The sequence below is a fragment of the Ranitomeya variabilis genome, chromosome 2 (assembly GCF_051348905.1).
Source record: "Ranitomeya variabilis isolate aRanVar5 chromosome 2, aRanVar5.hap1, whole genome shotgun sequence".
NCBI lineage: Eukaryota > Metazoa > Chordata > Amphibia > Anura > Dendrobatidae > Ranitomeya > Ranitomeya variabilis.
The window spans coordinates 133,365,818-133,437,906 of NC_135233.1; positions in this window are offsets into that span (position 1 = coordinate 133,365,818).

Consider the following 72,089-nt stretch of genomic DNA (forward strand, 5'->3'; position numbering starts at 1 on the left):
GTCAGCAGGCTGTATTGGCTATGAAGTGTTTGGGCGACAACAGACACACCGCGGAAGTTCTGTCCGAGTTCTTGCAACAAGAAACGCAGTCGTGGCTGGGCACAGTAGATCTTGAGGCAGGCAAGGTAGTGAGTGATAACGGAAGGAATTTCATGGCTGCCATCTCCCTTTCCCAACTGAAACACATTCCTTGCCTGGCTCACACCTTAAACCTGGTGGTGCAGTGCTTATTGAAAACTTATCCTGGGTTCTCCGACCTGCTCCTCAAAGTGCGTGCACTTTGCTCACATATCCGACGTTCGCCTGTACACGCCAGCCGTATGCAGACCTATCAGCGGTCTTTGAACCTTCCCCAGCATCGCCTAATCATAGACGTTGCAACAAGGTGGAACTCAACACTGCACATGCTTCAGAGACTGTGCGAACAGAGGCGTGCTGTTATTTATTTGTGGGAGGATACACGGGCAGGCAGTAGGATGGCAGACATGGAGTTGTCAGGTGTGCAGTGGTCTAAGATACAAGACATGTGTCAAGTCCTTCAGTGTTTTGAGGAATGCACACGGCTGGTTAGTGCAGACAACGCCGTAATAAGCATGAGCATCCCCCTAATGCGTCTGCTGATGCAAAGTTTGACGCACATAAAGGAGCAGGCGTCTGCACCAGAGGAAGAGGAAAGCCTTGATGACAGTCAGCCATTGTCTGGTCAGGGCAGTGTACAGGACGAGGTAGCGGGCGAAGAGGAGGTGGAGGACGAGGAGGATGATGGGGATGAGTATATTTTTAATGCCGAACCTTTCCCGGGGGCACAGGAAATTGGTTGCGTGTCACGGCCGGGTTCTGGTTTTTTGAGGGACACAAGTGACGTAGATTTGCCTGCAACTGCCCCTCAACCAATCACAACCGGAGATTTGACAACTAGAACTTTGGCCCACATGGCGGATTATGCCTTACGTATCCTAAAAAGGGACACACGCATTACGAAAATGATGAACGATGACGATTACTGGTTGGCCTGCCTCCTTGATCCACGCTATAAAGGCAAATTGCAAAATATTATGCCACATGAGAACTTGGAACTAATATTAGCAACCAAACAATCAACTCTTGTTGACCGTTTGCTTCAGGCATTCCCAGCACACAGCGCACGTGATCGTTCTCACACGAGCTCCAGGGGGCAGCAGACTAGGAGTGTTAGGGGTGCACACATCAGAAGTGGCGTTGGACAGAGGGGTTTTCTGACCAGGTTGTGGAGTGATTTTGCTATGACCGCAGACAGGACAGGTACTGCTGCATCAATTGAAAGTGACAGGAGACAACATTTGTCCAGTATGGTTACTAACTATTTTTCATCCCTTATCGATGTTCTCCCTCAACCGTCATTCCCATTTGATTACTGGGCCTCCAAATTAGACACCTGGCCAGAATTGGCAGAATATGCATTGCAGGAGCTTGCTTGCCCGGCAGCAAGTGTCCTATCAGAAAGAGTATTCAGTGCTGCAGGTTCAATATTAACCGAAAAAAGGACTCGTCTGGCTACCCAAAATGTTGACGATCTAACATTCATTAAAATGAACCACAACTGGATTTCGAAATCTTTTGCCCCACCTTGCCCGGCCGACACCTAGCTTTCCTATGAAAAGCTCTTGCCTGTGAATTACTTTTCTAATGTCTAATTTGCTGCAGCTGATTGTACAGCATACGACATGTTTACACCTCCCTAAATGGCCAAACTCCCCACACGGGGCCATGGTATCGCGACTTGGCGCAAGCACCCGTGAGACTGCTGTTTGTCTGAAGAGGTGGGTGTGCTCGCTTTTGGTTGACGGCATTGCTACTGGGTCCCTCATAGTACAATGTAGTGTCTCTGGCGGTGGTGGTGCGCACCCAATGTCAGACACACCATTGTAACATGAGGGGCCCTGGGGCGGTCCCGCCGGCCTCAAGAGAGTTCCCCCCTACCCCAGCTCAAAATGTGCTCTACCACGTGCAAAATTATGTCGCACAGCTCCACCAATCTTTAGTCTATTCGCTGACATCATTCAATGTCTGGCACTGACAATACAAATTTGTAGACATCTATGATGCAACTTAAAGTAGTCTGTGTCTGTGTCCTATATTGGCACCATTAAATAGTTACTGCCAAATTACTATGTCAGAAACTCAGTAGATGAGCCCACCCCTGTACCTAAGTATGCCACCTTTTTTTTTGTTTTGGTTGTTTTGCGAGACATTAACATCTATTTATATTTTGGGAGTACTGGGACAGACACTCCTTGCACTACTCCTCCACTCACCACCAAGCTGCCTGTGTATCCATGTAACCGCTGTAAAACTGCCATGAGCCTATTGTTTGTTATTTTAGGCCTTTGATAGCCTGTCTGCGGTCCCTACTTTAAATACTCCTCCACTCACCACCAAGCTGCCTGCCCGTGTATCCATGTAACCGCTGTAAAACTGCCATGAGCCTATTGTTTGTTATTTTAGGCCTTTGATAGCCTGTCTGCGGTCCCTACTTTAAATACTCCTCCACTCACCACCAAGCTGCCTGCCCGTGTATCCATGTAACCGCTGTAAAACTGCCATGAGCCTATTGTTTGTTATTTTAGGCCTTTGATAGCCTGCCTGCGGTCCCTACTTTAAATACTCCTCCACTCACCACCAAGCTGCCTGCCCGTGTATCCATGTAACCGCTGTAAAACTGCCATGAGCCTATTGTTTGTTATTTTAGGCCTTTGATAGCCTGCCTGCGGTCCCTACTTTAAATACTCCTCCACTCACCACCAAGCTGCCTGCCCGTGTATCCATGTAACCGCTGTAAAACTGCCATGAGCCTATTGTTTGTTATTTTAGGCCTTTGATAGCCTGCCTGCGGTCCCTACTTTAAATACTCCTCCACTCACCACCAAGCTGCCTGCCCGTGTATCCATGTAACCGCTGTAAAACTGCCATGAGCCTATTGTTTGTTATTTTAGGCCTTTGATAGCCTGTCTGCGGTCCCTACTTTAAATACTCCTCCACTCACCACCAAGCTGCCTGCCCGTGTATCCATGTAACCGCTGTAAAACTGCCATGAGCCTATTGTTTGTTATTTTAGGCCTTTGATAGCCTGTCTGCGGTCCCTACTTTAAATACTCCTCCACTCACCACCAAGCTGCCTGCCCGTGTATCCATGTAACCGCTGTAAAACTGCCATGAGCCTATTGTTTGTTATTTTAGGCCTTTGATAGCCTGTCTGCGGTCCCTACTTTAAATACTCCTCCACTCACCACCAAGCTGCCTGTGTATCCATGTAACCGCTGTAAAACTGCCATGAGCCTATTGTTTGTTATTTTAGGCCTTTGATAGCCTGTCTGCGGTCCCTACTTTAAATACTCCTCCACTCACCACCAAGCTGCCTGCCCGTGTATCCATGTAACCGCTGTAAAACTGCCATGAGCCTATTGTTTGTTATTTTAGGCCTTTGATAGCCTGTCTGCGGTCCCTACTTTAAATACTCCTCCACTCACCACCAAGCTGCCTGCCCGTGTATCCATGTAACCGCTGTAAAACTGCCATGAGCCTATTGTTTGTTATTTTAGGCCTTTGATAGCCTGTCTGCGGTCCCTACTTTAAATACTCCTCCACTCACCACCAAGCTGCCTGCCCGTGTATCCATGTAACCGCTGTAAAACTGCCATGAGCCTATTGTTTGTTATTTTAGGCCTTTGATAGCCTGTCTGCGGTCCCTACTTTAAATACTCCTCCACTCACCACCAAGCTGCCTGTGTATCCATGTAACCGCTGTAAAACTGCCATGAGCCTATTGTTTGTTATTTTAGGCCTTTGATAGCCTGTATGCGGTCCCTACTTTAAATACTCCTCCACTCACCACCAAGCTGCCTGCCCGTGTATCCATGTAACCGCTGTAAAACTGCCATGAGCCTATTGTTTGTTATTTTAGGCCTTCGAAGCCTGTCTGCGGTCCCTCCTTCCACTAGGCCTCCACTGACCAGACCACTGCTGCCCGTGTACCCCTGGAACCAATTTTAAAGTGCCTACAGCCAGCCCATTTTATTGTGTTAGGCCTTCGAAGCCTGTCTGCGGTCCCTCCTTCCACTAGGCCTCCACTGACCAGACCACTGCTGCCCGTGTACCCCTGGAACCAATTTTAAAGTGCCTACAGCCAGCCCATTTTATTGTGTTAGGCCTTCGAAGCCTGTCTGCGGTCCCTCCTTCCACTAGGCCTCCACTGACCAGACCACTGCTGCCCGTGTACCCCTGGAACCAATTTTAAAGTGCCTACAGCCAGCCCATTTTATTGTGTTAGGCCTTCGAAGCCTGTCTGCGGTCCCTCCTTCCACTAGGCCTCCACTGACCAGACCACTGCTGCCCGTGTACCCCTGGAACCAATTTTAAAGTGCCTACAGCCAGCCCATTTTATTGTGTTAGGCCTTCGAAGCCTGTCTGCGGTCCCTCCTTCCACTAGGCCTCCACTGACCAGACCACTGCTGCCCGTGTACCCCTGGAACCAATTTTAAAGTGCCTACAGCCAGCCCATTTTATTGTGTTAGGCCTTCGAAACCTGTCTGCGGTCCCTCTTTCCACTAGGCCTCCACTGACAAGACCACTGCTGCCCGTGTACCCCTGGAACCAATTTTAAAGTGCCTACAGCCAGCCCATTTTATTGTGTTAGGCCTTCGAAGCCTGTCTGCGGTCCCTCCTTCCACTAGGCCTCCACTGACCAGACCACTGCTGCCCGTGTACCCCTGGAACCAATTTTAAAGTGCCTACAGCCAGCCCATTTTATTGTGTTAGGCCTTCGAAGCCTGTCTGCGGTCCCTCCTTCCAATAGGCCTCCACTGACCAGACCACTGCTGCCCGTGTACCCCTGGAACCAATTTTAAAGTGCCTACAGCCAGCCCATTTTATTGTGTTAGGCCTTCAAAGCCTGTCTGCGGTCTCTCCTTCCAATAGGCCTCCACTGACCAGACCACTGCTGCCCGTGTACCCCTGGAACCAATTTTAAAGTGCCTACAGCCAGCCCATTTTATTGTGTTAGGCCTTCGAAGCCTGTCTGCGGTCCCTCCTTCCACTAGGCCACAACTGACCAGACCACTGCTGCCCGTGTACCCCTGAAACCAATTTTAAAGTGCCTACAGCCAGCCCATTTTATTGTGTTAGGCCTTTGAAGCCTGTCTGCGGTCCCTCCTTCCACTAGGCCTCCACTGACCAGACCACTGCTGCCCGTGTACCCCTGGAACCAATTTTAAAGTGCCTACAGCCAGCCCATTTTATTGTGTTAGGCCTTCGAAGCCTGTCTGCGGTCCCTCCTTCCACTAGGCCTCCACTGACCAGACCACTGCTGCCCGTGTACCCCTGGAACCAATTTTAAAGTGCCTACAGCCAGCCCATTTTATTGTGTTAGGCCTTCGAAGCCTGTCTGCGGTCCCTCCTTCCACTAGGCCACAACTGACCAGACCACTGCTGCCCGTGTACCCCTGGAACCAATTTTAAAGTGCCTACAGCCAGCCCATTTTATTGTGTTAGGCCTTCGAAGCCTGTCTGCGGTCCCTCCTTCCACTAGGCCTCCACTGACCAGACCACTGCTGCCCGTGTACCCCTGGAACCAATTTTAAAGTGCCTACAGCCAGCCCATTTTATTGTGTTAGGCCTTCGAAGCCTGTCCGCGGTCCCTCCTTCCAATAGGCCTCCACTGACCAGACCACTGCTGCCCGTGTACCCCTGGAACCAATTTTAAAGTGCCTACAGCCAGCCCATTTTATTGTGTTAGGCCTTCGAAGCCTGTCTGCGGTCCCTCCTTCCACTAGGCCTCCACTGACCAGACCACTGCTGCCCGTGTACCCCTGGAACCAATTTTAAAGTGCCTACAGCTAGCCCATTTTATTGTGTTAGGCCTTCGAAGCCTGTCTGCGGTCCCTCCTTCCACTAGGCCACAACTGACCAGACCACTGCTGCCCGTGTACCCCTGGAACCAATTTTAAAGTGCCTACAGCCAGCCCATTTTATTGTGTTAGGCCTTCGAAGCCTGTCTGCGGTCCCTCCTTCCACTAGGCCTCCACTGACCAGACCACTGCTGCCCGTGTACCCCTGGAACCAATTTTAAAGTGCCTACAGCCAGCCCATTTTATTGTGTTAGGCCTTCGAAGCCTGTCTGCGGTCCCTCCTTCCACTAGGCCTCCACTGACCAGACCACTGCTGCCCGTGTACCCCTGGAACCAATTTTAAAGTGCCTACAGCCAGCCCATTTTATTGTGTTAGGCCTTCGAAGCCTGTCTGCGGTCCCTCCTTCCACTAGGCTTCCACTGACCAGACCACTGCTGCCCGTGTACCCCTGGAACCAATTTTAAAGTGCCTACAGCCAGCCCATTTTATTGTGTTAGGCCTTCGAAGCCTGTCTGCGGTCCCTCCTTCCACTAGGCCTCCACTGACCAGACCACTGCTGCCCGTGTACCCCTGGAACCAATTTTAAAGTGCCTACAGCCAGCCCATTTTATTGTGTTAGGCCTTCGAAGCCTGTCTGCGGTCCCTCCTTCCACTAGGCCTCCACTGACCAGACCACTGCTGCCCGTGTACCCCTGGAACCAATTTTAAAGTGCCTACAGCCAGCCCATTTTATTGTGTTAGGCCCTCGAAGCCTGTCTGCGGTCCCTCCTTCCACTAGGCCTCCACTGACAAGACCACTGCTGCCCGTGTACCCCTGGAACCAATTTTAAAGTGCCTACAGCCAGCCCATTTTATTGTGTTAGGCCTTCGAAGCCTGTCTGCGGTCCCTCCTTCCACTAGGCCTCCACTGACAAGACCACTGCTGCCCGTGTACCCCTGGAACCAATTTTAAAGTGCCTACAGCCAGCCCATTTTATTGTGTTAGGCCTTCGAAGCCTGTCTGCGGTCCCTCCTTCCAATAGGCCTCCACTGACCAGACCACTGCTGCCCGTGTACCCCTGGAACCAATTTTAAAGTGCCTACAGCCAGCCCATTTTATTGTGTTAGGCCTTCGAAGCCTGTCTGCGGTCCCTCCTTCCAATAGGCCTCCACTGACCAGACCACTGCTGCCCGTGTACCCCTGGAACCAATTTTAAAGTGCCTACAGCCAGCCCATTTTATTGTGTTAGGCCTTCGAAGCCTGTCTGCGGTCCCTCCTTCCACTAGGCCACAACTGACCAGACCACTGCTGCCCGTGCACCCCTGGAACCAATTTTAAAGTGCCTACAGCCAGCCCATTTTATTGTGTTAGGCCTTCGAAGCCTGTCTGCGGTCCCTCCTTCCACTAGGCCTCCACTGACCAGACCACTGCTGCCCGTGTACACCTGGAACCAATTTTAAAGTGCCTACAGCCAGCCCATTTTATTGTGTTAGGCCTTCGAAGCCTGTCTGCGGTCCCTCCTTCCAATAGGCCTCCACTGACCAGACCACTGCTGCCCGTGTACCCCTGGAACCAATTTTAAAGTGCCTACAGCCAGCCCATTTTATTGTGTTAGGCCTTCGAAGCCTGTCTGCGGTCCCTCCTTCCACTAGGCCACAACTGACCAGACCACTGCTGCCCGTGTACCCCTGGAACCAATTTTAAAGTGCCTACAGCCAGCCCATTTTATTGTGTTAGGCCTTCGAAGCCTGTCTGCGGTCCCTCCTTCCACTAGGCCTCCACTGACCAGACCACTGCTGCCCGTGTACCCCTGGAACCAATTTTAAAGTGCCTACAGCCAGCCCATTTTATTGTGTTAGGCCTTCGAAGCCTGTCTGCGGTCCCTCCTTCCAATAGGCCTCCACTGACCAGACCACTGCTGCCCGTGTACCCCTGGAACCAATTTTAAAGTGCCTACAGCCAGCCCATTTTATTGTGTTAGGCCTTCGAAGCCTGTCTGCGGTCCCTCCTTCCACTAGGCCTCCACTGACCAGACCACTGCTGCCCGTGTACCCCTGGAACCAATTTTAAAGTGCCTACAGCTAGCCCATTTTATTGTGTTAGGCCTTCGAAGCCTGTCTGCGGTCCCTCCTTCCACTAGGCCACAACTGACCAGACCACTGCTGCCCGTGTACCCCTGGAACCAATTTTAAAGTGCCTACAGCCAGCCCATTTTATTGTGTTAGGCCTTCGAAGCCTGTCTGCGGTCCCTCCTTCCACTAGGCCACAACTGACCAGACCACTGCTGCCCGTGTACCCCTGGAACCAATTTTAAAGTGCCTACAGCCAGCCCATTTTATTGTGTTAGGCCTTCGAAGCCTGTCTGCGGTCCCTCCTTCCACTAGGCCTCCACTGACCAGACCACTGCTGCCCGTGTACCCCTGGAACCAATTTTAAAGTGCCTACAGCCAGCCCATTTTATTGTGTTAGGCCTTCGAAGCCTGTCTGCGGTCCCTCCTTCCAATAGGCCTCCACTGACCAGACCACTGCTGCCCGTGTACCCCTGGAACCAATTTTAAAGTGCCTACAGCCAGCCCATTTTATTGTGTTAGGCCTTCGAAGCCTGTCTGCGGTCCCTCCTTCCAATAGGCCTCCACTGACCAGACCACTGCTGCCCGTGTACCCCTGGAACCAATTTTAAAGTGCCTACAGCCAGCCCATTTTATTGTGTTAGGCCTTCGAAGCCTGTCTGCGGTCCCTCCTTCCACTAGGCCACAACTGACCAGACCACTGCTGCCCGTGTACCCCTGGAACCAATTTTAAAGTGCCTACAGCCAGCCCATTTTATTGTGTTAGGCCTTCGAAGCCTGTCTGCGGTCCCTCCTTCCACTAGGCCTCCACTGACCAGACCACTGCTGCCCGTGTACCCCTGGAACCAATTTTAAAGTGCCTACAGCCAGCCCATTTTATTGTGTTAGGCCTTCGAAGCCTGTCTGCGGTCCCTCCTTCCAATAGGCCTCCACTGACCAGACCACTGCTGCCCGTGTACCCCTGGAACCAATTTTAAAGTGCCTACAGCCAGCCCATTTTATTGTGTTAGGCCTTCGAAGCCTGTCTGCGGTCCCTCCTTCCACTAGGCCTCCACTGACCAGACCACTGCTGCCCGTGTACCCCTGGAACCAATTTTAAAGTGCCTACAGCTAGCCCATTTTATTGTGTTAGGCCTTCGAAGCCTGTCTGCGGTCCCTCCTTCCACTAGGCCACAACTGACCAGACCACTGCTGCCCGTGTACCCCTGGAACCAATTTTAAAGTGCCTACAGCCAGCCCATTTTATTGTGTTAGGCCTTCGAAGCCTGTCTGCGGTCCCTCCTTCCACTAGGCCACAACTGACCAGACCACTGCTGCCCGTGTACCCCTGGAACCAATTTTAAAGTGCCTACAGCCAGCCCATTTTATTGTGTTAGGCCTTCGAAGCCTGTCTGCGGTCCCTCCTTCCACTAGGCCTCCACTGACCAGACCACTGCTGCCCGTGTACCCCTGGAACCAATTTTAAAGTGCCTACAGCTAGCCCATTTTATTGTGTTAGGCCTTCGAAGCCTGTCTGCGGTCCCTCCTTCCACTAGGCCACAACTGACCAGACCACTGCTGCCCGTGTACCCCTGGAACCAATTTTAAAGTGCCTACAGCCAGCCCATTTTATTGTGTTAGGCCTTCGAAGCCTGTCTGCGGTCCCTCCTTCCACTAGGCCACAACTGACCAGACCACTGCTGCCCGTGTACCCCTGGAACCAATTTTAAAGTGCCTACAGCCAGCCCATTTTATTGTGTTAGGCCTTCGAAGCCTGTCTGCGGTCCCTCCTTCCACTAGGCCTCCACTGACCAGACCACTGCTGCCCGTGTACCCCTGGAACCAATTTTAAAGTGCCTACAGCCAGCCCATTTTATTGTGTTAGGCCTTCGAAGCCTGTCCGCGGTCCCTCCTTCCAATAGGCCTCCACTGACCAGACCACTGCTGCCCGTGTACCCCTGGAACCAATTTTAAAGTGCCTACAGCCAGCCCATTTTATTGTGTTAGGCCTTCGAAGCCTGTCTGCGGTCCCTCCTTCCACTAGGCCTCCACTGACCAGACCACTGCTGCCCGTGTACCCCTGGAACCAATTTTAAAGTGCCTACAGCTAGCCCATTTTATTGTGTTAGGCCTTCGAAGCCTGTCTGCGGTCCCTCCTTCCACTAGGCCACAACTGACCAGACCACTGCTGCCCGTGTACCCCTGGAACCAATTTTAAAGTGCCTACAGCCAGCCCATTTTATTGTGTTAGGCCTTCGAAGCCTGTCTGCGGTCCCTCCTTCCACTAGGCCTCCACTGACCAGACCACTGCTGCCCGTGTACCCCTGGAACCAATTTTAAAGTGCCTACAGCCAGCCCATTTTATTGTGTTAGGCCTTCGAAGCCTGTCTGCGGTCCCTCCTTCCACTAGGCCTCCACTGACCAGACCACTGCTGCCCGTGTACCCCTGGAACCAATTTTAAAGTGCCTACAGCCAGCCCATTTTATTGTGTTAGGCCTTCGAAGCCTGTCTGCGGTCCCTCCTTCCACTAGGCCACAACTGACCAGACCACTGCTGCCCGTGCACCCCTGGAACCAATTTTAAAGTGCCTACAGCCAGCCCATTTTATTGTGTTAGGCCTTCGAAGCCTGTCTGCGGTCCCTCCTTCCACTAGGCCTCCACTGACCAGACCACTGCTGCCCGTGTACACCTGGAACCAATTTTAAAGTGCCTACAGCCAGCCCATTTTATTGTGTTAGGCCTTCGAAGCCTGTCTGCGGTCCCTCCTTCCAATAGGCCTCCACTGACCAGACCACTGCTGCCCGTGTACCCCTGGAACCAATTTTAAAGTGCCTACAGCCAGCCCATTTTATTGTGTTAGGCCTTCGAAGCCTGTCTGCGGTCCCTCCTTCCACTAGGCCACAACTGACCAGACCACTGCTGCCCGTGTACCCCTGGAACCAATTTTAAAGTGCCTACAGCCAGCCCATTTTATTGTGTTAGGCCTTCGAAGCCTGTCTGCGGTCCCTCCTTCCACTAGGCCTCCACTGACCAGACCACTGCTGCCCGTGTACCCCTGGAACCAATTTTAAAGTGCCTACAGCCAGCCCATTTTATTGTGTTAGGCCTTCGAAGCCTGTCTGCGGTCCCTCCTTCCACTAGGCCTCCACTGACCAGACCACTGCTGCCCGTGTACCCCTGGAACCAATTTTAAAGTGCCTACAGCTAGCCCATTTTATTGTGTTAGGCCTTCGAAGCCTGTCTGCGGTCCCTCCTTCCACTAGGCCACAACTGACCAGACCACTGCTGCCCGTGTACCCCTGGAACCAATTTTAAAGTGCCTACAGCCAGCCCATTTTATTGTGTTAGGCCTTCGAAGCCTGTCTGCGGTCCCTCCTTCCACTAGGCCACAACTGACCAGACCACTGCTGCCCGTGTACCCCTGGAACCAATTTTAAAGTGCCTACAGCCAGCCCATTTTATTGTGTTAGGCCTTCGAAGCCTGTCTGCGGTCCCTCCTTCCACTAGGCCTCCACTGACCAGACCACTGCTGCCCGTGTACCCCTGGAACCAATTTTAAAGTGCCTACAGCCAGCCCATTTTATTGTGTTAGGCCTTCGAAGCCTGTCTGCGGTCCCTCCTTCCAATAGGCCTCCACTGACCAGACCACTGCTGCCCGTGTACCCCTGGAACCAATTTTAAAGTGCCTACAGCCAGCCCATTTTATTGTGTTAGGCCTTCGAAGCCTGTCTGCGGTCCCTCCTTCCAATAGGCCTCCACTGACCAGACCACTGCTGCCCGTGTACCCCTGGAACCAATTTTAAAGTGCCTACAGCCAGCCCATTTTATTGTGTTAGGCCTTCGAAGCCTGTCTGCGGTCCCTCCTTCCACTAGGCCACAACTGACCAGACCACTGCTGCCCGTGTACCCCTGGAACCAATTTTAAAGTGCCTACAGCCAGCCCATTTTATTGTGTTAGGCCTTCGAAGCCTGTCTGCGGTCCCTCCTTCCACTAGGCCTCCACTGACCAGACCACTGCTGCCCGTGTACCCCTGGAACCAATTTTAAAGTGCCTACAGCCAGCCCATTTTATTGTGTTAGGCCTTCGAAGCCTGTCTGCGGTCCCTCCTTCCAATAGGCCTCCACTGACCAGACCACTGCTGCCCGTGTACCCCTGGAACCAATTTTAAAGTGCCTACAGCCAGCCCATTTTATTGTGTTAGGCCTTCGAAGCCTGTCTGCGGTCCCTCCTTCCACTAGGCCTCCACTGACCAGACCACTGCTGCCCGTGTACCCCTGGAACCAATTTTAAAGTGCCTACAGCTAGCCCATTTTATTGTGTTAGGCCTTCGAAGCCTGTCTGCGGTCCCTCCTTCCACTAGGCCACAACTGACCAGACCACTGCTGCCCGTGTACCCCTGGAACCAATTTTAAAGTGCCTACAGCCAGCCCATTTTATTGTGTTAGGCCTTCGAAGCCTGTCTGCGGTCCCTCCTTCCACTAGGCCACAACTGACCAGACCACTGCTGCCCGTGTACCCCTGGAACCAATTTTAAAGTGCCTACAGCCAGCCCATTTTATTGTGTTAGGCCTTCGAAGCCTGTCTGCGGTCCCTCCTTCCACTAGGCCTCCACTGACCAGACCACTGCTGCCCGTGTACCCCTGGAACCAATTTTAAAGTGCCTACAGCTAGCCCATTTTATTGTGTTAGGCCTTCGAAGCCTGTCTCCGGTCCCTCCTTCCACTAGGCCACAACTGACCAGACCACTGCTGCCCGTGTACCCCTGGAACCAATTTTAAAGTGCCTACAGCCAGCCCATTTTATTGTGTTAGGCCTTCGAAGCCTGTCTGCGGTCCCTCCTTCCACTAGGCCACAACTGACCAGACCACTGCTGCCCGTGTACCCCTGGAACCAATTTTAAAGTGCCTACAGCCAGCCCATTTTATTGTGTTAGGCCTTCGAAGCCTGTCTGCGGTCCCTCCTTCCACTAGGCCTCCACTGACCAGACCACTGCTGCCCGTGTACCCCTGGAACCAATTTTAAAGTGCCTACAGCCAGCCCATTTTATTGTGTTAGGCCTTCGAAGCCTGTCTGCGGTCCCTCCTTCCAATAGGCCTCCACTGACCAGACCACTGCTGCCCGTGTACCCCTGGAACCAATTTTAAAGTGCCTACAGCCAGCCCATTTTATTGTGTTAGGCCTTCGAAGCCTGTCTGCGGTCCCTCCTTCCAATAGGCCTCCACTGACCAGACCACTGCTGCCCGTGTACCCCTGGAACCAATTTTAAAGTGCCTACAGCCAGCCCATTTTATTGTGTTAGGCCTTCGAAGCCTGTCTGCGGTCCCTCCTTCCACTAGGCCACAACTGACCAGACCACTGCTGCCCGTGTACCCCTGGAACCAATTTTAAAGTGCCTACAGCCAGCCCATTTTATTGTGTTAGGCCTTCGAAGCCTGTCTGCGGTCCCTCCTTCCACTAGGCCTCCACTGACCAGACCACTGCTGCCCGTGTACCCCTGGAACCAATTTTAAAGTGCCTACAGCCAGCCCATTTTATTGTGTTAGGCCTTCGAAGCCTGTCTGCGGTCCCTCCTTCCAATAGGCCTCCACTGACCAGACCACTGCTGCCCGTGTACCCCTGGAACCAATTTTAAAGTGCCTACAGCCAGCCCATTTTATTGTGTTAGGCCTTCGAAGCCTGTCTGCGGTCCCTCCTTCCACTAGGCCTCCACTGACCAGACCACTGCTGCCCGTGTACCCCTGGAACCAATTTTAAAGTGCCTACAGCTAGCCCATTTTATTGTGTTAGGCCTTCGAAGCCTGTCTGCGGTCCCTCCTTCCACTAGGCCACAACTGACCAGACCACTGCTGCCCGTGTACCCCTGGAACCAATTTTAAAGTGCCTACAGCCAGCCCATTTTATTGTGTTAGGCCTTCGAAGCCTGTCTGCGGTCCCTCCTTCCACTAGGCCACAACTGACCAGACCACTGCTGCCCGTGTACCCCTGGAACCAATTTTAAAGTGCCTACAGCCAGCCCATTTTATTGTGTTAGGCCTTCGAAGCCTGTCTGCGGTCCCTCCTTCCACTAGGCCTCCACTGACCAGACCACTGCTGCCCGTGTACCCCTGGAACCAATTTTAAAGTGCCTACAGCCAGCCCATTTTATTGTGTTAGGCCTTCGAAGCCTGTCTGCGGTCCCTCCTTCCAATAGGCCTCCACTGACCAGACCACTGCTGCCCGTGTACCCCTGGAACCAATTTTAAAGTGCCTACAGCCAGCCCATTTTATTGTGTTAGGCCTTCGAAGCCTGTCTGCGGTCCCTCCTTCTACTAGGCCACAACTGACCAGACCACTGCTGCCCGTGTACCCCTGGAACCAATTTTAAAGTGCCTACAGCCAGCCCATTTTATTGTGTTAGGCCTTCGAAGCCTGTCTGCGGTCCCTCCTTCCACTAGGCCTCCACTGACCAGACCACTGCTGCCCGTGTACCCCTGGAACCAATTTTAAAGTGCCTACAGCCAGCCCATTTTATTGTGTTAGGCCTTCGAAGCCTGTCTGCGGTCCCTCCTTCCACTAGGCCTCCACTGACCAGACCACTGCTGCCCGTGTACCCCTGGAACCAATTTTAAAGTGCCTACAGCCAGCCCATTTTATTGTGTTAGGCCTTCGAAGCCTGTCTGCGGTCCCTCCTTCCACTAGGCCTCCACTGACCAGACCACTGCTGCCCGTGTACCCCTGGAACCAATTTTAAAGTGCCTACAGCCAGCCCATTTTATTGTGTTAGGCCTTCGAAGCCTGTCTGCGGTCCCTCCTTCCAATAGGCCTCCACTGACCAGACCACTGCTGCCCGTGTACCCCTGGAACCAATTTTAAAGTGCCTACAGCCAGCCCATTTTATTGTGTTAGGCCTTCGAAGCCTGTCTGCGGTCCCTCCTTCCACTAGGCCACAACTGACCAGACCACTGCTGCCCGTGTACCCCTGGAACCAATTTTAAAGTGCCTACAGCCAGCCCATTTTATTGTGTTAGGCCTTCGAAGCCTGTCTGCGGTCCCTCCTTCCACTAGGCCTCCACTGACCAGACCACTGCTGCCCGTGTACCCCTGGAACCAATTTTAAAGTGCCTACAGCCAGCCCATTTTATTGTGTTAGGCCTTCGAAGCCTGTCTGCGGTCCCTCCTTCCAATAGGCCTCCACTGACCAGACCACTGCTGCCCGTGTACCCCTGGAACCAATTTTAAAGTGCCTACAGCCAGCCCATTTTATTGTGTTAGGCCTTCGAAGCCTGTCTGCGGTCCCTCCTTCCAATAGGCCTCCACTGACCAGACCACTGCTGCCCGTGTACCCCTGGAACCAATTTTAAAGTGCCTACAGCCAGCCCATTTTATTGTGTTAGGCCTTCGAAGCCTGTCTGCGGTCCCTCCTTCCACTAGGCCACAACTGACCAGACCACTGCTGCCCGTGTACCCCTGGAACCAATTTTAAAGTGCCTACAGCCAGCCCATTTTATTGTGTTAGGCCTTCGAAGCCTGTCTGCGGTCCCTCCTTCCACTAGGCCTCCACTGACCAGACCACTGCTGCCCGTGTACCCCTGGAACCAATTTTAAAGTGCCTACAGCCAGCCCATTTTATTGTGTTAGGCCTTCGAAGCCTGTCTGCGGTCCCTCCTTCCAATAGGCCTCCACTGACCAGACCACTGCTGCCCGTGTACCCCTGGAACCAATTTTAAAGTGCCTACAGCCAGCCCATTTTATTGTGTTAGGCCTTCGAAGCCTGTCTGCGGTCCCTCCTTCTACTAGGCCACAACTGACCAGACCACTGCTGCCCGTGTACCCCTGGAACCAATTTTAAAGTGCCTACAGCCAGCCCATTTTATTGTGTTAGGCCTTCGAAGCCTGTCTGCGGTCCCTCCTTCCACTAGGCCTCCACTGACCAGACCACTGCTGCCCGTGTACCCCTGGAACCAATTTTAAAGTGCCTACAGCCAGCCCATTTTATTGTGTTAGGCCTTCGAAGCCTGTCTGCGGTCCCTCCTTCCACTAGGCCTCCACTGACCAGACCACTGCTGCCCGTGTACCCCTGGAACCAATTTTAAAGTGCCTACAGCCAGCCCATTTTATTGTGTTAGGCCTTCGAAGCCTGTCTGCGGTCCCTCCTTCCACTAGGCCTCCACTGACCAGACCACTGCTGCCCGTGTACCCCTGGAACCAATTTTAAAGTGCCTACAGCCAGCCCATTTTATTGTGTTAGGCCTTCGAAGCCTGTCTGCGGTCCCTCCTTCCACTAGGCCACAACTGACCAGACCACTGCTGCCCGTGTACCCCTGGAACCAATTTTAAAGTGCCTACAGCCAGCCCATTTTATTGTGTTAGGCCTTCGAAGCCTGTCTGCGGTCCCTCCTTCCACTAGGCCTCCACTGACCAGACCACTGCTGCCCGTGTACCCCTGGAACCAATTTTAAAGTGCCTACAGCCAGCCCATTTTATTGTGTTAGGCCTTCGAAGCCTGTCTGCGGTCCCTCCTTCCAATAGGCCTCCACTGACCAGACCACTGCTGCCCGTGTACCCCTGGAACCAATTTTAAAGTGCCTACAGCCAGATAATTTTATTGTGTTAGGCCTTCGAAGCCTGTCTGCGGTCCCTCCTTCCAATAGGCCTCCACTGACCAGACCACTGCTGCCCGTGTACCCCTGGAACCAATTTTAAAGTGCCTACAGCCAGCCCATTTTATTGTGTTAGGCCTTCGAAGCCTGTCTGCGGTCCCTCCTTCCACTAGGCCACAAACTGACCAGACCACTGCTGCCCGTGTACCCCTGGAACCAATTTTAAAGTGCCTACAGCCAGCCCATTTTATTGTGTTAGGCCTTCGAAGCCTGTCTGCGGTCCCTCCTTCCACTAGGCCTCCACTGACCAGACCACTGCTGCCCGTGTACCCCTGGAACCAATTTTAAAGTGCCTACAGCCAGCCCATTTTATTGTGTTAGGCCTTCGAAGCCTGTCTGCGGTCCCTCCTTCCAATAGGCCTCCACTGACCAGACCACTGCTGCCCGTGTACCCCTGGAACCAATTTTAAAGTGCCCACAGCCAGCCCATTTTATTGTGTTAGGCCTTCGAAGCCTGTCTGCGGTCCCTCCTTCCACTAGGCCACAACTGACCAGACCACTGCTGCCCGTGTACCCCTGGAACCAATTTTAAAGTGCCTACAGCCAGCCCATTTTATTGTGTTAGGCCTTCGAAGCCTGTCTGCGGTCCCTCCTTCCAATAGGCCTCCACTGACCAGACCACTGCTGCCCGTGTACCCCTGGAACCAATTTTAAAGTGCCTACAGCCAGCCCATTTTATTGTGTTAGGCCTTCGAAGCCTGTCTGCGGTCCCTCCTTCCACTAGGCCTCCACTGACCAGACCACTGCTGCCCGTGTACCCCTGGAACCAATTTTAAAGTGCCTACAGCCAGCCCATTTTATTGTGTTAGGCCTTCGAAGCCTGTCTGCGGTCCCTCCTTCCAATAGGCCTCCACTGACCAGACCACTGCTGCCCGTGTACCCCTGGAACCAATTTTAAAGTGCCTACAGCCAGCCCATTTTATTGTGTTAGGCCTTCGAAGCCTGTCTGCGGTCCCTCCTTCCACTAGGCCTCCACTGACCAGACCACTGCTGCCCGTGTACCCCTGGAACCAATTTTAAAGTGCCTACAGCCAGCCCATTTTATTGTGTTAGGCCTTCGAAGCCTGTCTGCGGTCCCTCCTTCCACTAGGCCTCCACTGACCAGACCACTGCTGCCCGTGTACCCCTGGAACCAATTTTAAAGTGCCTACAGCCAGCCCATTTTATTGTGTTAGGCCTTCGAAGCCTGTCTGCGGTCCCTCCTTCCACTAGGCCTCCACTGACCAGACCACTGCTGCCCGTGTACCCCTGGAACCAATTTTAAAGTGCCTACAGCCAGCCCATTTTATTGTGTTAGGCCTTCGAAGCCTGTCTGCGGTCCCTCCTTCCAATAGGCCTACACTGACAAAGGTACACCTGACAACAGACACATGGACCTGTAGGCATGGCCACGGAAGGTTACGTGTCCTTTGTGGCTCAATGGGTTAATGTATTGGATGCATGGTCCACACAGGGGACAGCCTGCTAAGTCTGTCTGCAGTCCCTAATTCAAGTTGTCCTCAACTGAATAAAGCTGAGCTTCTACCTTCCGGCTCTGATTAACTGCTGTTTTTAAACACATTGGTGGTTCCGGCCTACTAACGGTGTCTGCCCCTGCCTGGTGTTGCCCTCAACTGAATAAAGCTGAGCTTCAACCTTCTGGCTCTCATTAAGTGTTTTTTAAAAAACAAAATGGTGGTTAGGGCCTACTAACGGTGTCTGCCCCTGCCTGGTGTTGCCCTCAACTGAATAAAGCTGAGCTTCAACCTTCTGGCTCTCATTAAGTGTTTTTTAAAAAACAAAATGGTGGTTAGGGCCTACTAACGGCTTCTGCCCCTCCCTGGTGTTGCCCTCAACTGAATAAAGCTGAGATTCAACCTTCTGGCTCTCATTAAGTGTTTTTTAAAAAACAAAATGGTGGTTAGGGCCTACTAACGGCTTCTGCCCCTGCCTGGTGTTGCCCTCAACTGAATAAAGCTGAGCTTCAACCTTCTGGCTCTCATTAAGTGTTTTTTAAAAAACAAAATGGTGGTTAGGGCCTACTAACGGCTTCTGCCCCTCCCTGGTGTTGCCCTCAACTGAATAAAGCTGAGATTCAACCTTCTGGCTCTCATTAAGTGTTTTTTAAAAAACAAAATGGTGGTCAGGGCCTACTAACGGTGTCTGCCCCTCCCTGGTGTTGCCCTCAACTGAATAAAGCTGAGCTTCAACCTTCTGGCTCTCATTAAGTGTTTTTTAAAAAACAAAATGGTGGTTAGGGCCTACTAACGGCTTCTGCCCCTGCCTGGTGTTGCCCTCAACTGAATAAAGCTGAGCTTCTACCTTCCGGCTCTGATTAACTGCTGTTTTTAAACACATTGGTGGTTCCGACCTACTAACGGTGTCTGCCCCTGCCTGGTGTTGCCCTCAACTGAATAAAGCTGAGCTTCAACCTTCTGGCTCTCATTAAGTGTTTTTTAAAAAACAAAATGGTGGTCAGGGCCTACTAACGGTGTCTGCCCCTCCCTGGTGTTGTCCTCAACTGAACAAAGCTGAGCTTCCACATTCTGGCTTTCGGCCTATACTATCAGATATTAAACTGCATTTGGCCTACTAGTGTGGTTAGGCCCTTGAAACAGTGTCTGCTGCTCTTGGGTTTGCTACTCCACTGAACAAAGCAATGCCGCCTGTTTAGTCCTGTTACCAATTTTGATCTGCATTTAGCCTACTTTATTCTTTGGCCCTATATCTGTTTCCTCATCATCCTGCCCATTGCCCAGCCACTGCTAGATGAGTCTGCTGGTACATTGACCTAGACCACTACATTCCCCTTGTACTCTACACAGCCAGAATCTGACCCTGCTGAAAGTAAGGTTCCCCTTCCCGCATATTATACCACCTTACACAGGGACAAAGAGGAAGGTGCAGATGAAAGTGCAGGTTCCTTCATCAGGTGGGGGGGCATACTCGTTGGCGACGTCACTGGCACAGGGCCACTCAGAGTACGCAAAAGTGTCGCTGCTGGTGGGAGGCGCCCCCGCCATGCAAACACACCGCCGTACTTTGAGGGGCCCTGTGCCAGTGCCAATGCGAACGAGTGGGCCCCCCCTGCTTGCTCAGGATCACAGCACTTGCAACATTGAAATACTTACCTCTCCCTGCTCCACCGCCATGACGTAGTCCATGTTTCCTGGGCCCACTAAAACCTTGAACCAGCCCTACCCCCACAAATTTTGCCAAATGACCCCCAATTTCCAGTGCCCAACTATTATTATAAAGTTAATTAAGATTGACAAGCTTCAGAAAACAAGAATGGATGTTTTTGGCAGTAAAATGTGCACTGTAGGTGTTTTCCTGACCTCCACTCACTGCCGGCTATGCTTCCCCATTGACTTGCATTGGGTTTCGTGTTTCGGTCGATCCCCGACTTTTAGCGATAATCGGCCGACTTCACTCGACTCGACTCTGGACTAAATCGGGTTTCACAAAACCAGACTCGATCTTAAAAAAATGAAAGTCGCTCAACCCTAATTGTCAGTATCCACAGTCAAACGAGTACTGTATCAACATGGGCTGAAATATCACTCTGCCTGGAAGAAGCCATTACTCCAAAAGAAACATAAAAAACCCAAATGAATGTTTGAAAATACACACAGGAACACAGACCTTAATTTTTGGAGACATGTCCTGTGGTCTGATGAAACTAAAATGGAACTTTTTGGGCATTATGACCATCGTTACGTTTGGAGGAAAAAGGAAGAAGCTTGAAAGCCTAAGAACACCATCCCAACTGTGAAATATGGTGGTGGTAGCATCATGTTGTGGGGTTGTTTTGCTGCAGGTGGGACTGGTGCACTTCACAAAATAGATAGCATCATGAGAAAAGAAGAATATGCGGCAATACAGATACAACTTCTCAATACAACAGTCAGGAAGTTAAAGCTTAGAAGGAAATGGGTCTTCCAAATGGACAATGATCAGAAGCATATAGGTAACAAAGTAGCTTAAAGATAACATGAGCAGTCCAAAGGTTCATTTGATTTTATGTAAATTGTTCTTGAAAAACAATAAAACATAAATTATAAAAAGGTCTTATATAATTGAATCCTTCCAATAAAATATATTACAATATAATTAATTGTGATGTTTTTTACAAAGGCCTACTTAACCTAATAAATACAACCTCAATTTTAAAAGAGATGGTACACTGTGTAAAATGTAAAGAAAATAAGATGCAATGATTTGGAAATCTCTTACAGCCTTGTCTTATTCATAACAAAACATAGACCACATTTTGGAAGCTGAAAGATTAGTCATTTTTTTTCATGTGAAAAAGTTAACTTATTTAGAAATTAATGGCAGCAACGCATCTCAAAAAAGTTGTGATCAGGCCATTTCTTCCATTGTGTAGCATCCCCTCTTCTTTTTATAACAGTCTGTAAACATCTGGGAAGTGAGGAGAGCAAACTCTAGAGTATGTTGAGAGGTATGTTGTCGCATTTTTCTCAGATGCAGGATTCTAGCTGCAATTCTGGGACTTCTTTGCCAGGTTTTTCATTTCATAATGGGCCAAATGTTTTCTATTTATGAAAGATAGGGATGGCAAGCGGCCAGTTCATTGGTGAATTCTTCTTCTGCACTATTATGCAAAGCCATGCAATTGTTATGGTGGCAGTATGTGATTTAGCATTGTCTTGCTGAGATATGCAACACCTTCCCTAGAATAGGCGTTGTATGGATGAGAGCCTATGTTGTTCTAAAACGTCCATTTAATACTCAGCATTGATAGGGCCTTTGAAGAATTGTAAGCCGCCCATCCCATAGGCACTAAGGCAACCCCACACAATTGGAGATGAAGTATTTTGAACTGTGTGCTGATAACTGAATGGTCTCTCTCCTCTTGAGTGCACAGGAAACGGAGTCAGTGGTTTCCTTTCTTGAAAGAATTTCAAATTTTGATTCATCTGACCACAGAACAATTTTGTGAATTTTGCCTTAGTCCATTTTAAATGAGCTTTAGCCCAGAGGCAGTGTTTTGGGATTGTGTCAATATATGACTTCATGTTTCCATTATATAACTTTAACATGCACTAGTGGATTGTGGATTAATCATGTCATGATTAAGGGAGCTTAGTCTCCAGAAACGCGTTGAGATTCTTACCCATATGGTTTGTGCTGAAGTTTATATCCTCGATGTTTAAGTTTGTGAATAAAGAAAACTTTTTTTCACGGATTCAGTGAAGCTGGACATTTTTATTTATTTTTTTACTTGTGGATTGCACAACAAACTGTGTTCACAGCCAATAATTTCTGGAAGTATTCTTGAACCCATGAAGTGATTTGCATAACCAAATTAGGCCTGTTTACAATAAAGTTCCAGTTGAGGGACCATAGATCAGGAGCATCCAATATTGACCATTGGCCTTCTCCCTTTTGCATCTTTGAATACTTTGATGATATTATGTACTGTAGATAGTGTGATATTTGAAGACTTTACAATTTTTCATTTAATATTTATCTAAAATTGTTTCACAGTTTTTAGATGCAGTTATTCACCGATTAGTGAACCTCTGACCATCTTTGCTTCTGAGAGACGCTGCCTCTCTAGCATACTCTTTTTGTACACATTTATGCAACTTAGGTAAAGTTCACCCTCCAGCAGTTTTTCATCAGTAACACTTACTTTTCCACCTGTTGTTAACACTGTCCACATTCTTTTGAGATACTGCTACATTTGTTATGACTTGCTTGAAAATTACTCTCACCCTTCTACCAGATCAGAATGATAAGAATAGTCAAGAATGACAATCTTGAGGTAGATGCATTATGTATTCAAAGATCAAATTATAGCAACCAGTGCTAGAACAATATTAAAACGCAACCCTCAAATTGTTCTTCCAGTTTTAAATCCCTTCTATTCTCCTGTAACAAAATATATCATTTATATTGATGAGGATATATTAGTTTTCCTTAAAACTACTCAATGTTTTCCATCAGAAACCTAATGAAAGAGTTTAATGCTAAACATTTAATGAAAGCAAATAGAGCAGACATGAAAAAAGCAAGTCTTGTAATGAATAAATCTGAATAATAAAACTCCCTGTGGAGAATAGAGGCAGACAGGTTAATTATTTCACTTGAATTTTAAACTTTTACATAAAAATGTGGAGACTTTCATACATGGGTACTTAACACTTGGGATTTCTCATTTTACAGCAAAATGTGATCACTGGTGGCTGGATTATATATGCACATCTGAACAGAAAAACAAAACTTCAGGTGAATTGCTAATTACATTAGTATGAAAACAAAGCTTTCAAAGATTCATGTAGTAATAATTGTAATAAATAAAAAGTTTGATTTTATCACAGTTTGTATAAGATAAATGCAAAAAAATACCCACATTTAAATAAATTAGATCTTCGAAAGCATTGTACAGGAATATAAAACGTCATTTGATCTTTTGTACAGTCGCTGAGTACTTTGAAACTAATGATGAGAGATGAGCAAATTGATCAATAACTAATCAAATTCATTATGAATGGGAATGATTGAATGTAACTGTAACTGATGTCAGGTTAATGAACCTCGAACACGGACTTCTTACAGTACGTCCATGTTACTGTTCATGTTCGGCAGACTTATAAAACGTGTTAAAAGGCTGCACTGCAGCCAATCAACAAGTTTTTCTGCTGTTGGCACTTCCAGCAACATCACAGCCGTGCCAAGTATTGGCATGGCTGTGATTGGCTGGCGCACCTTGTGAGAAAAAAAAATACAAAAAAAAATAGGTCCCCCTATTTTTGAGAACAAGTGCAGGTAAAGCAGATAGCTGAGGGCTTCAACCCTCAGCTGTCTGCTTTATTTTAGCTGATTATCAAACATAAAGAGGCTTCCACTCGTTTTTTTTTAAATATTTAAATAAACTATTTAAAAAGTTGGTATGGGGTCACCCTATTTGTATTAAGAAGTCATTAAGCAGCCAAGGTTAAGCAGACAGCTTGGGGCTGGAATTCTCAGGCTGGGAAGTTCCATGGATATTTGGCCCTCTCCAGCCTAAAAATAGCATTCAAGCACATAGTGAAAGATTTTCTTTTCCTTTCCCTACCCTCTCCCCTCTATGCCCACCATGTTGGGCACATCTAACTGATATAATGAATTGGAGAACTGGTGGACATGTATGGGAATTTCCCAGGTGGCAATTTATGAACATTACTTACGAAAGGGCCTTGATTTATTTAAAAGAGGGATTCATCCTTTTTTTTTTTAATTTCTTGTCGATATTCAGGAAAGGGATTATATTCATCTATTGTCCTCACCCATTACCTATATAATGGTCATAGTACAAAGTAAATGGTGTGCTGAGTGCTTTAATCCTTCTGGTGTTTTTCTAAAACACATCTATTATGCTGTCTGTGTCTTTTTAAGCATTTTTTGTATTGTGATTAAATTAAGCTTTTCTATCTTTTATCAAAACTCCTAGCCTTCTCCAGTGTTTTTGTAATTAAAACAGCCAAAGGCTGATGGGTGGAATGCTCAGTCAGATAGTCTATGCATACGTCTAACAAAAGGCTGACTGTGGCTTTCAACAGAAAACAGGTGTATACAGGGGCATACTAAGAGTAGCCAACTCCATGTATAGCAAACAAAGTTGCACTCTGTAGCGCTACAGCATGCAAACATGGAATACATGAAATTTGAATTGCATTACAGCTCTAAAAAATATATAAAAATATAGTGCTACAGAATGTAACTTTATTTGTCACAGGTTAGTAATGGACAGGCATCTGTCAGACACCTCCATTACTAAACCAGTAAAGAAAAAGGAAAAAAAAACACTGAACAAAAATCTTTATTAACCCCTTCATGACCCAGCCTATTTTGACCTTAATGACCTGGCCATTTTTTGCAATTCTGACCAGAGTCCCTTTATGAGGTAATAACTCAGGAACACTTCAACGGATCCTAGCGGTTCTGAGAATGTTTTTTCGTGACATATTGGGCTTCATGGTAGTGGTAAACTTAGGTCGATAATTTTGGTGTTTATTTGTGAAAAAAATGAAAATTTGGCGAAAATTTTGAAAATTTTGCAATTTTCAAATTTTGAATTTTTATTCTGTTAAACGAGAGATTTATGTGACACAAAATAGTTAAAAAATAACATTACCCACATGTCTACTTTACATCAGCACAATTTTGGAAACAACATTTTTTTTGCAAGGAAGTTATAAGGGTTAAAATTTGACCAGCTATTTCTCATTTTTACAACGAAAATTTACAAAACCATTTTTTTAGGGACCACCTCACATTTGAAGTCAGTTTGAGGGGTCTATATGGCTGAAAATACCCAAAAGTGACAACATTCTAAAAACTGCACCCCTCAACATGCTCAAAACCACATTCAAGAAGTTTATTAACCCTTCAGGTGTTTCACAGCAGCAGAAGCAACATGGAAGAAAAAAATGAACATTTAACTTTTTAGTCACAAAAATGATATTTTAGCATCAATTTTTTTATTTTCCCAAGGGTAAAACGAGAAACTGGACCCTAAAAGTCATTGTACAATTTGTCCTGAGTTTGCCGATACCCCATATGTGGGCGGGAACCACTGTTTGGGTGCACAACAGGGCTCAGAAGGGAATGAGTGCTGTTTGATTTTTTTTCAATGAAAAATTGTCTCCAATCTTTAGCGGACACCATGTCGCATTTGGAGAGCCCCCGTGTGCCTAAACATTGGAGCTCCCCCACAAGTGACCCCATTTTGGAAACTAGACCCCCCACGGAGCCTATCTAGATGCATAGTGAGTAGTGTTGAGCATTCCGATACCGCAAGTATCAGGTATCAGCCGATATTTGCGGTATCGGAATTCCGATACCTAGTTCCGATATTTTTCGTATATCGGATACCGGAATCGGAAGTTCCCAGAATTGAAAGTGCCCGAATTAAGCCAATGAGGAATGATTAGAAGTGTGGGCACATCCTGTTCTGCATGGTGGGCATGTAACTACTGGCATGGCTGTGATTGGCTGCTGAAATGATGTCATGATGCACTATGAAAGTCGCTGCCGCCATTTTGGGCTCACTCTGCTGTGAATTCAGTTAGGGACAGGACGCTGTGTTCTGACTGATGGCCAGTTTAGATATAGCGATTTGCTTCATTGTGCTTTACCCAGGCTAATTTACAACCGCTGTGTGAGAACCTTACTTTTGCCTTGCAGCGCTGTTCACAGCTGTCCGCAAGGTCTCTGTGTGTGTGAGTGCAGCTCACTCTATAGTCTGTTCTGCAGCCACAGCCAGTTGTAGTCAGCTCAGGGGTGCATCACTACCTCATACTGTTCTATCCATTGTCCTTTTTTGCAATTAGTGCAGCCTGCTGCACATTTTTTCAAATATTTCCTATTAGTGGCTTTCCATCCGTGTCCAGCTACATTGTGGAAAAACACTACATAGGATAACATAGAGAAGGTTTTCTTGGCCTTGCAGCACCGGTTACGGCTGTCTGCACGGTCTCTGTGTGAGTGCACATCGCTCTGTAGTCTGTCCGCAGCCACAGCCAGTTGTAGTCAGTTCAGGGTGCATCACTGCCTCATACTGGTCAATCCATTGTCCTTTTTTGCAATTAGTGCAGCCTGCTGCACATTTTTTCAAATATTTCCTATTAGTGGCTTTCCATCTGTATCAAGCTAAATTTTGGAAAAACACTACATAAGATTATATAGAGGAGTTTTTTTGGCCTTGCTGCACTGTTTACGGCTGTCTGCACGGTCTCTGTGTGAGTGCACATCGCTCTGTAGTCTGTCCGCAGCCACAGCCAGTTGTAGTCAGCTCAGGGTGCGTCACTACCTCATACTGTTCAATCCATTGTCCTTTTTTGCAATTAGTGCAGCCTGCTGCAAATTTTTTCAAATATTTCCTATTAGTGGCTTTCCATCTGTATCCTGCTAAATTTTGGAAAAACACTACATAGGATTAGGCTGGTTTCACACTTGCGTTTTTATCTGCATGCGTTTTTTTAAAAAACGCATGTGTGAAAAAACGCATGTAAACGCGGTAAAACGCATGCGTTTTTTAGACGCATGCGTTTTTATAGAAAAACACAAGAAAAGAAGAAAAAAACAAAAAACCCTAACCCTAACCCTACCCTTAACCCTAACCCTACCCCTACCCCTAACCCTAACCCTACCCCTAACCCTACCCCTAACCCTAACCCTACCCCTAACCCTAACCCTAACCCTAACCTGAAATGCGTGGCACTGAAATACGTTTATATACGTATATACGTATATACGTATATACGTATATAAGTGCCACGATATTTCAGTGGCCACGTATTTAAGTGCCACGTATTTCACGTAAATGCCACGATATTTCAGTGCCACGCATTTAACCCTACACTTAACCCTACCCTAAATACGTGGCACTGAAATACGTCCCACTGAAATATCGTGGCACTTAAATACGTGGCACTGAAATACGTGGCACTGAAATATCGTGGCACTGAAATACGTGGCACATAAATACGTGGCACTGAAATATCGTGGCACTGAAATACGTGGCACTGAAATATTGTGGCACTGAAATACGTGGCACTGAAATACGTGGCACTGAAATACGTGGCACTATGACTCAGAAAATGTTCATTAAACGGTTAGGGGTGAGGTTAGGGGTAGGGTTAGGGTTAGGGTTTGGATCCCTTTATCACCTTGATGATGGTGGGTGACTTTTCAGTGTGTTTTCTGTTTTTTTCCAATAAAAACGCATGCGTTTACATAGACAGCAATGCATTTTTTTGCCGCGAAAAAACGCATGCATTTTTTTGCGGCAAAAAAAACGCGCAAAAAAATACTGCAGGTAGCATTTCTGAAAATGAACGCATGCAGAAAAAAAACGCATGCGTTTGAAAACGCGACCAAATGCGTACAAAAATAACGCATGCGTTTTCAATGTTAAATATAGGGAAAAAAACGCATGCATTTTTTTGTGCAAAAAAACGCTGCAGACAAAAACGCAAGTGTGAAACCACCCTTACATAGAGGAGGTTTTTTCGGCCTTGCAGCACTGTTTACGGCTGTCTGCACAGTCTCTGTGTGAGTGCACATCGCTCTGTAGTCTGTCCGCAGCCAAAGCCGGTTGTAGTCAGCTCAGGGTGCGTCACTGCCTCATACTGTTCAATCCATTGTCCTTTTTTGCAATTAGTGCAGCCTGCTGCACATTTTTTCAAATATTCCCTATTAGTGGCTTTCCATCCGTATCCAGCTAAATTTTGGAAAAACACTACATAGGATTACATAGAGGAGTTTTTTTCGGCCTTGCAGCACCATTTACGGCTGTCTGCACGGTCTCTGTGTGAGTGCACATCGCTCTGTAGTCTGTCCGCAGCCACAGCTGGTTGTAGTCAGCTCAGGGTGCTTCACTGCCTCTTACTGTTCAATCCATTGTCCTTTTTTGCAATTAGTGCAGCCTGCTGCACATTTTTTCAAATATTTCCTATTAGTGGCTTTCCATCCGTATCCAGCTAAATTTTGGAAAAACACTACATAGGATTACATAGAGGAGGTTTTTTAGGCCTTGCAGCACCGTTTACGGCTGTCTGTACGGTCTCTGTGTGAGTGCACATCGCTCTGTAGTCTGTCCACAGCCACAGCCGGTTGTAGTCAGCTCAGGGTGCGTCACTGCCTCATACCGTTCCATTGTCTGTTTCTCAATTAGTGCAGCCTGCTGCACATTTTTTCAAATTTATCCTATTAGTGGCTTTCCCTCCGTATCCTGCTAGATGGTGGAAAAACACTATATAGGATTACATAGAGGATCTTGTTTTGGCCTTGCAGTGCCATTCACAGCTGCCTGCACGGTCTGTGTGTGAGTGCAGCTCACTCTGTAGTCAGTTCTGCAAAAAAAATTTTTTTATAAAGTTCACCAAACACACCACTTTACATTTGTGTAGGCCACATTAGCTCATATTAAAGTTTAGTCCACACTTTAGAAAATTAGTGTTTCTTATACCTGTTAGGAGCTTTTCCGGAATAAGCACACTAAGCTCTCAGTACTTTTCTGCTTATCTTTATCAGTCAACCAAGATGAAGAAGGCAGGGAGTAAGGCACGTGGGCGTGGGCATGGAGCAGGGAGAGGACGTGGGGATTCTTTGCCTGCTGCAGGCACCGGTGACTCATCATCACCCAGTTTCAGCAGGGAACAGTCCTTCATGCGCAGCTTTGTAGGAGATCGCCGTACACCGCTGCTGCGTGAAGAACAAATTGAAGCCGTTGTCGGATGGATGGCAGCTAACGCATTGACTTCAATTAGTGCCACATCCTCTCAGGCACAGAGCACTGGAGAGCACCCATCTGTCTCTTCACCACCTGCCAAATTACCCAGGCAGTCAGAGAGCCCAGGACAGGAGCCATCTCTACTTCTGTTCTCTGAATCTCTTGGCTTGGAAGCAGGGGGCCAGCCAAGCAGCATTGGAGAAATGGAAGAAGAGGCAATATGCAGTGATGCCCAACAGCTTTGTCTCTCTGACTCTGAAGAGACGGGTGGGCCAGTGCCTCCGGTCAGCACACCTCTGTACGCATCTGATGATGAGACTCAGGTGCCACTTTCAGGTGTGTACTGTGCTGCCGAGACTCCCCAGGAGAAGCAGTTGGTGGAAGAGGGGAAAGTAGATGATGAGGTCCTTGACCCATCATGGCACGAGGTACAGGAAGGTGGTGGGAGCAGCTCTGAGGAAGAGATTCCCTGAACGGCCCAAAGAGGGAGAGGGAGGGGGAAGACTGCGGAGCCTGTAGCCTCCACTTTGGCATCCGTTAGGAGCATGCCTCTTCCAAAAGCCAAAACAGGCGCTCCCAAAAATTGCAGTGCTTGGACCTTTTTTGACACAGTTGCAGATGACATTTGCTTTGTCAAATGCAAAGTGTGTCACCAGAAAGTCAAAAGAGGGAGAAATGTCAGCAACTTCAATACCACAAATACACTCACCGGCCACTTTATTAGGTACACCATGCTAGTAATGGGTTGGACCCCCTTTTGCCTTCAGAACTGCCTCAATTCTTTGTGGCATAGATTCAACAAGGTGCTGGAAGCATTCCTCAGAGATTTTGGTCCATATTGACATGATGGCATCACACAGTTGCAGCAGATTTGTTGGCTGCACATCCCAAAGATGCTCCATACAAGGCAGGATGGATCCATGCTTTCATGTTGTTTACGCCAAATTCTGACCCTACCATCCGAATGTCGCAGCAGAAATCGAGACTCATCAGACCAAGCAACGTTTTTCCAATCTTCTACTGTCCAATTTCGATGAGCTTGTACAAATTGTAGCCTCCGTTTCCTGTTCTTAGCTGAAAGGAGTGGTACCCGGTGTGGTCTTCTGCTGCTGTAGCCCATCTGCCTCAAAGTTCGACGCACTGTGCGTTCAGAGATGCTCTTAGGCCTACCTTGGTTGTAACGGGTGGCGATTTGAGTCACTGTTGCCTTTCTATCAGCTCGAACCAGTCTGCCCATTCTCCTCTGACCTCTGGCATCAACAAGGCATTTCCGCCCACAGAACTGCCGCTCACTGGATTTTTTTTCTTTTTCGGACCATTCTCTGTAAACCCTAGAGATGGTTGTGCGTGACAATCCCACTAGATCAGCAGTTTCTGAAATACTCAGACCAGCCCTTCTGGCACCAACAACCATGCCACGTTCAAAGGCACTCAAATCACCTTTCTTCCCCATACTGATGCTCGGTTTGAACTGCAGGAGATTGTCTTGACCATGTCTACATGCCTAAATGCACTGAGTTGCCGCCATGTGATTGGCTGATTAGAAATTAAGTGTTAACAAGAAGTTGGACAGGTGTACCTAATAAAGTGGCCGGTGAGTGTATGTGGAAACATGTGCGGACCAGGCACGCGGTGGAGTTATAAAAACACACTGAAGACCTAGGCCAACCTACAGCGGCACCTACCACCTCTTCAGCTTGTGTTGTTGCCTCTTCCTCCAGCTCCCACACAGCTGGTTCAGCTTCCTCACAGGATCGCCATGGAAGAACCTCTGGCACTGTTGTCCACAGACCCAGTGTAATTCCACCCACAGCACCACGTTCCCACTCATCCTCACACTCCCAGCCCAGTCTACAGCCATCGGTAACACAGGCATGGGAGAAAAGGCAGCCATTCTTGGCAAACCACCCCCAAGCACAGGCTCTGAATGCAGGCATTGCAAAACTACTGTCCCTTGAAATGCTGTCATTCAGGCTGGTGGAGACTGACAGCTTCAGTAACTTGATGGCATTGGCAGTCCCACAATACAATGTGCCCAGCCGCTTTTATTTCAGCAGGCAAGCCGTCCCTGCCCTGCACAAGCATGTGGAGGGACACATAAAACATGCGCTACTGAATACCGTCAGTAGCAAGGTCCACCTCACCACCGATGCGTGGACCAGTCGCCATGGACAGGGGCGATACCTTTCCCTCACTGACCATTGGGTTAATGTTGTTGAGCCAGGTACAGACCGTGCGAGTGGCGCAGGACGTGTTCTGCCAACTCCAAGGATTGCAGCAATCCAGTCTGTACGCATTGACTCCTCCTCATACACAAGTTCCTCAGAATCATCGCTGCAGGAGCCGTCACAGTCCACCTCCACATGGACCCGTGAAAGTTTACCTGTTACGACCGATATGAGCACAGCCGTGGCCAAACGTCAACAGGCCGTCTTGAAATTAATTTCTTTGGGGAGTCGAAGCCTCACAGCGCAGGAGCTCTGGAATGCCATCAAGCAGGAGAGCGATGTGTGGTTTGTGCCAGCGAATCTCCAGCCAGGCATGGTAGTGTGTGACAATGGCCGAAATCTGGTGGCAGCTCTGGGCCTAGGCAACCTCACTCACATCCCATGTCTGGCACATGTGCTCAACTTGGTTGTGCAGAGTTTTTTGAGGGCCAATTCGGATCTTGATGCACTGCTGCAAAAGGTCTGCCTAGATTGTGCTCACTTGCTGCATTCCAGCATGGCAAGATCGCGCATTGCAGCTCTGCAGCGCCGATTCCGCCTTCCAGAATATCGCATCATATGTGACCTAACCACCAGGTGGAATTCCACGTTACATATGTTGTGTGAGCAGCAGCAAGCAGTAATGGAGTACCAGCTGCATCAGGCGCAAAGAAGTCGCACTGCGGGCCGTTCAGACTTCACAACCACAGAGTGGGCCACTATGAAGGACGTCTTCCAGGTTTTGCGTTCCTTCAATGATTCCACGCGGATGGCGAGTGCAGATGATGCACTAGTCAGTATGACTGTCCCCCTTATCTGCCTGATTCAACAAACACTGCAAGGGATGATGTTGTGGAAGAGGTGGAGGATGAGGAGTTACCAATTCCATCAGCTTCTGGACAGTCAGCGCTACGTGGTTCCTCACAAAGGCTTAGGCAGGGGACACTTTGTGAGGAGGATGAGGAGGAGTCAATGGAGGAGGAAGACATCGGTCCAGAGGGGGGAGTTACACAATTCTCCAAAAGTCAGTGTGTAGAGCGAGGGTGGGGTGATGCAGAGCAGGCAGAGATCACGCCTCAAGCAGGGGACAGCGTTTCTTGGCCAGTTGGCAGTCTGCAGCACATGGTTGATTACATGCTGCAGTGCCTGAGAAACAACCGCCGCATCGTCCACATTCTCAACACGGCTGATTATTGGGTGTACCCCCTCCTAGATCCTCGCTACCAGGACAACTAACAAAGCCTCATAACACCATTGAACCGGGAGCGTAAAATGCGGGAGTACCAAGACACACTGGTGCATTCCATCATCTTCTCCAGTCCAACTGAGAGCAGTGCTGCTAGTGCTTTACAAAGCAGCTCAGTGCATCGAGGCAGTGGAGGAGGCTCTGCACAAAGAGGGAGCAGAAGCAGTGCCTCAGCACAAGGCAAGACCAGTATGGCCCAACTGTGGCACAGTTTTGTGTGCCCGCCACAAATGTCTACACCATCACAGGCGGCTCCAGTCAGCAGGAAGCAACGTTTCAGTCAGATGGTGACAGACTACATGTCTTGCCCTCTTACTGTTCTCCCAGATGGCTCTTTCCCCTTCAAGTTTTGGGTCTCTAAGCTGGATACATGGCCAGAGCTAAGCCAGTATGCATTGGAGGTGCTGGCTTGCCCTGCTGCTAGTGTATTATTGGAACTCGTCTTTAGTGCTGCAGGTGGTGTACTAACAGACCGTCGCATGCGACTATCCTCCGATAACGTTGACCGACTTACTTTTCTGAAAATGAACCAGGCCTGGATCTCGCAGGAATTTGCCACTCCTCTTCCAGATTAAATAATTGGTTGTCTACAGTATCCAGGTCTCCTGTTGCGTTCATGTTTCTACCACCTGAACTGTAATCCCTGAGCTCCAACACCGCCAGTTGATGCTCAGAAGTGCCGTCTGCACGGTCAAAACACATGACCCAGTGTTATTAGGTTTCAGTAACGTCAGCTGATCCTCTGCTGTGTAGCCGGCAATGTGTCCTGCGACCGCCATGCTGACACAACAACTGAACTTTAAGGGAACCTGTGCCCCCCGGCATTTGTTGCTGAAAGAGCCACCTTGTGCAGCAGTGCTGCTGCACAAGGAAAAGGTAGCTCTTTTAGTTTCGCTCCTTGCACACGCTGAACTTAACACTTATAAAATGTGTCCCCTGATACCGTAAAACCATCCCGGAGGTGGGACTTTCCTTCGTAATGGAACGCAGCACAGCCGTCATCCCTACCCAGCTGACAGCACCCAGTCTGAAGAAGGCGGAGGAAGATGAGGGAGAGCCGGAGGTGAAGATATGCACTGCACATGCCCATGGATCCCTGGCCCGCAGTATGATTAAATCAGAAGAGACTGCGAGGTGGGATCTCGGGCAGCGCGGCTGCACCGGTACAGCCCGCCTGACACCAAATGATGTCAGAAGACGGGCAGGGCTAACTGCACATGGCCAAGGTTGAACATAACAGCGCAAGCTCAGTGACAGATTCAAACAACGCTGAGGAGGCGGCGCACGCTGCCAAAGGGGTAGGAATAATGGCTGTGCTGCGTCCCATCACAAAGGAAAGTCCCACCTCCGGGATGATTTCACGGTATAAGGGGACACATTTTGTTTTGTTCTGCGTTTGCAAGGAGCATAATTAAAAGAGCCACCTTTTCTTTTTGCAGCATTAGTGCTGACACAAGTTGGCTCTTTCAGCTACAAACGCCTGCGGGGGGGGGGGTTAAAGGTTCCCTTTCAACTTGCTCCAATTAGCCCTCAGCCTACACTCTGCTCCTCCTGCTTTCCCTGGGCTTCAACACCGCCAGTTGTTGCCCGGAAGTGCTGTCTGCACAGTTATCAGTTGCTCCTCTGTTTTTGGGGTTCAGTAACGCCAGCTGCTCCCCTGCTGTGTTGCAGCAATAACTCTAGCCTGCTCCTCCTGCTTTCCCTGGGCTTCAACACCGCCAGTTGTTGCCCAGAAGTGCTGTCGGCACAGTTAATAGTTGCTCCTCTGTTTTTGGGGTTCAGTAACGCCAGCTGCTCCCCTGCTGTGTTGCGGTAATAACTCTAGCCTGCTCCTCCTGCTTTCCCTGGGCTTCAACACCACCAGTTGCTGCCCGGAAGTGCTGTCTGCACAGTTAACAGTTGCTCCTCTGTTTTGGGGGTTCAGTAACGCCAGCTGCTCCCCTGCTGTGTTGCGGCTATAACTCTAGCCTGCTCCTCCTGCTTTCCCTGGGCTTCAACACCGCCAGTTGTTGCCCGGAAGTGCTGTCTGCACAGTTAACAGTTGCTCCTCTTTTTTGGGGGTTCAGTAACGCCAGCTGCTCCCCTGCTGTGTAGCCAGCAATGTGTCCTACAACCGCCACGCTGACACCACAACTGAAATTTAAGGGAACCTGTCCTCCCCCCGGTGTTTGTTACTGAAAGAGCCACCTTGTGCAGCAGTAATGCTGCACAAGGAAATGGTAGCTCTTTTAGTTTTGCTCCTTGCACACACTGAACTTAACACTTATAAAATGTGTCCCCTGATACCGTAAAACCGTCCCAGAGGTGGGACTTTCCTTCGTAATGGAACGCAGCACAGCCGTCATCCCTACCCCTTTGGCGCTGTGTGCCGCCTCCTTAGCGTTGTTTGAATCAGTCCCATAGCCTGCGCTGTTATGTTCAACCTTGGCCATGCGCTGTTTGCACTGCCCGTCTTCTGACATCATTTGGTGTCAGGCGGACTGGGCCTGTGCGGCCGCGGTGCCCGAGATCCCACCTCGCAGTCTCTTCTGATTTAATCATACTGCGGGCCAGGGATCCATGGGCATGCGCAGTGCATATCTTCACCTCAGGCTCTCCCTCATCTCCCTCCGCCTTCTTCAAACTTGGCGCCGTCAGCTGATCCCTAATAGCATGCCACGGCCATGATGCCGCACAGTCTGAAGAAGCCGAAAGGAGGTGAGTGAGAGGCAAAGATATGCACTGCACATGCCCATGGATCCCAGGCCCGCACTGTGATTACATTAGACAACACTGCGAGGTGGGATCTCGGGCAGCGCGTCCGCACCGGCACAGCCCGCCTGACACCAAATGATGTCAGAAGACGGGCAGCGCTAACTGCGCATGGCCAAGGTTGAACATAACAGCGCAGGCTCGGTGACAGATTCAAACAACGCTGAGGAGGTGGCACACTCCACCAAGGGGGTAGGAATAACGGCTGTACTGCGTCCCATCATGAAGGAAAGTCCCACCTCCAGGACGATTTCACGGTATCAGGGGACACATTTTATAAGTGTTTAGTTCTGCGTTTGCAAGGAGCATAATTAAAAGAGCCACCTTTTCCTTTTGCAGCATTAGTGCTGCACAAGTTGGCTCTTCCAGCTACAAACACCTGCGGGGGGTTAAAGGTTCCCTTTCAACTTGCTCCAATTAGCCCTCAGCCTACACTCTGCTCCTCCTGCTTTCCCTGGGCTTCAACACCGCCGTTTGCTGCCCGGAAGTGATTTCTGCACAGTTAACAGTTGCTCCTCTGTTTTTGGGGTTCAGTAACGCCAGCTGCTCCTCTGCTGTGTTGCGGAAATAATTCTAGCCTGCTCCTACTGCTATCCCTGGGCTTCAACACCGCCAGTTGTTGCCCGGAAGTGCTGTCTGCACAGTTAATAGTTGCTCCTCTGTTTTTGGGGTTCAGTAACGCCAGCTGCTCCACTGCTGTGTTGCGGCAATAACTCTAGCCTGCTCCTCCTGCTATCCCTGGGCTTCAACACCACCAGTTGCTGCCCGGAAGTGCTGTCTGCACAGTCAACACTTGCTGCCATGTTATTGGGGTTCAGTAACGCCAGCTGCTCCCCTGCTATGTAGCCGGCAATGTGTTCTGCAAACGCCATGCAGACACAACAGATATTAAACTGCCTCCAGTGCAGGCTTCATCCTACACTCTGCTCCTCCTGCTGACCCTGGTCTCTCTCACAGCCAGTTGGTGCTCTGAAGGGCTGTTTGCACAGAGAAAAACACTTGCTGCTGTGTTACTGGGGATCAGTAACATCAGCTACTCCCCTGCTGTGTATCCGGCAATGTGTCCAGCGACCGCCACGCGGACACTCCATCAGATATAAAACTGCCTCGAGTGCAGGCTTCAGCCTACATTCTGTTCCTCCTGCTGACCCTGGGTTCCAATACCGCCAGTTGGTGCTTGGAAGTGCTGTTTGCACAGAGAAAAACACTTGCTCCTGTGTTAGTGGGGTTCAGTAACGTCAGCTGTTCCCCTGCTGTGTATCCGGCAATGTGTCCTGCGACCACCACGCTGACACCACAACACAAATTAAAGGGAACCTGCCCCCCCCAAGGCGTTTGTAACTAGAAGAGCCACCTTGTACAGCAGTAATGCTGCATTTCTACAAGGTGGCTCATTTAGTTATTCTTGCACACGTCGAACTAAACAAGTATAAAATGTGTCCCCTGATACCGTTAAACCATCCCTGAGGTGTGACTTTCCTTTGAAATGACACGCAGCAACCCCCTTTGAGCCGTGTGCCGCCTCCTCAACGTAGTTTGAATTTGCCCCGGAGCCTGCGCTGTTATATTCAACCTTGGCCATAAGCAGTTAGCGCTGCCCGTCTTCTGACATCATTGGTTGTCAGGCTGGCTGCGCCTGTGCGGCCGCCCTGCCCGAGATAACGCCCAGCAGTGTCTTATTTATTCTCACTGCGGGGGTGTGATTCATGGGCATGCGCAGTGCATATCTTTGCCCCTCACTCATCTCCTTGCGCCTTCTTCAGACTGTGCGGCTTCACGGCCGTGGCATGCGATAAGGGATCAGCTGACGCCGCACATTCTGAAGCAGGTGTAAGGACATGAGTGAGAGGCGAACATATTTACTGCGCAAGGCCATGAATCCCAGCCCCGCAGTGTGAATAAATCAGAAGACACTACGGGGCTGGGATTCATGGGCATGCGCGGTGCATATCTTCGCCTCTCGCTCATCTCCTTCTGCCTTCTGCAGACTGTGCGGCTTCATGGCCATGGCATGCGATAAGGGATCAGCTGACGCCGCACAGTCTGAAGCAGGTGTAAGGACATGAGTGAGAGGCGAACATATTTACTGCGCAAGGCCATGAATCCCAGCCCCGCAGTGTGAATAAATCAGAAGACACTACGGGGCTGGGATTCATGGGCATGCGCGGTGCATATCTTCGCCTCTCACTCATCTCCTTCCGCCTTCTTCAGACTGTGCGACTTCATGGCCGTGGCATGCAATAAGGGATCAGCTGATGCCGCACAGTCTGAAGCAGGTGCAAGGACATGAGTGAGAGGTGAACATATTTACCGTGCAAGGCCATGAATCCCAGCCCCGCAGTGTGAATAAATCAGAAGACACTACGGGGCTGGGATTCATGGGCATGCGCGGTGCATATCTTCGCCTCTCGCTCATCTCCTTCCGCCTTCTTCAGAGTGTGCGGCTTCACAGCCATGGCATGCGATAAGGGATCAGCTGATGCCGCACAGTCTGAAGCAGGTGTAAGGACATGAGTGAGAGGCAAACATATTTACTGTGCAAGGCCATGAATCCCAGCCCCGCAGTGTGAATAAATCAGAAGACACTGCAGGGCTGGGATTCATGGGCAGCGCAACCGTACCGGCTGATATCAAATGATCTCAGAAGACTGGCAGCGCTAACAGCGCATGCCCAAGGGATAACACAACAGAGCAGACTCCGGTACACCAAAAAACAACGCTCAGGAGGCTGCGCCCAGCACCAAGGGGGTATTTTTGACAGCTTTGCTGCGGCTCATTAAGAAAGAAAGTCCCGCCTCCGAGATGGTTTCACGGTATAAGGGGCAAAATTTTATAAGTGTTTCATTCAGCGTGTGCAAGGAACATAATTAAAAGAGCCACCTTTTCCTTGTGCAGCATTACTGCTGCACAAGGTGGCTCTTCTAGATAGTAACGCCTGGGGGGTTTAAAGGTTCCCTTTCAATTTGCTCCAATTAGGCTTCGGCCTACACTCTGCTCCCCCTGATGACCCTGGGCTCCAACACTGCTAGTTGCTGCTCAGAAGTGCTGTTTGCACAGTCAACACTTGCTGCTGTGTTTAGTAACACAATCATGAAGCACCAGTGTATGTTGTAGCTATGAGCGGATAGTATCAGCTCTCCCAGAGCACCCCACGGGCGCCCAACCACCAGGACTACTCCAAAATAATACCAACACAAAAACACGGAGCAAAAGAGTCCACATCAACATAATTATGTATAAAAATCTGTGAAGTTTTATTAGTTATGACAATATAATTATTGTATCAATACACAAAAACATTATAAATCTGCATATATGTGCTGTCTGCACTATGCATATAGCAAGGGACAATAAGGAAGAGACATGACGGTAGCCAAGTTAAGGGGGGATACTACAATACATCCTTATGGCAGCAACATGAATAAATAACAAACAAATCTATTTGCGGTCCTACAGATCTCCAGTACCATATATAGCGGTATACTTAATCAGACCAACCCCATATGTAACATCTCACAATTACACACGATTCATGCTTACCCATTAGTAATCAGGGAAGGCACCCGCACCTCTCTCAGCACCCCCGGGCGTGCGTTTCGTGTTCTTTGCTTTTTCAACAGGGTCTCAACTTGCTGCTGTGTTATTGGGTTTCAGTAACGTCAGCTGATCCCCAGCTGTGTATCCGGCAATGTGTCCTGCGACCGCCACGATGACACTCCAACAGATGTTAAACTGCCACGAGTGCAGGCTTCGGCCTACACTCTGCTCCCCCTGCTGACCCTGGGCTCCAACACCGCTAGTTGCTACTTGTTTGCACAGTCAACACTTGCTGCCGTGTTATTTTGTTTCAGCAACGTCAGCTGATCCCCAGCTGTGTATCCGGCAATGTGTCCTGCGACCGCCATGCTGACATTCCAACAGATGTTAAACTGCCTTGAGTGCAGGCTTTGGCCTACACTCTGCTGCCCCTGCTGACCATGTGCTCCAACACCGCTAGTTGCTGCTCGGAAGTGCTGTTTGCACAGTCAACACTTGCTGCCATGTTATTGGGTTTCAGTAACGTCAGCTGATCCCCAGCTGTGTATCCGGCAATGTGTCCTGTGACCGCCACGCTGACACTCCAACAGATGTTAAACTGCCTCGAGTGCAGGCTCCGGCCTACACTCTGCTCCCCCTGCTGACCCTGGGCTCCAACACCGCTAGTTGCTGCTCGGAAGTGCTGTTTGCACAGTCAACACTTGCTGCCGTGTTATTGGGTTTCAGTAACGTCAGCTGATCCCCAGCTGTGTATCTGGCAATGTGTCCTGCGACCGCCACGCTGACACTCCAACAGATGTTAAACTGCCTCGAGTGCAGGCTTTGGCCTACACTCTGCTCCCCCTGATGACCCTGGGCTCCAACACCGCTAGTTGCTGCTCGGAAGTGCTGTTTGCACAGTCAATACTTGCTGCCATGTTATTGGGTTTTAGTAACATCAGCTGATCACCAGCTGTGTATCCGGCAATGTGTCCTGAGACCGTCACGCTGACACTCCAACAGATGTTAAACTGCCACGAGTGCAGGCTTCAGCCTACACTCTGCTCCCCCTGCTGACCCTGGGCTCCAACACCGCTAGTTGGGGCTGTAGGAAGACAATCTGGAATCGGTCCCCCTGGTTCCAGTGCCGTCAGCTGGTTCTGGGCAGAGCATTTGGCTTAGGTGCCTCCTTCTGGGTAATCTGAGTTCCACCAACGTCAGGTGGTCCTTGGTAGTGCTTTCTGGCATGGGTACCTGCTGCTTAGTAACCGGTTTCCAGTAATGTCAGCTGGTCCTCAGTAGTTCCATTGGCTCTTGTACCTTCGGCTACCCATCCGGGTTCCAGTACCATCAGCTGGTTCTCGGCAGTGTCTTTTGCTCTTGTACCTTCTGCTCCACATCATGGTTCCAGTACCATCAGCTGGTTCCGGGCAAAGCCTTTGGCTTAGTTGCCTCCTTCTGGGTATCCGAGTTCCACCAACGTCAGGTGGTCCTTGGTAGTGCTTTCTGGCATGGGTACCTCCTGCTTAGTAACCGGGTTCCAGTAATGTCAGCTGGTCCTCGGTAGTTCCATTGGCTCTTGTACCTTCGGCTACCCATCCGGGTTCCAGTACCGTCAGCTGGTTCTCGGCAGTGTCTTTTGCTCTTGTACCTTCTGGTCCCCATCCTGGTTCCAGTACCGTCAGCTGGTTCCGGGCAGAGCCTTTGGCTTAGGTGCCTCCTTCTGGGTATCCGAGTTCCACCAACGTCAGTTGGTCCTTGGTAGTGCTTTCTGGCACGGGTACCTCCTGCTTAGTAACCGGGTTCCAGTAACATCAGCTGGTCCTCGGTAGTTCCATTGGCTCTTGTACCTTTGGCTACCCATCTGGGTTCCAGTACTGTCAGCTGGTTCTTGGCAGTGTATTTTGCTCTTGTACCTTCTGCTCCCCATCCTGGTTCCAGTACCGTCAGCTGGTTCCGGGCAGAGCCTTTGGCTTAGGTGCCTCCTTCTGGGTATCCGAGTTCCACCAACATCAGGTGGTCCTTGGTAGTGCTTTCTGTCACGGGTACCTGCTGCTTAGTAACCAGGTTCCAGTAATGTCAGCTGGTCCTCGGTAGTTCCATTGGCTCTTGGATCTTCGGGTAGCCATCCGGGTTCCAGTTCCATCAGCTGGTTCTTGGCATTTTCTCAGCCTTCTTGTACCTTCTGCTACATTTCCAAGTTCAAGACCCTAAAGACGACGACCCTGAAGACCACCCCTAAGATGACGATGACACCAGAGATGACAACCCCTGAGACGACAACCCTAAAGACCACCCCGATGACAACGACGACCCTGAAGACCACCCAGATGACGACGACCACCCCGGAGACGACGACCCTGGAGACGATGACCCGGAAGACCGAGAAGCAGAAGAACAAGAAGCTCCAGAACAAAGAGCAGAGGAACATTAAGCATAAGACTAAATATCAGAGCAAAAGATATTATCTAAATTATAAGCAGAAGAAGACTAAGCAGTGTATGGGGGTGAGTCCGTTCCTCCTCGTGGTGCCCCTGGATAAAGCCTGCTGCTGCAGGCCAAACTGAACGCGGACAAATCCTGTTGTAACTCTTTTGTGACAGGCAGAACGGAAGGTGTAATCTTCAAACTTTTATAGATAACAACTACAGGAATGCCTGTCACAAATAAGAATATGATGAAGAAGTAGAATATGAAGAAGAATAATAGTTGACTAAAAAGAATATGAAGAATGTAACAAAAAAGAATAATAGGAAGAAGGTGAAGAAGAAGAAGAAGAAGAAGATGAATAAGGTAAAAAGAAGTTGATGTAAAAGATGCTGCTGCTGAGGATGATGAAGAAGAAAGTGTTGGAGAAGTAAAAAAGAAGATGAAGAGCATGGAATTAGTGAAACATCAATATCTGACAAAGTATAAAAAATCTTAACATAGTCAATATCTTTGTAACTCCAAACGTCTTTAAAAAAAAAAAAATTAATTCATGCTATTCCATTTGATTGGGCTAAACCTCTATTCCTTTAATGTCTCCTCCACCTCCCCAATACATCCTACATTATTCTTAGTTGTTTTCCTTCATGTTGAATGAACCTACAAGGAAAGAAAGGGTTTATTTTAATTCTGATATGTTTGTCCCATTGACTTGCATTGGTATCGGGTATCGGTATCGGCAATATCCGATCTTTTTTGAATATCAGCCGATCCAATCCGATACCGATATTTTCAAATGTCGGAAGGTATCGCTCAACACTAATAGTGAGCACTTTGAACCCCCAGGTGCTTCACAAATTGATCTGTAAAAATGAAAAAGTACTTTTTTTCACAAAAAATTTCTTTTAGCCTTAATTTGTTCATTTCCACATGGGCAACAGGATAAAATGGATCCAAAAATTTATTGGGCAATTTCTCCTGAGTACACTGATACCTTACATGTGGGGGTAAACCACTGTTTGGGCACACGGCAAGGCTCGGAAGGGAAGGAGCGCAATTTGACTTTTTGAATGAAAAATTAGCTCCAATCGTTAGCAGACACCATGTCGCGTTTGCAGAGCCCCTGATGTGCCTAAACAGTAGAAACCCCCCAGATGTGACCCCATTTTGGAAACTAGACCCACCAAGGAACTTATCTAAATATGTGGTGAGCACTTTGAACCCCCAAGTGCTTCACAGAAGTATATAATGTACAATGCAGAGCCGTGAAAATAAAAAATCATTTTTCTTTCCTCAATAATTATGTTTTAGCAAGCAATGTTTTATTTTCACAAGGGTAACAGGAGAAATTGGACCCCCAATATTTGTTGCCCAGTTTGTCCTGAGTACGATGATACCCCATATGTGGGGGTAAACCACTGTTTGGGCACACGTCGGGGCTCGGATGGGAAGTAGTGATGTTTTGAAATGCAGACTTTGATGGAATGGTCTGCTGGTGTCACGTTGCGTTTGCAGAGCCCCTGATGTGCCTAAACAGTAGAAACCCCCCACACGTGACCCCATTTTGGAAGCTAGAGCCCCCAAGGAACTTATCTAGATATGTGTTGAGCACTTTGAACCCCCAAGTGCTTCACAGAAGTTTACAATGCAGAGCCGTGAAAATAAAAAATCATTTTTCTTTCCTCAAAAATTATGTTTTTGCAAGCAATTTTTAATTTTTGCAAAGGTAACAGGAGAAATTGGACCCCAATAGTTGTTGCCCAGTTTATCCTGAGTATGCTGGTGCCCCATATGTGGGGGTAAACCACTGTTTGGGTGCACATCCGGGCTCGGAAGGGAGGGAGCACCATTTGACTTTTTGAACGCAAGATTGGCTGGAATCAATGGTGGCACCATGTTGCGTTTGGAGACCCCTGATGTGCCTAAACAGTGGAACCTCCTCAATTCTAACTCCAACACTAACCCCAACACACCCCTATCCCTAATCCCAACTCTAGCCATAACCCTAATCACAACCCTTACCCCAACACACCCCTAACCCTAATCCCAACCCTAACCCTAATCCCAACCCTATCCACAACCCTAACCCCAACACACCCCTAACCATAACCCTAACCACAAGCCTAATCTTAACCCTATTTCCAGCCCTAGCCCTAATTCCAACCCTAACTCTCATTCCAACCCTAACCCTAAGGCTATGTGGCCACGCTGCGGATTCATGTGAGATTTTTCCGCACCATTTTTGAAGAATCCGCAGGTAAAAGGCACTATGTTTTACCTGTGGATTTACAGCGGATTTCCAGTGTTTTTTGTGTGGATTTCACCTACAGATTCCTATTGAGAAACAGGTGTAAAACGCTGCGGAATCCGCACAAAGAATTGACATGCTGCAGAAAATACAACACAGCATTTCCGCACGGTATTTTCCGCACCATGGGCACAGCGGATTTGATTTTCCATAGGTTAACATGGTACTGTAAACCTGATGGAAAACGGCTACGAATCCACTGTGGATCCGCAGCCAAATCCGCACCATGTGCACATAGCCTAATTCTAAGGCTACATTCACAGTTGCGTCGGTATGGGTCCATCGCTATGCATCGGGCCGACGTACCGACGCACGTTGTGAAATTTGTGCACGATGTGGGCAGCGGATGCAGTTTGTCAATGCATCCGTTGCCCAGTCTAAAGTCCGGGGATGAGGGGGCGGAGTTTCGGCCGCGCATGCGTGGTCGAAAATGGCGAACGCGACGGACAAAAAAACATTCACTTGAACGTTTTTTGTGCCGATGGTCCGCCAAAACATGACGGATCCGTTGCATGACGGATGCGACAGGTGGCCATCTGTAGCAATCTGTCACTAATACAAGTCTATGGGCAAAAAAGCAGATCCTGCGGGCACATTTAAAGGATCCATTTTTTTCCAAAAATGATGGATTGTGACGGATGCCAAAAGATGCAAGTGGGAATGCTTCTCAGCTAGCTGGCCTACAGCAGGAGTTGGCTCAGCAGGGTGACACCCAGGCTCATATTCTTAGTTATATGGCTTCGATGGATGACCGGTTGCTCTCTTTGCATTCGGCCGCTTCTACATCTGCCTCTGCTTCTACTCCCCACCCTCCTCCCCATTTAGCTAAACCACCTCGGTACAGTTGTGATCCCAAACTGTGTCACGGTTATCTAGATCAATGTCGCCTCCATTTTGAACTTTTGCCCCAGCAATACCCTACTGATCGGGCAAAAGTGGCCTTTTTGATTTCCCATCTGGAGGGGGATGCTTTGGCATGGGTTAACCCTCTCTGGGAGCGAGACAATACCATAGTCTCCCAGTTGTCTGTATTTTTGGAGACTTTTTGTCATGTTTTTGATGAACCGGGATGTCTTGCCTCTACTACTGAGGCTTTCTTTAACCTCCACCAAGGGTCCCTAACTGTAGGCCAGTACGCTATCCAGTTTCGTACTCTGTCTTCTGATTTAGGCTGGAATAATGAGGCTTTGGTGGGTGCCTCTGGCGGGGCCTCTCCGGTCATATAAAAGACGAACTAGCAGGTCGTGTCACCCCAACTGTCTTGGAGGGTTTGATTTCCCTGGCTACCCGTATTGATCTTCATTTCCAGGAGCGTGCCTGAGAGAGGAGACTTCTTCGCTCTTCACCTTCCACTCGTAGACCATCCAGTCCTAGACCCAGAACATCCTCCAAGCCATCTGCTCCTGAACCAATGCAAGCCGATAGTCTCAAGATGTCGGAACAACAACGTAAGGAGAGACGTACTCAAAGACTTTGTTTCTATTGCGGGAGTGCCTCCCATCTGCTGCGAGCTTGTCCAGAATGTCCGGAAAACTTCTCCAACTAGGTCAGGTAAGAGAGGCCTCCCTATGTGTATGTGATACATCTCTACCTCTTACTTTATCTGTCTTATTGCATGTTGGTGGTAAAGGTTTTTCACTAGCCGCTTATGTAGATTCGGGTGCTGCGAGGAATTTTATTAGGCTCGAGGAGGTCATTAAATTCTCTGTTCCTATGAGGACCTTGGAAAATCCCCGAATCCTTGCATCTGTAGATGGTAAACCTTTACAGGAGACCATTACTCAAGTTACTCATGAGGTGGAGCTTCAAGTAGGAGCTTTGCATAGGGAGAAAATTGCATTTTATGTTTTAAGCCGGTCTTTCTCATCCAGTACTTCTTGGTCTACCATGGTTGCGGATCCACGAGCCCTCTTTAGATTGGTATAATGGTAATATTTTGCGCTGGGGAGAGTTCTGTTGGGGGAGTTGTCTGCAGCTGGTGCATCCAGTAGGTGCTCCTTCTCCTTCTTCTTTCTCTTCCAGATTGCCCTGCGTGTATAGTTCCTTCTCGGATGTCTTCGACAAAAGGGAGGCTGAGAGTCTTCCCCCCGCACCGACCCTATGACTGCCCCATTGATCTCTTTCCTGGAGCTACTGCTCCAAGAGGAAGGATCTACCCCCTCTCACCCACAGAGACGTAAGCCATGTCTGAATATGTTCAAGAAAATCTTGCCAAGGGTTTCATTTGAAAGTCCTCTTCTCCTGCCAGAGCAGGCTTCTCCTTTGTAAAGAAAAAGGATGGCTCTCTTCATCCTTGTATTGATTACAGAGGCCTAAACAACCTTACGGTGAAGGACAAATACCCGCTGCCACTTATTCCTGAGCTCTTCAATCGCTTGAGTGGAGCACAAATATTTACCAAGCTTGATCTGCATGGAGCTTATTATCTCATTCGAATTTGTGCTGGGGATGAATAGAAGACCGCATTCAACACTCGTGACTAGTGTTGAGCGATACCTTCCGATATCGGAAAGTATCGTTATCGGAAAGTATCGGCCGATACCGTCAAAGTATCGGATCTAATCCGATACCGATACCCGATCCCAATGCAAGTCAATGGGACGAAAATATCGGAAATAAAATAAACCCTTTCTTTCCTTGTAGGTTAATTCTACATGAAGGAAAACAACTAAGAATAATGTAGGATGTATTGGGGGAGGTGGCGGAGACATTAAAGGCACAGAGGTTTAGCCCAAACAAATAGAATAGCAGTTTTGTTTTTTTTTTATGACGTTCGGCGTTAGAAAGATTTTGACTATGTTTTTTTTTTTTTTTTTCAGATATTGATGTTTTACTACCTCCACGTCCTTCACCTTCTTTTTTACTTCTCCCACTTTCTTCTTCATTATCCTCATCATCAGCTTCTTTGACATCAACTATCTTCACTAGTGTTGAGCGATACCTTCCGATATCGGAAAGTATCGGTATCGGAAAGTATCGGCCGATACCGTCAAAATATCGGATCTAATCCGATACCGATACCCGATCCCAATGCAAGTCAATGGGACGAAAATATCGGAATTAAAATAAACCCTTTATAAACTTGTAGGTTCATTCTACATGAAGGAAAACAACTAAGAATAATGTAGGATGTATTGGGGGACGTGGCGGAGACATTAAAGGCACAGAGGTTTAGCCCAATCTAATAGAATAGCAGCATTTTTTTTTTTTTTTATGACGTTCGGCGTTAGAAAGATTTTGACTATGTTAATTTTTTTTTATTTTGTCAGATATTGATGTTTCACTACTTCCACGCCCTTCACCTTCTTTTTTACTTCTCCCACACTTTCTTCTTCATTATCCTCATCATCAGCTTCTTTGACATCAACTTCTTCACCTTATTCATCTTCTTCTTCATCTTCTACCTATTATTTTTTGGGTTACATTGTTCATATTCTTTTTATTTTACTATTATCTTCATCATATTCTACTTCTTCATCATATTCTTATTTGTGTCAGGCATTCCCGTAGTTGTTATCTATAAAAGTTTGAAGATTACACCTTCCGTTCTGCCTGTCACAAAACAGTTACATTTGTCCGCATTCAGTTTGGCCTGCAGCATCAGGCTTTATCCAGGGGCACCACGAGGAGGAACGGACTCACCCCCATACACTGCTTAGTCTTCTTCTGCTTATAATTTAGATAATATTTTTTGCTCTGATATTTAGTGTTATGCTTAATGTTCTTCTGCTCTTTGTTCTGCAGCCTCTTGTTCTTCTGCTTCTCGGTCTTCCAGGTCGTCGTCGTCTCCAGGGTCGTCGTCTCCGGGGTCGTCGTCATCGGGGTGGTCTTCAGGGTCGTCATCTCCGGGGTCGTCGTCATCGGGGTGGTCTTCAGGGTCATCGTCTCCAGGGTCGTCGTCATCACGGTGGTTGTCGTCTCTGGTGTCGTCGTCATCTTAGGGGTGGTCTTCCGGGTCATCGTGTTTAGTCTCTTGAACTTGGAAATGTAGCAGAATGTACAAGAAGGCTGAGAAAATGCCGAGAACCAGCTGATGGAACTGGAACTCGGATGGCTACCCGAAGGTCCAAGAGCCAATGGAACTACCGAGGACCAGCTGACGTTACTGGAACCCGGTTACTAAGCAGGAGGTACCCGTGCCTGAAAGCACTACCAAGGACCACCTGACGTTGGTGGAACTCGGATACCCAGAGGGAGGCACCTAAGCCAAAGGCTCTGCCCGGAACCAGCTGACGGTACTGGAACCAGGATGGGGAGCAGAAGGTACAAGAGCAAAAGACACTGCCGAGAACCAGCTGACGGTGCTGGAACCTGGATGGGTAGCCGAAAGTCCAAGAGCCAATGGAACTACCGAGGACCAGCTGACGTTACTGGAACCCGGTTACTAAGCAGGAGGTACCCGTGCCTGAAAGCACTACAAAGGACCACCTGACGTTGGTGGAACTTGGATACCCAGAGGGAGGCACCTAAGCCAAAGGCTCTGCCCGGAACCAGCTGACGGTACTGGAACCAGGATGGGGAGCAGAAGGTACAAGAGCAAGTGTCTGCGTGGCTTTTGCAGGACACGATGCCGGCTGCACAGCAGGGGAACAGCTGGCGGTGCTGAACCCCACTGACACATTGGCTGGTGTTTTTCTCTGTGCAGCTAGCAGTACCGGGCCCCAACTGGCGGTGTTAGAGCCCGGGGTCAGCAGGAGGAGGAGATGGAGCAGAGTGTAGGCCGAAGCCTGCACTGGCGGCAGCTTTGGGTCTGTTGTGCCTGCGTGGCAGTTGCAGGACACGTTGCCGGCTGCACAGCAGGGGAACAGCTGGCGGTGCTGAACCCCACTGACACATTGGCTGGTGTTTTTCTCTGTGCAGCTAGCAGTACTGGGCCCCAACTGGCGGTGTTAGAGCCCGGGGTCAGCAGGAGGAGGAGATGGAGCAGAGTGTAGGCCGAAGCCTGCACTGGCGGCAGCTTTGGGTCTGTTGTGCCTGCGTGGCAGTTGCAGGACACGTTGCTGGCTGCACAGCAGGGGAACAGCTGGCAGTGCTGAACCCCACTGACACATTGGCTGGTGTTTGGCTCTGTGCAGCTAGCAGTACCGGGCCCCAACTGGCGGTGTTGGAGCCCGGGCTCTGCAGGGGGAGCAGAGTGTAGGCCGAAGCCTAATTGAACCAATTTCAAAGGTAACCTTTAACCCCCCCTCAGGGGTTACAAAGTAGAAGAGCCACAGCTTATGCAGCAGTAGTGCTGCACAAGTCAAAGGTTGCTCTTTTAATTTTGCTCCTTGCACACGCTGAAAGGAACACGTATAACATTTAGGCCCTTACACAGTCAAACTGTGTTGGAGGCGCGAGTTCCCTTTGTAATGAGACGCAGCACAGATGTCAAGAATCCCACCTTGGTGCTGGGTGCAGCCTCCTGAGCGTTGTTATTTGCTGTACAGGAGTCTGCGCTGTCGTGTTATCCCCTGGCCTAGCGCTGTTAGCGCTGCCCATCTTCTGACATCATTTAATGTCGGCCGGTGCGGTTCGCGATGACCATGAATCCCAGCCCCGCAGTGTCTTAACATTGTTAAAACACTGCGGGGCTGGGATTCATGGCCTGGCGCAGCACATATGTTCGCCTCTCACACTCGGGTCCTTACACCCGCTTCAGACTGTGCGGCGTCAGCTGATCCCTTATCGCATGCCACGGCCATGAAGCCGCACAGTCTGAAGAAGGCGGAAGGAGATGAGGGACAGGCGAACTGATGCACTGCTCATGCCCATCAATTACACCCTCGCAGTCCCAATAAATGAGACACCGAGGGGCGTTGTGTGGGTCAGGGCAGCCGCAGAGGCGCAGGCAGCCAAACAATGATGCCAGAAGATGGGCAGCGCTACCAAGGGGGTTGCAGCATGTCATTACAAAGGAAAGTCACACCACCGGGACGGTTAAATGGTCACACAGAGGACACATTTTAGACGTGTTTTCAATTCCACATGTGCGAGGAGAATACATTTATGAGCCACCTTGCACACATGCAGCATTACCGCTGTACAAGGTGGCCTTAAAAACGTACAAACGCCTGGGGGAGGGGGGACAGGTTCCCTTCAATTTCAGTTCTTGTGTCTGCGTGGCTTTTGCAGGACACGATGCCGGCTGCACAGCAGGGGAACAGCTGGCGGTGCTGAACCCCACTGACACATTGGCTGGTGTTTTTCTCTGTGCAGCTAGCAGTACCGGGCCCCAACTGGCGGTGTTAGAGCCCGGGGTCAGCAGGAGGAGGAGATGGAGCAGAGTGTAGGCCGAAGCCTGCACTGGCGGCAGCTTTGGGTCTGTTGTGCCTGCGTGGCAGTTGCAGGACACGTTGCCGGCTGCACAGCAGGGGAACAGCTGGCGGTGCTGAACCCCACTGACACATTGGCTGGTGTTTGGCTCTGTGCAGCTAGCAGTACCGGGCCCCAACTGGCGGTGTTGGAGCCCGGGCTCTGCAGGGGGAGCAGAGTGTAGGCCGAAGCCTAATTGAACCAATTTCAAAGGTAACCTTTAACCCCCCCTCAGGGGTTACAAAGTAGAAGAGCCACAGCTTATGCAGCAGTAGTGCTGCACAAGTCAAAGGTTGCTCTTTTAATTTTGCTCCTTGCACACGCTGAAAGGAACACGTATAACATTTAGGCCCTTACACAGTCAAACTGTGTTGGAGGCGCGAGTTCCCTTTGTAATGAGACGCAGCACAGATGTCAAGAATCCCACCTTGGTGCTTTGCGCGGCCTCCTGAGCATCGTTATTCGTTGCACAGGAGTCTGCGCTGTCGTGTTATCCCTTGGCCTAGCGCTGTTAGCGCTGCCCATCTTCTGACATCATTTAATGTCGGCCGGTGCGGTTCGCGATGCCCATGAATCCCAGCCCCGCAGTGTCTTGACATAGTTAAAACACTGCGGGGCTGGGATTCATGGCCTGGCGCAGTACATATGTTCGCCTCTCGCTTGGGTTCTTACACCTGCTTCAGACTATGTGGCGTCAGCTGATCCCTTATCGCATGCCACGGCCATGAAGCCGCACAGTCCGAAGAAGGCGGAAGGAGATGAGGGACAGGCGAAGAAATGCACCGTTCATGCCCGTCAATCACACCCTCGCAGTCAAAATAAATAAGACACCGAGGGGCGTTGTGTGGGGCAAGGCGGCCGCAGAGGCGCACCCAGCCAAACAATGATGCCAGAAGACGGGCAGCGTTACCAAGGAGCTTGTTGCGTGTCAATACAAAGGAAAGTCACACTTGAGGGACGTTTTAATGGTCACAGAGGACACATTTTAGACGTGTTCAGTTCCACGAGTGCAAGGAGAATACGTCTCTGAGCCACCTTGCACACATGCAGCATTACTGCTGTACAAGGTGGCTGTAAAACATAGAAACACCTGGGGGAGGGGGGACAGGTTCCCTTCAATTTCAGTTCTTGTGTCTGCGTGGCGGTCGCAGGACACGTTGCCGGCTACACAGCAGGGGAACAGCTGGCGGTGCTGAACCCCACTGACACATTGGCTGGTGTTTTTCTCTGTGCAGCTAGCACATCTGGGCCAAAACTGGCGGTGTTAGAGCCCAGGGTCAGCAGGAGGAGCAGGGGGAGCGGAGTGTAGGCCGAAGCCTGCACCGGAGCAAGTTGAAAGGAAACCTTTAACCCCCCCCCCCAGGCGTTTGTAGCTGAAAGAGCCATTGTGTACAGCACTAATGCTGGAAAAGGTAAACTTAGCTCTTTTAATTATGGTCCTTGAACATGCTGAACCTAACACTTATGAAATGTGTCCCCTCACAGCGTTAAACCGTCCGGTAGGTGGAACTTTCCTTTGTCGTGTGACGCAGCACAGCCATCATTTTTACCCCCTTGGCACCGTGCGCCGCCTCCTCAGCGTTGTTTGAATCTGTCCCGGAGCCTGCGCTGTTAGGTTAGCCCTTGGCCATGCACACATTTTGCGCTGCCCGTCTTCTGACATCATTTGGTGTCAGGCTGGCTGCACCTGTGCGGGTGCGCTGGCCGAGATCCCGCCTCGCAGTGTCATCTAATGTAATCCCACCGCGGGCCTGGGATCCGTGGCCATGCGCAGTGCATATCCTCGCCTCTCACTCCCCTCCCTACGGCTTCTTAAGACTGTGCGGTGTCACGGCCGTGGCATGCTATTAGGGATCAGCTGACACCGCACAGTCTGAAGAAGCCGTAGGGAGGGGAGTGAGAGGCGAGGATATGCACTGCGCATGGCCACGGATCCCAGGCCCGCGGTGGGATTACATTAGACGACACTGCGAGGCGGGATCTCGGCCAGCGCACCCGCACAGGCGCAGCCAGCCTGACACCAAATGATGTCAGAAGACGGGAAGCGCAAAATGTGTGCATGGCCAAGGGCTAACCTAACAGCGCAGGCTCCGGGACAGATTCAAACAACGCTGAGGAGGCGGAGCACGGCGCCAAGGGGGTAAAAATGATGGCTGTGCTGCGTCACACGACAAAGGAAAGTTCCACCTACCGGACGGTTTAATGCTGTGAGGGGACACATTTCATAAGTGTTAGGTTCAGCATGTGCAAGGAGCACCACGAAAAGAGGCACTTTTTCCCTTTGCATCATTACTGCTGCACAAGGTGGCTCCTTCAGTAACAAACGCCTGGGGGGGGGACAGGTTCCCTTAAATTTAACTTGTTGTGCCTGCGTGGCGGTCACAGTACACGTTGCCATATACACAGCAGGGGAACAGCTGGCGGTGCTGAACCCCACTAACACATTGGCGAGGTGTTTGGCTCTGTGCGTACAGCACTTCTGGACGGCAACTAGCGGTGTTGTAGCCCAGGGACAGGAGGGGGAGGTGGTGGAGGAGGTAGGAGGGATTGCCACACACACAGCAGGGGAACAGCTGACGTTACTGAACCCCAATAACAGAGGAGGGACTGTTGGGACTGTGCGGACAGCACTTCTGGACGGCAACTGGCGGTGTTGGAGCCCAGGGACAGGTGGAGGAGGAGGAGGTAGGAGGAGGTAGGAGGGATTGCCACACACACAGCAGGGGAACAGCTGACGTTACTGAACCCCAATAACAGAGGAGGGACTGTTGACTGTGCGTACAGCACTACTGGACGGCAACTAGCGGTGTTGGAGCCCAGGGACAGGAGGAGGAGGAGGTGGAGGAGGAGGTAGGAGGGATTGCCACACACACAGCAGGGGAACAGCTGACGTTACTGAACCCCAATAACAGAGGAGGGACTGTTGACTGTGCGTACAGCACTACTGGACGGCAACTAGCGGTGTTGGAGCCCAGGGACAGGAGGAGGAGGAGGTGGAGGAGGAGGTAGGAGGGATTGCCACACACACAGCAGGGGAACAGCTGACGTTACTGAACCCCAATAACAGAGGAGGGACTGTTGACTGTGCGTACAGCACTACTGGACGGCAACTAGCGGTGTTGGAGCCCAGGGACAGGAGGAGGAGGAGGTGGAGGAGGAGGTAGGAGGGATTGCTACACACACAGCAGGGGAACAGCTGACGTTACTGAACCCCAATAACAGAGGAGGGACTGTTGACTGCGTACAGCACTACTGGACGGCAACTAGCGGTGTTGGAGCCCAGGGACAGGAGGAGGAGGAGGTGGAGGAGGAGGTAGGAGGGATTGCCACACACACAGCAGGGGAACAGCTGACGTTACTGAACCCCAATAACAGAGGAGGGACTGTTGACTGTGCGTACAGCACTACTGGACGGGAACTAGCGGTGTTGGAGCCCAGGGACAGGAGGAGGAGGAGGTGGAGGAGGAGGTAGGAGGGATTGCCACACACACAGCAGGGGAACAGCTGACGTTACTGAACTCCAATAACAGAGGAGCGACTGTTGACTGTGCGTACAGCACTACTGGACGGCAACTAGCGGTGTTGGAGCCCAGGGACAGGAGGAGGAGGAGGTGGAGGAGGAGGTAGGAGGGATTGCCACACACACAGCAGGGGAACAGCTGACGTTACTGAACCCCAATAACAGAGGAGGGACTGTTGGGACTGTGCGGACAGCACTTCTGGACGGCAACTGGCGGTGTTGGAGGCCAGGGACAGGTGGAGGAGGAGGAGGTAGGAGGAGGTAGGAGGGATTGCCACACACACAGCAGGGGAACAGCTGACGTTACTGAACCCCAATAACAGAGGAGGGACTGTTGGGACTGTGCGGACAGCACTTCTGGACGGCAACTGGTGGTGTTGGAGCCCAGGGACAGGTGGAGGAGGAGGACGTAGGAGGAGGTAGGAGGGATTGCCACACACACAGCAGGGGAACAGCTGATGTTACTGAACCCCAATAACAGAGGAGCGACTGTTGGGACTGTGCGGACAGCACTTCTGGACGGCAACTGGTGGTGTTGGAGCCCAGGGACAGGTGGAGGAGGAGGAGGTAGGAGGAGGTAGAAGGGATTGCCACACACACAGCAAGGGAACAGCTGACCTTACTGAACCCCAATAACAGAGGAGGGACTGTTGACTGTGCGTACAGCACTACTGGACGGCAACTAGCGGTGTTGGAGCCCAGGGACAGGAGGAGGAGGAGGTGGAGGAGGAGGTAGGAGGGATTGCCACACACACAGCAGGGGAACAGCTGACGTTACTGAACCCCAATAACAGAGGAGGGACTGTTGGGACTGTGCGGACAGCACTTCTGGACGGCAACTAGCGGTGTTGGAGCCCAGGGACAGGTGGAGAAAGAGGAGGTAGGAGGAGGTAGGAGGAGGTAGGAGGGATTGCCACACACACAGCAGGGGAACAGCTGACGTTACTGAACCCCAATAACAGAGGAGGGACTGTTGGGATTTTGCGGACAGCACTTCTGGACGGCAACTAGCGGTGTTGGAGCCCAGGGACAGGTGGAAAAGCAGAGGAACACAATGTAGGCCGAAGCCTGAGAAAGTCGAAAGGGAACCTTTAACCCCCCCCCCAAGGCGTTTGTAGCTGAAAGAGCCAGCTTGTGCAGCACAAAAGATGCAAAAGGAAAAGGTGGCTCTTTTCATCATGCTCCTTGCAAACACAGAACTAAACACTTATAAAATGTGTCCACTGAAACAGTGAAACAGTCCCGGAGGTGGGACTTTCCTTCGTAATATGACGCAGCACAGCCGTCATTCCTACCCCCCCGGCGCCATGCCCCGGCTCCTCAGCGTTGTTTGATTCCGTCCCGGAGCCTGCGCTGTTATGTTATCCCGTGGCCAGGCACACTTAGCGCTGCCCATCTTCTGACATCATTTGGTGTCAGGCTGGCTGCGCCTGTGTGGCCGCGCTGGCCGAGAGCCCGCCTCGCAGTGTCTTCTGATTTAATCCCACTGGGGGCCTGGGATCCATGGCCATGCGCAGTGCATATCCTCGCCTCTCACTCCCCTCCCTACGGCTTCTTAAGACTGTGCGGTGTCACGGCCGTGGCATGCTATTAGGGACCAGCTGACACCGAACAGTCTGAAGAAGCCATAGGGAGATGAGTGAGAGGTGGTGGTTCAGATATGCACTGCGCATGTCCATGGATCCCAGGCCCCCAGTGGGATTAAATCAGAAGACACTGCGAGGCGGGCTCTCGGCCAGCGCGGCCGCACAGGCGCAGCCATCCTGACACCAAATGATGCCAGAAGACGGGCAGCGCTAAGTGTGCCTGGCCACGGGATAACATAACAGCGCAGGCTCCGGGACGGAATCAAACAACGCTGAGGAGCCGGGGCACGGCGCCAAGGGGGTGGGAATGACGGCTGTGCTGCGTCATATTACGAAGGAAAGTACCACCTCCGGGACGGTTTTACGGTATCAGTGGACACATTTTATAAGTGTTAAGTTCTGCGTGTGCAAGGAGCTAAACAAAAATAGCTACCTTTTCCTTGTGCAGCATTACTGCTGCACAAAGTGGCTCTTTCAGTAACAAACGCCTTGGGGAGGGGGGGACAGATTCCCTTACATTTCAGTTGTTGTGTCAGCGTGGCGGTCGCAGGACACATTGCCGGCTACACAGCTGGGGATCAGCTGACGTTACTGAAACCCAATAACACTGGGTCGTATGTTTTGACTGTGCAGACAACACTTCTGAGCCTCAACTGGCGGTGTTGGAGCCCAGGAATTTAAGTTCAGGTGGTAGAAAGATGAACACAACAGGAGACCTGGATACTCTAGACAGTCACCTAATTATTTAATCAGGAAGAGGAGTGGCAAATTCCTGCGAGATCCAGGCCTTGTTCATTTTCAGGAAAGTAAGCCGGTCAACGTTATCGGAGGATAGTCGCATGCGACGGTCAGTTAGTACACCACCTGCAGCACTAAAGACACGTTCCGATAATACACTGGCCGCAGGGCAAGACAGCACCTCCAATGCATACTGGCTTAGCTCTGGCCATGTATCCAGCTTTGAGACCCAAAACTTGAAAGGGGAAGAGCCGTCTGGGAGTACAGCAAGAGGGCAAGACATGTAGTCTGTCACCATCTGACGGAACCGTTGCCTCCTGCTGACTGGAGCCGTCTGTGATGGTGTAGACTTTTGTGGCGGGCACAGAAAACTGTGCCACAGTTGGACCATACTGGTCTTGCCTTGGGCAGAGGCACTGCTTCTGCTCCCTCTTTGTGCAGAGCCTCCACCACTGCCTGGACGCACTGAGCTGCTTTGGAATGCACTAGCAGCACTTCTCTCAGTTGGAATGGAGAAGATGATGGAATTGACCAGTGTGTCTTGGTACTCCCGCATTTTTCGCTCCCGGTTCAACGGTGTGATGAGGCTTTCTACGTTGTCCCGGTAGCGAGGATCGAGGAGGGTGAACACCCAATAATCAGACATGTTGAGAATGTGGGCGATGCGGCGGTCATTTCTCAGGCACTGCAGCATGTAATCCACCATGTGCTGCAGACTGCCAACTGCCCAAGAAACGCTGTCCCCTGCTGGAGGTGTGATCTCTGCCCGCTCGTCATCACCCCACCCTCGCTGTACACACTGAGTACTGGACAATTGTGTAACTCCCTCCTCTGGACGGATGTCTTCCTCCTCCATTGACTCCTCCTCATCCTCCTCACAAACTGTCCCCTGCCTACGCGTTTGTGAGGAACCACGTGGCGCTGACTGTCCAGAAGATGATGGAAATGGTGAATCCTCATCCTCCACCTCTTCCACAACATCATCCCTTAGCGCTTGCAGTGATTTTTCAAGCAGGCAGATAAGGGGGACAGTCATGCTGACTAGTGCATCATCTGCACTCGCCATCCGCGTGGAATAATCAAAGGGACGCAAAACCTGGCAGACGTCATTCATAGTGGCCCACTCTGTGGTTGTGAAGTCTGTACGGCGCTGACTGCGACTTCTTTGCGCCTGAAGCAGCTGGTACTCCATTACAGCTTGCTGCTGCTCACACAACCGCTCCAACATATGTAACGTGGAATTCCACCTGGTAGGTAGGTCACATATGATGCGATGTTCCGGCAGGCGGTGTCGGCGCTGCAGAGCCACAATGCGCGCTTTTGCCGTGCTGGAACGCCGCAAGTGAGCACACTCTAGGCGGACCTTGTGCAGCAGTGCATCAAGATCCGGATAGTCCCTCAAAAAGTTCTGCACGACCAAATTGAGCACATGTGCCAGACATGGGATGTGAGTGAGGTTGCCGAGGCCCAGAGCTGCCACCAGATTTTGGCCATTATCACACACTACCATGCCTGGCTGGAGATTCGCTGGCACAAACCACACATCGCTCTCCTGCTTGATGGCATTCCAGAGCTCCTGCGCTGTGTGGCTACGATTCCCCCAAAAAATTAATTTCAAGACGGCCTGTTGACGTTTGGCCACGGCTGTGCTCATGTCGGTCGTAACAGGTACACGTTCATCACGGGTCAATGTGGAGGTGGACTGTGACGGCTCCTGCAGCGATGATTCTGAGGAACTGGTGTAAGAGGAGGAGTCAATGCATACAGAATGGATTCCTGCAATCCTTGGAGTGGGCAGGACACGTCCTGCGCCACTCGCACGGTCTGTACCCGGCTCAACGACATTAACCCAATGGGCAGTGAGGGAAAGGTATCGCCCCTGTCCATGTTGACTGGTCCACGCATCGGTGGTGAGGTGGACCTTGCTACTGACGGCGTTCAGTAGCGCATGTTTTATGTGTCCCTCCACATGCTTGTGCAGGGCAGGGACGGCTTGCCTGCTGAAGTAAAAGCGGCTGGGCACATTGTACTGTGGGACTGCCAATGACATCAAGTCACGGAAGCTGTCAGTCTCCACTAGCCTGAATGACAGCATTTCCAGTGACAGAAGTTTGGCAATGCCTGCAGTCAGAGCCTGTGCTCGTGGGTGGTTTGACGAGAAAGGCCGCCTTTTCTCCCATGCCTGTACTACCGATGGCCGTAGACTGGGCTGGGAGTGTGTGGATGACTGGGAAAGTGGTGCTGCGGGTGGAATTACAGCGGGTCTCTGGACAACAGGGCCAGAGGTTCTTCCACGGCGATCCTGGGAGGAAGCCGAACCAGCTGCGTGTGAGCTGGAGGAAGAGGCAACACGAGCTGAAGAGGTGGTAGCTGCTGCTGTTGGTTGGCCTAGCTCTTCAGTGTGTTTTTCTAACTCCGCTGGGTGCCTGGTGCGCACATGTTTCCACATGTTGGAGGTATTGAGGTTGCTGACATTTTTCCCTCTTTTGACTTTTTGATGACACACCTTGCATCTGACATAGCAAATGTCATCTGCAACTGTGTCAAAAAAGGACCAGGCACTGCAAGTCTTGGGAGCGCCCTTTTTGGCTTTTGGAAGAGACATGCTCCTAACGGGTGCCAAAGCGGAGGCTGCAGGATCCGCAGTCTTCCCCCTCCCTCTCCCTCTTTGGGCCGTACGGGGAATCTCTTCCTCAGAGCTGCTCCCACCACCTTCCTGTCCCTCACGCCAAGATGGGTCAAGGACCTCATCATCTACACTACCCTCTGCCCCCAACTGCTCCTCCTGGGTAGTCTCAGCAGCAGAGCACGCACCAGTAAGTGGCACCTGAGTGTCATCATCAGCTGATGCGGCCTGCGATGTGGTGACCGGAGCCACTGGCCCACCCGCCTCTTCAGAGGAAGAGAGAAAAAGCTGTTGGGCATCACTGCACCCTGCCTCTTCTTCCATTTCTCCAATGCTGCTTGGCTGGCCCCCTGTTTCCAAGCCAAGAGATTCAGAGAACAGAAGTAGAGACGGCTCCTGCCCTGGGCTCTCTGTCTGCCTGGGCAATTTGGCAGGTGGTGAAGAGACAGATGGCTGCTCTCCAGTGCTCTGTGTCTGAGAGGATGTGGCACTAATTGAAGTTGATGCATTAGCTGCCATCCATCCGACAACGGCTTCAATTTGTTCTTCACGCAGCAGCGGTGTACGGCGCTCTGACACAAAGCTGCGCATGAATGACTGTTGCCTGGTGAAAGTGGGTGCTGATGAGTCACCGGTGCCCGCAGCAGGCACAGAATCCCCACGTCCCCTCCCTGCTCCGCGCCCACGCCCACGTGCCTTACTCACTGCCTTCTTCATCTTGGTTGACTGATAAAGATAAGCAGAAAAGTACTAACGGCTTTGTGTGCTTATTCCTGAACAACTCCTCCTAACAGGTATAAGAAACACTAATTTTCTAAAGTGTGGACTAGACTTTAATATGAGCTAATGTGGCCTACACAAATGTAAAGTGGTGTAACTGGTGTGTTTGGTGAACTTTATTATTTATTTATTTTTTGGGGGCTGAACTGACAACGGATAGAGCTGCAGTCACACGGAGACCGTGCAGACAGCCTTAAACGGCGCTGCAAGGCCCAAAAACCCTCCTCTACGTTATCCTATGTAGTGTTTTTCCACAAGTTAGCTGGAGACGGGTGGAAAGACACTAATAGGAATTTTTTGAAAAAATGTGCAGCAGCCTAGCCTGCACTACTTAAAACAAAATGAAAATTGATTTGGCGGTATGACGCAGTGAACAACCCTGAGCTGGAGACAACCAGGCTATGGCTGCTCACAGACTACAGGGCGAGCTGCAGTCACACGGAGACCGTGCAGACAGCCGTAAACGGCGCTGCAAGGCCCAAAAACCCTCCTCTATGTTATCCTATGTAGTGTTTTTCCACAAATTAGCTGTAGACGGGTGGAAAGACACTAATAGGATTTTTTGGAATAAATTAGCAGCAGACTACACTACTTGGAAAAAAAAAAAAAAAAAAGAACAGTATGAGGCAATGAACCACCCTCCCTGAACTGAATACAACCAGCTATGGATGGCCTATGTGGCTGCACTCAGACTAGAGAGTGGGCTGCACTCACACACACACACACACAGACCTTGCAGATCGCTGTGAAAACAGCGCTACAAGGCAAAAGCAAGGTGAATAGTAGGTGAACACAGCGGTTGCTAAATTAGCCTTTGGAAAGCACAAAGAAGCAAATCGCTATCTCTAAACTGGCCTTCAGTCAGCAAACAGCGTCCTGTCACTAACTGAATTCACAGCAGAGTGATCGCAAAATGGCGCCAGCGACTTTTAAACTGCATCATGACATCATTTCAGCAGCCAATCACAGCCATGCCAGTAGTTTCATGCCCTCCATGCTGAACAGGATGTGCCCACACTTGAAATCATTCTCATTGGCTGAATTTGTGCATTTTGAATCTGGGAACTTCCGATTCCGGTATCCGATATGCGGCAAGTATCGGAATCCCGGTATCAGAATTCCGATACCGCAAGTATCGGCCGATACCCGATACTTGCGGTATCGGAATGCTCAACACTAATCTTCACCTTATTCATCTTCTTCTTCTTCTACCTATATTTTTTTTTTTACATTGTTCATATTCTTTTTATTTAACTATCATCTTTTTCATATTCAACTTCTTCATCATATTCTTATTTGTGACAGGCATTCCCGTAGTTGTTATCTATAAAAGTTTGAAGATTACACCTTCCGTTCTGCCTGTCACAAAAGAGTTACATTTGTCCGCGTTCAGTTTGGCCTGCAGCATCAGGCTTTATCCAGGGGCACCACGAGGAGGAACGGACTCACCCCATACACTGCTTAGTCTTCTTCTGCTTATAATTTAGATAATATCTTTTGCTCTGATATTTAGTCTTATGCTTAATGTTCTTCTGCTCTTTGTTCTGCAGCCTCTTGTTCTTCTGCTTCTCGGTCTCCCATGTCGTCGTCGTCTCCAGAGTCGTCGTCTCCAGGGTCGTTGTCTCCGGGGTCGTCGTCATCAGGGTGGTCTTCAGGGTCATCGTCTCCAGGGTCGTCGTCATCTCAGTGGTCGTCGTCTCTGGTGTCGTCGTCATCTTAGGGGTGATCTTCCGGGTCGTCGTATTTAGGGTCTTGAACTTGGAAATGTAGCAGAAGGTACAAGAAGGCTGAGAAAATGCCGAGAAACAGCTGATGGAACTGGAACTCGGATGGCTACCCGAAGGTCCAAGAGCCAATGGAACTACCGAGGACCAGCTGACGTTACTGGAACCCGGTTACTAAGCAGGAGGTACCCGTGCCTGAAAGCACTACCAAGGACCACCTGATGTTGGTGGAACTCGGATACCCAGAGGGAGGCACCTAAGCCAAAGGCTCTGCCCGGAACCAGCTGACGGTACTGGAACCAGGATGGGGAGCAGAAGGTACAAGAGCAAAAGGCACTGCCGAGAACCAGCTGATGGTACTGGAACCCAGATGGGTAGCCGAAGGTCCAAGAGCCAATGGAACTACTGAGGACCAGCTGACGTTACTAGAACCCGGTTACTAAGCAGGAGGTACCCGTGCTGAAAGCACTACCAAGGACCACCTGACGTTGGTGGAACTCGGATACCCAGAAGGAGGCACCTAAGCCAAAGGCTCTGCCCGGAACCAGCTGACGGTGCTGGAACCAGGATGGGGACCTATTCAAGCTTGTCTTCCTAGAGCCCCAACTGGCGGTGTTAAAGCCCAGAGTCAGCAGGAGGAGGAGAGGGAGCAGAGTGTAGGCCGAAGCCTGCACTGGCGGCAGCTTTGGGTCTGTTGTGCCTGCGTGGCTGTTGCAGGACACGTTGCCAGCTACACAGCAGGGGAACAGCTGGCGGTGCTGAACCCCACTGACACATTGGCTGGTGTTTTTCTCTGTGCAGCTAGCAGTCCCGGGCCCCAACTGGCGGTGTTAGAGCCCAGGCTCTGCAGGGGGAGCAGAGTGTAGGCCGAAGCCTAATTGAACCAATTTCAAAGGTACCCTTTAACCCCCCCTCAGGTGTTACAAAGTAGAAGAGCCACAGCTTATGCAGCAGTAGTGCTGCACAAGTCAAAGGTTGCTCTTTTAATTTTGCTCCTTGCACACGCTGAATGAAACACGTATAACATTTAGCCCTTTATACAGTCAAACTGTGTTGGAGGCGCGAGTTCCCTTCGCAATGAGACGCAGCACAGATGTCAAGAATCCCCCCTTGGTGCTGGGTGCAGCCTCCTGAGCGTTGTTATTTGCTGTACAGGAGTCTGCGCTGTCGTGTTATCCCCTGGCCTAGCGCTGTTAGCGCTGCCCATCTTCTGACATCATTTAATGTCGGCCGGTGCGGTTCGCGATGACCATGAATCCCAGCCCCGCAGTGTCTTAACATTGTTAAAACACTGCGGGGCTGGGATTCATGGCCTGTCGCAGCACATATGTTCGCCTCTCACACTCGGGTCCTTACACCCGCTTCAGACTGTGCGGCGTCAGCTGATTCCTTATTGCATGCCGCGGCCATGAAGCCGCACAGTCTGAGGAAGGCGGAAGGAGATGAGGGACAGGCGAACATATGCACTGCTCATGCCCATCAATCACACCCTTGCAGTCAAAATAAATAAGACACCGAGGGGCGTTGTGTCGGGCAGGGCTGCCGCAGAGGCGCTGCCAGCCAAACAATGATGTCAGAAGACGGGCAGTGCTACCAAGGGGGTTGCTGCGTGTCATTACAAAAGAAAGTAACACCTCGGGGACGTTTTAATGGTCACACAGAGGACACATTTTAGACGTGTTTTCAGTTCCACATTTGCGAGGAGAATAAGTTTATGAGCCACCTTGCACACATGCAGCATTACCGCTGTACAAGGTGGCTGTAAAATGTACAAACGCCTGGGGGAGGGGGGACAGGTTCCCTTCAATTTCAGTTCTTGTGTCTGCGTGGCTTTTGCAGGACACGTTGCCGGCTACACAGCAGGGGAACAGCTGGCGGTGCTGAACCCCACTGACACATTGGCTGGTGTTTTTCTCTGTGCAGCTAGCAGTACCGGGCCCCAACTGGCGGTGTTAGAGCCCAGAGTCAGCAGGAGGAGGAGAGGGAGCAGAGTGTAGGCCGAAGCCTGCACTGGCGGCAGCTTTGGGTCTGTTGTGCCTGCGTGGCTGTTGCAGGACACGTTGCCGGCTACACAGCAGGGGAACAGCTGGCGGTGCTGAACCCCACTGACACATTGGCGAGGTGTTTGGCTCTGTGCAGCTAGCAGTCCCCGGCCCCAACTGGCGGTGTTAGAGCCCGGGCTCTGCAGGGGGAGCAGAGTGTAGGCCGAAGCCTAATTGAACCAATTTCAAAGGTAAACTTTAACCCCCCCTCAGGTGTTACAAAGTAGAAGAGCCACAGCTTATGCAGCAGTAGTGCTGCACAAGTCAAAGGTTGCTCTTTTAATTTTGCTCCTTGCACACGCTGAATGAAACACGTATAACATTTAGCCCTTTATACAGTCAAACTGTGTTGGAGGCGCGAGTTCCCTTCGTAATGAGACGCAGCACAGATGTCAAGAATCCCACCTTGGTGCTGGGTGCAGCCTCCTGAGCATTGTTATTTGCTGTACAGGAGTCTGCGCTGTCGTGTTATCCCCTGGCCTAGCGCTGTTAGCGCTGCCCATCTTCTGACATCATTTAATGTCGGCCGGTGCGGTTCGCGATGACCATGAATCCCAGCCCCGCAGTGTCTTAACATTGTTAAAACACTGCGGGGCTGGGATTCATGGCCTGGTGCAGCACATATGTTCGCCTCTTACACTCGGGTCCTTACACCCGCTTCAGACTGTGCGGCGTCAGCTGATCCCTTATTGCATGCCGCGGCCATGAAGCCGCACAGTCTGAGGAAGGCGGAAGGAGATGAGGGACAGGCGAACATATGCACTGCTCATGCCCATCAATCACACCCTCGCAGTCAAAATAAATAAGACACCGAGGGGCGTTGTGTCGGGCAGGGCTGCCGCAGAGGCGCAGCCAGCCAAACAATGATGTCAGAAGACGGGCAGTGCTACCAAGAGGGTTGCTGCGTGTCATTACAAAGGAAAGTCACACCTCGGGGACGTTTTAATGGTCACACAGAGGACACATTTTAGACGTGTTTTCAGTTCCACATGTGCGAGGAGAATAAGTTTATGAGCCAACTTGCACACATGCAGCATTACCGCTGTACAAGGTGGCTGTAAAACATACAAACGCCTGGGGGAGGGGGGACAGGTTCCCTTCAATTTCAGTTCTTGTGTCTGCGTGGCTTTTGCAGGACACGTTGCCGGCTACACAGCAGTGGAACAGCTGGCGGTGCTGAACCCCACTGACACATTGGCTGGTGTTTGGCTCTGTGCAGCTAGCAGTACCGGGCCCCAACTGGCGGTGTTAGAGCCCAGGGTCAGCAGGAGGAGGAGAGGGAGCAGAGTGTAGGCTGAAGCCTGCACTGGCGGCAGCTTTGGGTCTGTTGTGCCTGCGTGGCAGTTGCAGGACACGTTGCCGGCTACACGGCAGGGGAACAGCTGGCGGTGCTGAACCCCACTGACACATTGGCTGGTGTTTTTCTCTGTGCAACTAGCAGTACTGGGCCCCAACTGGCGGTGTTGGAGCCCGGGCTCTGCAGGGGGAGCAGAGTGTAGGCCGAAGCCTAATTGAACCAATTTCAAAGGTAACCTTTAACCCCCCCTCAGGTGTTACAAACTAGAAGAGCCACAGCTTATGCAGCAGTAGTGCTGCACAAGTCAAAGGTTGCTCTTTTAATTTTGCTCCTTGCACACGCTGAAAGGAACACGTATAACATTTGGGCCCTTACACAGTCAAACTGATTTTGAGGCGTGAGTTCCCTTCGTAAAGAGACGCAGTACAGCTGGCAAAAATGCCACCTTGGTGCTTTGCGCGGCCTCCTGAGCATCGTTATTTGTTGCACAGGAGTCTGCGCTTTTGTGTTATCCCTTGGCCTTGCGCTGTTAGCGCTGGCCATCCTCTGACATCATGTAATGTCGGCCGTTGCGGTTTGCGATGACCATGAATCTAAGCCCCGCAGTGTCTTAACATTGTTAAAACACTGCGGGGCTGGGATTCATGGCCTGGCGCAGTACATATGTTCGCCTCTCGCTTGGGTTCTTACACCCGCTTCAGACTATGCGGCGTCAGCTGATCCCTTATCGCATGCCACGGCCATGAAGCCGCACACTCTGAAGAAGGCGGAAGGAGACGAGTGACAGGCGAACATATGCACTGCTCATGCCCATCAATCACACCCTCGCAGTCAAAATAAATAAGACACCGAGGGGCGTTGTGTGGGGCAAGGCGGCCGCAGAGGCGCAGGCAGCCAAACAATGATGCCAGAAGACGGGCAGCGCTACCAAGGAGCTTGTTGCATGTCAATACAAAGGAAAATCACACCTGAGGGACGTTTTAATGGTCGCAGAGGACTCATTTTAGACGTGTTCAGTTCAACCTGGGCAAGGAGAATAAGTTTCTGAGCCACCTTGCACACATGCAGCATTACTGTCGTACAAGGTGGCTGTAAAATGTAGAAACGCCTGGGGGAGGGGGGACAGGTTTCCTTCAATTTCAGTTCTTGTGCCTGCGAGGCTTTTTCAGGACACGTTGCCGGCTACACAGCAGGGGAACAGCTGGCGGTGCTGAACCCCACTGACACATTGGCTGGTGTTTGGCTCTGTGCAGCCAGCACATCTGGGCCCCAACTGGCGGTGTTAGAGCCCAGGGTCAGCAGGAGGAGGAGAGGGATTACAGTGTAGGCCGAAGCCTGCACTGGAGCAAGTTGAAAGGGAAACTTTAACCCCCCCCCCCCAAGCGTTTGTAGCTGAAAGAGCCATCGTGTACAGCACTAATGCTGGAAAAGGTAAACTTAGCTCTTTTAATTATGGTCCTTGCACATGCTGAACCTAACACTTATGAAAAGTGTCCCCTCCTACCGTGATACCGTCCGGTTGGTGGAACTGTCATTTGTGATGTGACGCAGCACAGCCATCATTCTTACCCCCTTGGCGCCGTGCGCCGCCTCCTCAGCGTTGTTTGAATCAGTCCCGGAGCCTGCGCTGTTAGTTTAGCCCTTGGCCATGCACACATTTTGCGCTGCCCGTCTTCTGACATCATTTGGTGTCAGGCTGGCTGCGCCTGTGCGGCCGCGCTGGCCGAGAGCCCGCCTCGCAGTGTCGTCTAATGTAATCCCACCGCGGGCCTGGGATCCGTGGCCATGCGCAGTGCATATCCTCACCTCTCACTCCCCTCCCTACGGCTTCTTCAGACTGTGCGGTGTCACGGCCGTGGCATGCTATTAGGGACCAGCTGACACCGCACAGTCTGAAAAAGCCGTAGGGAGATGAGTGAGAGGTGGAGGTTCAGATATGCACTGCGCATGTCCATGGATCTCAGGCCCCCAGTGGGATTAAATCAGAAGACAGTACGAGGCGGGAGGGAGGTAGGAGGGATTGCCACACACACAGCAGGGGAACAGCTGACGTTACTGAACCCCAATAACAGAGGAGGGACTGTTGGGACTGTGCGGACAGCACTTCTGGATGGCAACTAGCGGTGTTGGAGCCCAGGGACAGGTGGAGGAGGAGGAGGTGGAGGAGGTAGGAGGAGGTAGGAGGGATTGCCACAGACACAGCAGGGGAACAGCTGACGTTACTGAACCCCAATAACAGAGGAGGGACTGTTGGGACTGTGCGGACAGCACTTCTGGATGGCAACTAGCGGTGTTGGAGCCCAGGGACAGGTGGAGGAGGAGGAGGTGGAGGAGGTAGGAGGGATTGCCACACACACAGCAGGGGAACAGCTGACGTTACTGAACCCCAATAACAGAGGAGGGGCTGTTGGGACTGTGCGGACAGCACTTCTGGATGGCAACTAGCGGTGTTGGAGCCCAGGGACAGGTGGAGGAGGAGGAGGTGGAGGAGGTAGGAGGAGGTAGGAGGGATTGCCACACACACAGCAGGGGAACAGCTGACGTTACTGAACCCCAATAACAGAGGAGGGACTGTTGGGACTGTGCGGACAGCACTTCTGGACGGCAACTAGCGGTGTTGGAGCCCAGGGACAGGTGGAGGAGGAGGAGGTGGAGGAGGTAGGAGGGATTGCCACACACACAGCAGGGGAACAGCTGACGTTACTGAACCCCAATAACAGAGGAGGGACTGTTGGGACTGTGCGGACAGCACTTCTGGAAGGCAACTAGCGGTGTTGGAGCCCAGGGACAGGTGGAGGAGGAGGAGGTAGGAGGAGGTAGGAGGGATTGCCACACACACAGCAGGGGAACAGCTGACGTTACTGAACCCCAATAACAGAGGAGGGACTGTTGGGACTGTGCGGACAGCACTTCTGGACGGCAACTAGCGGTGTTGGAGCCCAGGGACAGGTGGAGGAGGAGGAGGTGGAGGAGGTAGGAGGGATTGCCACACACACAGCAGGGGAACAGCTGACGTTACTGAACCCCAATAACAGAGGAGGGACTGTTGGGACTGTGCGGACAGCACTTCTGGACGGCAACTAGCGGTGTTGGAGCCCAGGGACAGGTGGAGGAGGAGGAGGTGGAGGAGGTAGGAGGAGGTAGGAGGGATTGCCACACACACAGCAGGGAAACAGCTGACATTACTGAACCCCAATAACAGAGGAGGGACTGTTGGGACTGTGCGGACAGCACTTCTGGACGGCAACTAGCGGTGTTGGAGCCCAGGGACAGGTGGAGGAGGAGGAGGTGGAGGAGGTAGGAGGGATTGCCACACACACAGCAGGGGAACAGCTGACGTTACTGAACCCCAATAACAGAGGAGGGACTGTTGGGACTGTGCGGACAGCACTTCTGGATGGCAACTAGCGGTGTTGGAGCCCAGGGACAGGTGGAGGCGGAGGAGGAGGTGGAGGAGGTAGGAGGAGGAAGGAGGGATTGCCACACACACAGCAGGGGAACAGCTGACGTTACTGAACCCCAATAACAGAGGAGGGACTGTTGGGACTGTGCGGACAGCACTTCTGGATGGCAACTAGCGGTGTTGGAGCCCAGGGACAGGTGGAGGAGGAGGAGGTGGAGGAGGTAGGAGGGATTGCCACACACACAGCAGGGGAACAGCTGACGTTACTGAACCCCAATAACAGACGAGGGACTGTTGGGACTGTGCGGACAGCACTTCTGGAGGGCAACTAGCGGTGTTGGAGCCCAGGGACAGGTGGAGGAGGAGGAGGCAGGAGGAGGTAGGAGGAGGTAGGAGGGATTGCCACACACACAGCAGGGGAACAGCTGACGTTACTGAACCCCAATAACAGAGGAGGGACTGTTGGGACTGTGCGGACAGCACTTCTGGACGGCAACTAGCGGTGTTGGAGCCCAGGGACAGGTGGAGGAGGAGGAGGTAGGAGGGATTGCCACACACACAGCAGGGGAACAGCTGACGTTACTGAACCCCAATAACAGAGGAGGGACTGTTGGGACTGTGCGGACAGCACTTCTGGACAGCAACTAGCGGTGTTGGAGCCCAGGGACAGGTGGAGGAGGTAGGAGGAGGTAGGAGGGATTGCCACACACACAGCAGGGAAACAGCTGACGTTACTGAACCCCAATAACAGAGGAGGGACTGTTGGGACTGTGCGGACAGCACTTCTGGACGGCAACTAGCGGTGTTGGAGCCCAGGGACAGGTGGAGGAGGAGGAGGTGGAGGAGGTAGGAGGGATTGCCACACACACAGCAGGGGAACAGCTGACGTTACTGAACCCCAATAACAGAGGAGGGACTGTTGGGACTGTGCGGACAGCACTTCTGGACAGCAACTAGCGGTGTTGGAGCCCAGGGACAGGTGGAGGAGGAGGAGGTGGAGGAGGTAGGAGGAGGTTTGAGGGATTGCCACACACACAGCAGGGGAACAGCTGACGTTACTGAACCCCAATAACAGAGTAGGAACTGTTGGGACTGTGCGGACAGCACTTCTGGATGGCAACTAGCGGTGTTGGAGCCCAGGGACAGGTGGAGGAGGAGGAGGTGGAGGAGGTAGGAGGGATTGCCACACACACAGCAGGGGAACAGCTGACGTTACTGAACCCCAATAACAGAGGAGGGGCTGTTGGGACTGTGCGGACAGCACTTCTGGATGGCAACTAGCAGTGTTGGAGCCCAGGGACAGGTGGAGGAGGAGGAGGTGGAGGAGGTAGGAGGAGGTAGGAGGGATTGCCACACACACAGCAGGGGAACAGCTGACATTACTGAACCCCAATAACAGAGGAGGGACTGTTGGGACTGTGCGGACAGCACTTCTGGACGGCAACTAGCGGTGTTGGAGCCCAGGGACAGGTGGAGGAGGAGGAGGTGGAGGAGGTAGGAGGGATTGCCACACACACAGCAGGGGAACAGCTGACGTTACTGAACCCCAATAACAGAGGAGGGACTGTTGGGACTGTGCGGACAGCACTTCTGGAAGGCAACTAGCGGTGTTGGAGCCCAGGGACAGGTGGAGGAGGAGGAGGTAGGAGGAGGTAGGAGGGATTGCCACACACACAGCAGGGGAACAGCTGACATTACTGAACCCCAATAACAGAGGAGGGACTGTTGGGACTGTGCGGACAGCACTTCTGGACGGCAACTAGCGGTGTTGGAGCCCAGGGACAGGTGGAGGAGGAGGAGGTGGAGGAGGTAGGAGGAGGTAGGAGGGATTGCCACACACACAGCAGGGGAACAGCTGACGTTACTGAACCCCAATAACAGAGGAGGGACTGTTGGGACTGTGCGGACAGCACTTCTGGACGGCAACTAGCGGTGTTGGAGCCCAGGGACAGGTGGAGGAGGAGGAGGTGGAGGAGGTAGGAGGGATTGCCACACACACAGCAGGGGAACAGCTGATGTTACTGAACCCCAATAACAGAGGAGGGACTGTTGCGACTGTGCGGACAGCACTTCTGGACGGCAACTAGCGGTGTTGGAGCCCAGGGACAGGTGGAGGAGGAGGAGGTAGGAGGAGGTAGGAGGGATTGCCACACACACAGCAGGGGAACAGCTGACGTTACTGAACCCCAATAACAGAGGAGGGACTGTTGGGACTGTGCGGACAGCACTTCTGGATGGCAACTAGCGGTGTTGGAGCCCAGAGACAGGTGGAGGTGGAGGAGGTAGGAGGGATTGCCACACACACAGCAGGGGAACAGCTGACGTTACTGAACCCCAATAACAGAGGAGGGACTGTTGGGACTGTGCGGACAGCACTTCTGGACGGCAACTAGCGGTGTTGGAGCCCAGGGACAGGTGGAGGAGGAGGAGGTGGAGGAGGTAGGAGGGATTGCCACACACACAGCAGGGGAACAGCTGATGTTACTGAACCCCAATATCAGAGGAGGGACTGTTGGGACTGTGCGGACAGCACTTCTGGATGGCAACTAGCGGTGTTGGAGCCCAGGGACAGGTGGAGGAGGAGGAGGTGGAGGAGGTAGGAGGGATTGCCACACACACAGCAGGGGAACAGCTGACGTTACTGAACCCCAATAACAGAGGAGGGACTGTTGGGACTGTGCGGACAGCACTTCTGGACGGCAACTAGCGGTGTTGGAGCCCAGGGACAGGTGGAGGAGGAGGAGGTGGAGGAGGTAGGAGGGATTGCCACACACACAGCAGGGGAACAGCTGACGTTACTGAACCCCAATAACAGAGGAGGGACTGTTGGGACTGTGCGGACAGCACTTCTGGATGGCAACTAGCGGTGTTGGAGCCCAGGGATAGGTGGAGGAGGAGGAGGTGGAGGAGGTAGGAGGAGGTAGGAGGGATTGCCACACACACAGCAGGGGAACAGCTGACGTTACTGAACCCCAATAACAGAGGAGGGACTGTTGGGACTGTGCGGACAGCACTTCTGGATGGCAACTAGCGGTGTTGGAGCCCAGGGACAGGTGGAGGAGGAGGAGGTGGAGGAGGTAGGAGGAGGTAGGAGGGATTGCCACACACACAGCAGGGGAACAGCTGACGTTACTGAACCCCAATAACAGAGGAGGGACTGTTGGGACTGTGCAGACAGCACTTCTGGACGGCAACTAGCGGTGTTGGAGCCCAGGGACAGGTGGAGGAGGAGGAGGTGGAGGAGGTAGGAGGGATTGCCACACACACAGCAGGGGAACAGCTGACGTTACTGAACCCCAATAACAGAGGAGGGACTGTTGGGACTGTGCGGACAGCACTTCTGGATGGCAACTAGCGGTGTTGGAGCCCAGGGACAGGTGGAGGAGGAGGAGGTAGGAGGAGGTAGGAGGGATTGCCACACACACAGCAGGGGAACAGCTGACGTTACTGAACCCCAATAACAGAGGAGGGACTGTTGGGACTGTGCGGACAGCACTTCTGGATGGCAACTAGCGTTGTTGGAGCCCAGGGACAGGTGGAGGAGGAGGAGGTAGGAGGGATTGCCACACACACAGCAGGGGAACAGCTGACGTTACTGAACCCCAATAACAGAGGAGGGACTGTTGGGACTGTGCGGACAGCACTTCTGGACGGCAACTAGCGGTGTTGGAGCCCAGGGACAGGTGGAGGAGGAGGAGGTGGAGGAGGTAGGAGGGATTGCCACACACACAGCAGGGGAACAGCTGACGTTACTGAACCCCAATAACAGAGGAGGGACTGTTGGGACTGTGTGGACAGCACTTCTGGACGGCAACTAGCGGTGTTGGAACCCAGGGACAGGTGGAGGAGGAGGAGGTGGAGGAGGTAGGAGGGATTGCCACACACACAGCAGGGGAACAGCTGACGTTACTGAACCCCAATAACAGAGGAGGGACTGTTGGGACTGTTCGGACAGCACTTCTGGACGGCAACTAGCGGTGTTGGAGCCCAGGGACAGGTGGAGGAGGAGGAGGTAGGAGGAGGTAGGAGGGATTGCCACACACACAGCAGGGGAACAGCTGACGTTACTGAACCCCAATAACAGAGGAGGGACTGTTGGGACTGTGCGGACAGCACTTCTGGATGGCAACTAGCGGTGTTGGAGCCCAGGGACAGGTGGAGGAGGAGGAGGTGGAGGAGGTAGGAGGAGGTAGGAGGGATTGCCACACACACAGCAGGGGAACAGCTGACGTTACTGAACCCCAATAACAGAGGAGGGACTTTTGGGACTGTGCAGACAGCACTTCTGGACGGCAACTAGCGGTGTTGGAGCCCAGGGACAGGTGGAGGAGGAGGAGGTGGAGGAGGTAGGAGGGATTGCCACACACACAGCAGGGGAACAGCTGACGTTACTGAACCCCAATAACAGAGGAGGGACTGTTGGGACTGTGCGGACAGCACTTCTGGACGGCAACTAGCGGTGTTGGAGCCCAGGGACAGGTGGAGGAGGAGGAGGTAGGAGGAGGTAGGAGGGATTGCCACACACACAGCAGGGGAACAGCTGACGTTACTGAACCCCATTAACAGAGGAGGGACTGTTGGGACTGTGCGGACAGCACTTCTGGATGGCAACTAGCGTTGTTGGAGCCCAGGGACAGGTGGAGGAGGAGGAGGTAGGAGGGATTGCCACACACACAGCAGGGGAACAGCTGACGTTACTGAACCCCAATAACAGAGGAGGGACTGTTGGGACTGTGCGGACAGCACTTCTGGACGGCAACTAGCGGTGTTGGAGCCCAGGGACAGGTGGAGGAGGAGGAGGTGGAGGAGGTAGGAGGGATTGCCACACACACAGCAGGGGAACAGC